The 72,089-nt window shown below is 40.1% G+C and overlaps 2 protein-coding genes across 2 annotated transcripts; both read right to left on the bottom strand.

Moving 5' to 3' along the window:
• Window positions 1–20,854: 20,854 nt before the first annotated feature.
• On the bottom strand, window positions 20,855–47,147 carry LOC124125629 (perlucin-like). Its single transcript, XM_046488973.2, has 5 exons — window positions 47,031–47,147; window positions 26,209–26,294; window positions 25,395–25,488; window positions 24,834–24,980; window positions 20,855–21,062 (listed from the first exon to the last, which is right to left on the bottom strand). Exons 1-5 carry the CDS (start codon window positions 47,092–47,094, stop codon window positions 20,974–20,976), a joined length of 480 nt encoding a protein of 159 aa, XP_046344929.2. The 5' UTR covers window positions 47,095–47,147; the 3' UTR covers window positions 20,855–20,973.
• Window positions 47,148–57,033: 9,886 nt separating this feature from the next.
• On the bottom strand, window positions 57,034–71,484 carry LOC124125632 (perlucin-like). The gene is made up of 4 exons (XM_046488978.1): window positions 71,371–71,484; window positions 58,538–58,623; window positions 57,728–57,821; window positions 57,034–57,304 (listed from the first exon to the last, which is right to left on the bottom strand). Exons 1-4 carry the CDS (start codon window positions 71,432–71,434, stop codon window positions 57,078–57,080), a joined length of 471 nt encoding a protein of 156 aa, XP_046344934.1. The 5' UTR covers window positions 71,435–71,484; the 3' UTR covers window positions 57,034–57,077.
• Between the last annotated feature and the right edge of the window lie 605 nt (window positions 71,485–72,089).

The following is a 72,089-nucleotide window of genomic DNA, read 5'->3' as shown; positions in this document are numbered from 1 at the left end:
GGGCGTTGTGGGATATGTAACAAGTCAGTTGCATTTATAAACGCGCCAAGAAGTCTCTAGAAACCTTGTTACCAAGTTCATTGATATTAATGAAAGATAATTTATTCTTCAGTAACAAGGTATGGAAATGTACCCAAATTATGTTCCAATTTCAATTCCTTCGGGTAATGTATGACACACATTTGGCAAACTGTATGGACTCGGATCATTATTATAAGTTAGAACATTTCAGACTCTTACCTCGGCATGTATGTGAACACCTTATCCCTTCCCCACACTTCTAAAATGTATGAAAGCAAAACCTGTAGCTGTGTGTTTTAACCTAATATCTTCTGAAGGAAATGTATGCTTTTTTTTCATTTCGATTTTATAAGAAGGACCTAAATGATAAATGTCTTTGAGGTTTACCACTTCGTTGAATCCCACGAATGCAGGTATGGTGCTGATAAACCTAGAAATAGAATCATAAGGAATCTGTGATTCGAACCAACGGTCACAGGTTTCTAGCATACTAAACAGAAACAGTTAATTACAGTAACTTATGCGACTTTGCAAATTTTCCGTTTTCCTTGAGAAACATGTAGCGTTAATAATTTGGTTCCCTCTGCGGGGGACCCGAGAAGATCCGGGGTAGAATAGGTCTTCAGCAACCCATGCTTGCCGTAAAAGGCGACTATGCTTGTCGGGAGAGGCAACTGACGGGATCGGGTGGTCAGGCTCGCTGACTTGGTTGATGCATGTCATCGATCCCAATTGCGCAGATCGATGCTCATGATATTAATCACTGGATTGTCTGGTCCAGACTCAGGTTATTTTCAGACCGCCGTCATATAGCTGGAACATTGCTGAGTGCGGCGTAAAACAACCAACCAACCAAACCTCTGCAGGGCGTTCGTAATGTAAAAAAACAGAGAACCAACAGAACGGTAGGATGATGTTGATGCGAAACATACAATATTGGTCCGGATCGCGCAAACGTAGCCTCACAAAGAAAAATGACGTCCGATGATATGTCATTCTGTATTCTGCTTTCCCTGGGATACACTAAACTGACCGTACGATTCCTACTATATCATAAGCATGCGTTTGTGAATCAAATAGTGATAATAACAGGTGTTCGCAATAAGGTGAGTCTATCCTGCCCAACCGGTGAACCCGTCACAAACACATGCAAAGACAAGTCGATTGTTCACCTGAAAAAAAAAACACGGCAACATATGGTACAGTCAAATTAGGGAATTGCATTGGACATCATTTTGTCACTCATGCGTCAAATTTTTAAATGACTTCCACATGTCAACCCAAAAAACTGTTTGAAATCTTACTGAGGCCTTGAATCTTGCAACCTTTATTGTAATTGTTCATATATTAGCGACTCATTGAAAAAGTTGAATTCACAAAATTAAATGTTAAAAGTAGTACTTCTATAGCTGAACTTAAAACAAAAAATGTTTCAAAATGTTATTATATCTCAATATTATTTCAGTTTTGGAAAGCGTGAAATTAATATTATTCACAGTAGACGTAGATATAGATGTAGCAATCTGAATAATTATTTATTCAGGTTAATTTGTCGGTATTATGAACAAAGGGGCTCAGCACCAAATTAGAAACCGTTCTAAGTGGTAACAATAATATTTTCGACGAATAAAATAATTCAAATATGTGTGCATGTATGTACATGTGTGTAATACTTGTGCCTAATCTATTTGATTTATTCGCAATAAAATTTGTTTAAATCAAATCAAACTATAACTGGCAGCAAGAGCCGAACCTATAACGTTCACTTAATATCAGCGTGAGAATGACCGTAGGTATATTCTTCAAAAAATGGGTCTGTTTATACTTATTACGGACCAGTTTTTAAATTTAAGCATTACAGACGATCCTTGCACCTCCCTGTTAAGCCGTATATAGTGTAAGTATCAGTTTTATTTCTCTGAAAAACCACCAACGGTGGTACAAGAGTATATATATATATATATATATATATATATATATAATAAAATAATAAAGTCCACGTTAGTCCATCATCTTCTTTATATCAGTTTCATACATAGTACTTTCGCTGTCTCATGACAGCTCTTCAGTGTAACTGACATATACATATAATGACGTCATACTTATGATGACGTCATAAATTACAACTGTGACGTCACAATGTATTTACACACTCCAGCGACGACACCAAGTAATTTAACAGTTGTAGGGAGACATTTGAATTAAATATACAGTATTTGTAAAGTAACAGTGCAACATTTACGATTGAAATGACAAATCTATAAATACATTCTAGAGTTCAACTTTGGTTTCATCAATTGGATAAACATTTGTTCTTTTTCCAGTCTCAGCTGCTTGTTACTTGTATACAATTTATAAAACGGAAAAATAGTAAATTTCCCGTTTCCGCAATCATCAATGTGTTTGCTGACACCTAAGCATCGAACATCAGGGTCTCTAATCTGCTGTTTGTGTACAGTGACTCTATCTTTTAATTCCATGCCGGTTTCACCGATGTAGTTTTCGCCGCATCCCGAACATCTCATAACATACACCACATCTTTGCTGCGGCAGTTCATGTCGGCTTTCACATTGAAACCCTTGCCATTTGCAAAAAGGAAAGTAGTACCTTCACTTATGATGTTACACGTGCCGCATCTTGGTGTGTTACATCTACTTACACATGGTACACTCTCTGTACAAGAATATTTGGATGGACAAAGAATCTGCTTGAGATTTTTTGGTTGCCTGGTACTTTTTATAATTTTAAATGTATTCAGTCCTTGCGTTTGCTGTCAGTGATTTCATAAAAAACACAAATTTTCTATTTCTGTGAAGATTTATACATGTCTAATTATCAACAATTTCCAATGTCTTTCCTTCAAACTAAAATATTGATTTGTTTGATTTGGCTGGGCCCCCCTCCAAAGATTTTTATTTTTGTTTTTCAGATATTTACATTTAGCTTCCATTTTAAGCAATATCGATTAAGGAATCTCATGATTTGTGCAATCCAATCCAGCTGGGGCATCCCTCAAAAGGGACTGTGTCGACTGCTTAGAGTAATACTTAAACTTGAAGCCACACTGTGGTGTCATTCCCTGATATACAATCAAATAAAATCCATTCGCACCCTTGTTTTGTTACATACGGTTCAAGATCATTTAAAAATATTGAAAACAGGAGTGGCAATAGATTTTCGCCCTGTCTGACACCCGATTGACAAGAGAAATACTCCTTTTCTGCATTATTTGATTGTACCATTGATTTAAAATTACAGTACACATTTTCAACTTAAGTCTGAAATTGGTCCTGAATACCAATGTTTTGCATTTTAGACCACAGTCCTACTCTCCAGACAGTATCTAATGCTTTTTTAAAATCTTTGCACGCACAAGTTTTTTTGGGGGTAGTTTCCCGACTGTGCTGGATATTATCAGCATCTAGAAATTTGTTAATCGTTCGTTTAGGATACAGGTTAAAAGTTTTCCGAAACAGCTTTATATCGTAATAGGTCGATACGAGTTTTGGTCAAATTGATCGCCCTAACGGGATCGGGTGGTCAGGCTTGCTGACCTGGATGATGCACGTAATCGATCCCAATTGTGTGAATTGATGCTCGTGTTGTCAATCACTGGATTGTTCGGTCCAGACTCCATCATTTACAGACCGCCGTCATATAGCTGGAATATTGCTGAGTGTGGCGTTACACAACAAACAAACAAACAAAACATTTCAGAGGATAAGATTGAAAATTCGGAAGATAGTGGGGCAAGTACCCCAATGACATCTATAATATGATCATTCTCGATAACATCTTGCCTGGAACCCTTATTTCTTATAAGGTTCTTTGCAGCTTTTATAATTGCTTCAGTTGTTACGTCATCGTTTAAGATTTTACAATCATATAGTAATGTTGCAGTTGCACATTCTTCTAATTCTGAATCATCGAATTTGTTTTCATTTATTTTTTTATACAAAAATAAAGAAGGAATTAATATCAGGAGCTTTCGGATTTGTTTCTTTCTTACAATTAGTTAGGATCTTCCAAAATTCTTTTGGTGAGTGGTAAATGTTTTGAAGAAAAGTCCTATTTAAACTGTAATATACGTAATTTCTTTTCCATACATCTCTTGTAAGCCTTTGTTTCTTGGTGATATGCCAATTTATTAAATTTTGTTTTTGAATTTTTAAGAAGCCGTTTTGCTTTATTAAATATCTTACGGGATCGTCTATTCCGAATCAAGGTTTATCTTTTTCAAGTCTGTATTTAACACTTGAGTCTCTGTTGCTCGTGCAGCGTTAACAAGCACTCGACGAGTCGCGTATGACTTGTCATAACACAAAACGGGGCTGTTGCCATCAAGGGCGGCGATACCTGCCCCGATTGGCAGAAAGGCTAATCTAATGCTCAAGTATCTTGTAATCCGACACACATACACTGCTCATTCCACGTGTCTTTTTGTACATGTAATAGTTCCGTTAAATGTATGTGGGGACATGGGGTTTATGGGTAAATGTACTGGTAATTTATCATTTTGTCTACAAGGGTCTGTGACAATTCATTTTTGGTAAATGTGCTTTACACATTCGCGTTATGCTGTTGGTTGTTCGGTTGTATTTTTAAGGAAACCCCTAAATTCATAAAAAGTGTCTACTGCGCTTTACATGAGACGTTTTACATTTACATGTTACCAAAGTGAGTGAGTGAGTTGGGGTTAACGCCGTTTTTAACAGTATTCCAGTTATATCACGGCGTGTTAGCTTCATGTGGGAGGAAAGCCCGAAGTCATGCAGGTCTCAGACGTTTACCATTTCGGTGAAACACACGAGCATGGGTATGGTGCTGACAAACTTAGAAACATAATCGGGGCGAACCGGGATTCGTGCCAAAGGGACGCAACTCTGCACCGCGAATCGCGGCGCCTTAGACGACTTGGCCACCCGCGCCCCCCTTTATACAAGACTCAATAAGAAGAGGGATGACTTCTACTTCCCAATAGTCAACTTTCCCTTAAGATAGAGCAATATTCCAGCACCTTCAGCCTTTGGCGTCTACATCTCACAATTTTTGATGTACTAACAAACATGCTCTGTCCACGAAGGAAAACAGTCATACAACTCTGACACAAAATTTGTAATGTTTTAATGTGATTGCCAGAAAATTTGTTTTGTAGTTGACTCAGCATATTTGATAAATGCTGCTGAGCTTATCATGAATTCGGGGACTTTGTCTAAGTAAATATAAAATGTCCATGCCAGGGACCCCTCTCATTTATCTGCCTAAACAGAAACTAATAGGTGTAAACGGCCAAATAGTTGTTCAAATGATGTGAATGGATAAATGAAAGTCAATGAGGAAACAAGAACTTGGCGAAGAGAGCAGCATTGCTTCTTACCACAAATGTTGTTATCTTCGAAACAGACACATTCGATCTAATCAATCTGATTCTAGATTTAACACTGTTGATATAGTCGGCAATATAGGCTCGATGTTAGCTAACGTTCATTTCATGATACTCCAGACGACGGTTTTTTATGTGCCTGGTTAAAAGGCATAGAAGGTTAAACGTCAGGACGTCAGCTAAATTCGAGTCTTTAAAAGTAAAATAATACAAGAAATATATTTCAAACATGATAGAAGCAAGTCGTTGGTCTGACTTAGCTAAATACATCTAGATTTGCTTTACTATGTCATAGCTTTGAATACAGGTTTTCTTTTATCGTTTTGTTTCAGGATCTGAATGACAGAGTGTTCAGGTCGGGTCAGCTGATATTGCTTTATGTCAACACAGGGTTATTAACATAAAGGGTATTTTTGATGAGTGTTACCAATAACCGTGTATAAGTGATATTTCTTTACTGAAGAGGTCATGACTATTTTGAATATATTCATGTGCTTGACTTCAGTGTGTACACTCGAACAAGTGGCATTTGTGACTGCCACATTGTCTACTTTCTCCCAGTGTTTAAGCGTAACTATATCAGTACATCTGCAATACACCGTGCGGAATACAATGCAGTATACTGTTACACTACCATATGACCATACAGCATGCATGTGCAGTTAGCTTTAACCTCCTTTGACACACAGAAGCGCAGAAGAAGTTTGATAACATCCTTTTTGCGCAATACATCTTAATATCAAATGTCGACGGTTATTCGGAGTTCAACCGTCGCTTAGAAAGCATCCAATGCACATATACGTTCGAAAGCAACGGCGCCGTGTTTGCAGTATGAGTCAGGTTAATAAGAAATCAGCTAAGAACTGCATTTAATTTTGTCCACGATGTGTCAGCTCAATCTTGAAGGGAACATCAAAGCAATACAGGTCCAGGTATATACCACTTTGGTAAAACGCATGAACACAGGTGTGGCGCTGACAAACCTGGAAAACTGGAATGTTAACAGCCGTAGGTTTCTGGCATACGTCAGGGACGCAACTCTGCATAGCGAAATGGGAATTCGCAACATCCCGTGCAGCTATTCCCTACCCTTAGGCTAACCCTACCCCACCCACACCCTCATATGCCCGTCTGTTCCAAGCACGTTACATTCCGTAATATGTTACATTTCAGATTTTAAAGACAACTGGACCACAACTAAGATTCTAGGATCCGACAAAGTAATAGCGTTGACTTATAGCCCTTCATTTGCTAATGAGCTGTACTGTTTGAGTAAGAAGGGGTCTCAATTCCTCATTGCGCTTTTCATGCTCAAAGGAAATTCCCTGGAGAAAAAGGTCAGATGGGATAATGTCCGTCTTCCCCTTAAAAACATAGCTGATTTATGGAAATCAATAGACACAGGACCTTGTCTGACAAGTGATAATATGTCCTGCATATATGCATTCAGAAAAAGGAACTCGTTTCGTGAACTTGTGATGCATTTGCGTTCTTACCGGGAAGTCAAGAGTCCACGTAACCTGGAGTTGGAAAAGGAAGGGGACATAACACAGTATGTATAACTATCTTCTTGTTTATTGTAGCTGTTGTCGACTCAAGTACACAAGTATACACCCGTGTCTGTTAATGTTCCATTATCAGGTGATGGGGTCGATGTTGAAGCCTGTGGTTAAAGCGTTCGCTCATCACGCTGAAGACCTAGGTTCGAATCCCCACATGGGAATAATGTGTGAAGCCCAATTCCGTGACTCCCGCCATGATATAGCTGGAGTATTGCTGAAAGCGGTGTAAAACCATACTCACTCACTCATCAGATGATGCCACTTATTTCCCCGTCGTCAGGTGATGTTTTCCAATGTTTCGGCAGATATTCTAAACTTGCTTTTCTCTTACATTGACAATTTTTATTCCCTTATTGCTTCTTCATCGTGTGATATTACTTACTGCCCCTTTCATGACTCGTGCTTGCAAACTGCACGGTAATCTGTATAGAAACGTCGCATCATAAGAGAAAAGAGAAAATGTTATCTATAAAATATCTCGTCTTTACAGTCGTAAGACAACCCTGGTACAGGCCGCACCCTCCCTTTTCATTGGAGCGTAAATGTCGTATATATCCTCTAGTGTAGGATCATGGTCATGTGAAATATTAGATTACCAATAAGTACAAATAACGATGTTGAGACCCGTGAAGATCCGGGTTAGAATCGTTCTTCAGCAACTCATGCTTGCCGTAAAAGGCGACAGTGCTTGTCGTAAGAGACGACTAACGGGATCGGGTGGTCAGTTTCGGTGACTTGGTTTGATGCATATCATCGATCCCAATTAATCACTGAATTGTCTCGTCAAGACTCGATTATTTACAGATCGACGTCATATAGCTGGAATATTGCTGAGTGCGGCGTTAATTAACAAACCAACCAACCAACGATGTTAAGAGGGTAGCAACTACAAATGAACATAACATGTATTGGACAGTAGGCACTACATATAAGATCAAGGGAACATTTCCATGGACACTACAATTGTAGCGCTAAAACGTGTACAGTACATCTGGAGTGTTTAAAAAGCAGATATTGACAGTGAAGATCACATCCTGAGTACGTCAAGAAAGCAGCAAGTGCCAGTGGAATTACTATCTCGATTGCATAAGAAATACAGTTAGTTACCGCCAGTGGACATCAGATCCCGGATGCTTAGGAAAGCCACAACTTGAAGTGTTCATGACATTCCCATCAGTGTTCCGAAACATTTAGTAACACATTTATCACTATAAAAAAAATACACTGTGAGATGAACTCATACAGGTTGCAACATCAACTACGATTATCTTTATTGATGACATATTTACAGACTGTGTTTCTACCTAGAAACTTTACACTGAATTATCATTTATTGTGCGCTCTCTTGACTCTGGAAGACAAAGATACAAACAAAATCAACAACTGGCAGTTAAGTTGGAAGGTGTAAAAGGCTGCGCTTGAGAGAAAGTTATTGTTCTCATGTACTCCAAAACATTCTTACCATTATAGGAATCACTTATCTACATAAGGCATGTATGTCTAATTTGAATATTACACACAGACCACTCATCCAGTCGCTCACTAACTCACTCACATGCTTATAAAATATATATATATATATACACTTTTTCTTTACAGAAGTCTTCCCACCTCTTTTGTTGTATATATGTTTGCCAGTCGTGGGAAGTTCGGAATGGCGATATACTGCCATCATGGTATGAGTACAACAGTAGAAAAGTACCTCATTCAGACCGGAGAAGGGGAATTTACGTTGAAGGAATCTGGAACTGTAAGCCAACTGTTGATGGCTCGGCACATTAAATGGAATAATGATGCTTCATTTGCCATTGCCACGGACAGTAGTAGTACAATATATTTTATCAGGCGTTTTGATGATAAGGAGCAAGTAGAATTCTCAGTCCAGGTGAAATGGTATGGGAATCTATTACCTGTATGGACCAAGACATCAATTTTGGTTCTTGAAACAGATAGGTTCAATCGGTTGCACATTCGTAAATTTTAATGAATTTGGTAGAACGACTGTAGCTGACATCTTTTGCAGTTCTTTCTTTGAAATAAAGTAAGTGTGTGAGTGAAAACGTAACGTCTCATCGGCAATATTTCGGCAATATCGTGAAGAGAACAATTTATACATGAATAATAAATACATTCAAACAATATAGAAACCTGTAAGGAAAGGACATGAAAACAACTATAGTATCACAGATTATTATCTAGCATATAACCATAAAAAAATATACATGACAATACATAACCAAGACATACAACACTATGGACCATGGGGACTTACACTACCTCTGCTTCCTGCATGGTACCCAAGCAGGATTTACACCATCCCTTGAGTCACTGGTGATTATTAATAAGTTTCAGCCAGAGATGAAAAGAAACAAATATTCGCAGATCAAAACACTGGAAGACATAAAATTACTTTGAATGATGTGGCTTTCATATCCTCCTTGAAGGACAATAATTGAAGCTACTTCAACCCCAATCAAGGGCATAGCCACTACCAATCTCAGTTAATAATCATGTACTACCATTTGATAAAATCCACATGTATCAATTTAATTCAATTTCTTTATAAAATAAAAATCTGAAGTAGCACCTACTTGATTTAAATCCTTGATGGATGAAACTTTGAAAATGTATCCCTTGTGATGGAAAATCAATACGTTCAAGCAGTACATGCTTGACCATGATTCTTTCTTCAACAGGGATACAAAATGGAGGATCCTCACCTTTAAAACAACACCCATGAGTATATATGTTATGGCAAATACAACATAGTCAGAAAATGACCTCTTCTTAGAAGATATAGCAGGTATTTCGTTTAATTGTTTTATCCTATATTGTGTAACATGTCGAATGTAGCATTAATTCATAGGTTTGTAATCACTGTATGGGGTAACAAGTGGTGTCACAGTGGAGAGCTGCAGCACAAGCTATTGTGTTACCTTTTCTGCCCACAGGACTAGGCAACCAACAAAACACAATGTTGGACCAGTTAAAATATCATGTAAAGTTCTAAACTATCTGAAATAATTAGATGAGACGAAGATAAAATTTTCAGTGCCTGGGGACAAGATTGAGTATCAGAAATGATGTGAAAATGTTCAGACGCAGACTGTTGTTGAAGGTATACAAAGGTTGTGAGGACAGTGTTAGCTATAATATTTCATTTGCGTCAGCTTTTTTTTAACTCAGTGAGAGAAAGGTTTACTTCAGGCCTGACTAATTGCCAAGGAGTAGACAGAGGCCAGAATGGAGACATTACATCAAAGTCAATATCAGCATCGGCAACATGAGGCTTGATCCAAATCCCTCGCTGATGATACAAGCTTTGGATTGTTTTGAATCAGGCTGATCAGCCTCATACAAACTATCAACAGAAGATGTTCTAAAAGTTCCAAGACAGAGCCTCAGTCCTTGATGGTCTATGCTATCTAATGTCTCTAAATTACTTGAAGAAGTCTTTGAAAGGCATTTAAGAGTAGTGCACATGAGGAAGAGAATTTATGGATGTCAACAATTTATTATGAGGAACATTACGTTTCGGAGAATATGCTTACACCTTCATCATGTGAATAAATGTTATGAGGCAGAGAACATGTATATGTACCTGAAAGAACAACAAAAGTAATAAGATAACAAAGGTTGAAACTTAACATGGGAAGCAAACAGATAATAGGCAGCTGATAAGTGATCAGCAATAGACAAATGGAAGCCACCACTTAACAGTAAATTGTGCTGAAAGTTGATTCAAATGGACAATTGGAAGGCAGGCCTAATTGGTAATAGACAATGGGCAAACGGGAGGCCAGGGGTAATTAGCTATGATTGGTAATAGAGTGGAGACAGCGATGGACAAATGGAAGCCAGCTAGATAATTGGCACTGATCATGAACAAAGCAATAAATCCCAAATTGACATTTTAAAACTCTCTTCTTTACTATAGAAGCTCCGCATTATACAATTAAACCATAGTCTAGTTAAATTTGTCTGAATAACTCCCCACTGAGAATTAGCAACAACTTTTTAGTAGATCAAGAGCATTCAAACAGTCCGTTTTAATGTATTTAATCAGAGGTAAAAAGGACCGTGCAATCCAAAATCACAAAGATCTCTTAAAATGCCATGCTTCCAAGCTGATCATAAGCTTTTCCGGAATACGATGATACGATTAAATACACTTTATTGCCTGTTTGCAATTATCGCTAAATCATTGTATTTGGGCTTTGAATGTTAAACTTTGTATGAACACGTTTACCTAGAGTCCTATGCCAGAAGGTGGTGGCTGATGGGCCAATCTGGTAATGTTGACCTCTGAGTTCTAAATGTCTCCAATTTCGTGTTATTTGGGAGACATATATAACTACACAGGCCGTATTGACTGGAGTATATAAACCCTGTATCCTTTGTGTTTGCATACTAGAGAACCTGAAGGAGTTGCTGAACTTCAAGATCAACATGTTTCTTCTGTAAAGCAATTTACTGTCAAGAAACAGGATGGTACGATTAAACCCAACAATACCTACCTGTTTACTTTTGCATTATCATCTGTGCCAACCTAATTAAAAGCTGGTTATTTTAATACCGAAGTGGAGGTGTACATCCCCTCTCCACTTCAATGATATACATGTCAATATTTTGGACATGGTTTCGAATCCTCCCGTTACTCTTCTTGTGCCATCGCAGTTGTTCAACCAGCTGTTGATGTTGATGTACATGTTGACTTGCCAAAGCAACAGCAAAAAATGAAATCGCAAACAAACATCCAAGATCTCCTCACCTGTAGAAGTACCCTTAACTGCTGAGGTTCATAACTCCTTTAAACCTCTTGAGATGGAGATGACTCAATCATCAGAACTCAAGAATAGGAGTCCATCCTCCTCTCATACACGTGAAAGGTCCAACAAAGAGCCTCCATGAGGCAATCTCCAAATTTAATTCAGTGGAATTACAGAGGACTTAGGAACAATTTTAATTAAGTACAGTTATTAGCACAAGATTATAAACCATCAGAATTTAGTTTGCAAGAAACGTACTGATAAATTTGAAATGCGTCAGAACAATTCTTATCATTCTTTTTCACCACCAGGTGATAAAGCCACTGGCGGTGCTTCAATTATGGTGAGGCAGGGCATTACTCAAAGCCCTGTTCCTCTTAACTGCCATCTTCAGTCTGTTGCTCTCCGTCTTACTCTACAAATAACCTTCAAAATGTTTTCCTTATACATTTCTCCATCTTCAAATCATCAGCAGTCCGATCTTCAGGATTGTTTTGACCAGCTCTCTAAGCCCTGTATCATCATGGGCGATCTTTATTGACATAACCCTCTTTGGGGAAGTTCCGATACTAATAATATAGGGAAATTTCTTGAAGATTTTATTTCAAATAAAAATTTATGCATATTCAACGATGGCTCGAACACATATTTGCACCCTGCACCTGGAACGTACTCTGCTTTAGATCTGTCAATCACAGATTCAAACATATATAATGAATTTGAATGGTCGGTCCATTTTCCAAAAGTACTTACAGCTGTAAATCCAAATGATACTCTACGGTCAACACGATGGCATTACTCCAATACCAATTGGCCTTTATTTCAGACAATGTACTGACAAATTGAAACCAAACCTTTTTATGGATGTTCCGGACCCAATTCAAATTTTCTGACAAACTGAAGCACATAGCTGATAAAACTATTCCTAAGTCCTCTGTGAAAGCACTTATTTCGGAAACCGTGGTTTAATAACGAATGCAAACAGGCTAGGAAGCGCAGAAGGCAGCTAATTTTTCTAATTAATTAATTCTGCAAAGCCTCGACGAACTTTTAAACACAATAAACGTCAGTCTTGGAAGAATGATGTTTCCAAAATAAATTCACGCACGCCTATGTCAAACATATGGAACATGATTAAAAAAATCAAAGGGAAAGATCCAGAACTAGTATTCATCATCTCAAAGATGACAATAATTTATTGACAGAAAAATCTGATATAGTAAATATTTTGGGCAAAAGTTTAGCTAAACATACTTCTTCGTCAGCTCTTCTTCCGTTATAAAGATAATTAATCCGCCGCACTGAATTGGACTCTGGTTCCATTGTGTATGCTGGTGCTTGAAGGAGTAATTTAAAAAGACTAGATTCAATCCACCATCAATGACTAAGACTGTTCCTTGGTGTTTTTAGAACTTCTCCTGTTGACAGCCTCTATGTTCATGCTGGTGAACCTTCTTTGAAACAACGCCGTATTAAATTGTCTCTTTAGTATAGCACTCAATTATGCTCCGATCCTTCTCATCCTGCCTATGACTCCGTTTTTCATCTCATATATGAAGAAATGTTTTAAGAGGAAACAAAAGCAAGTTCCCCCATTTGGAATTCGGGTCAAATCAAATATTATTGCTTCTAATATAAATCTGACACAAATCAACTAGTATATCAACAGGAATATGTAAAATTAAGAAATAAATACGATACTCACCGTTCAATCTATACAGATGAATCCAAGGACAGTGGCAAAATAGCTTGTGCCATTGGATCAAAGCATTTATCATCTAGAATACCAGACAATAACTCTATTTTTACTGCTAAAGCCAATGCTATCCTTACAGCTTTGGTATACATTCGACTGTCTACACGTAAAAAAATTATCATCTTTTCTGATTCTCTATCTTGTTTTTGGGCACTGAAAAATGTATATTCTAATCATCTAATTATCTTAAATATTTTAGAACTTTATAATGATCTTTCTAGTGGCCAATACGACATCGTCTTTTGTTGATTGCCTAGTCATGTGGGCTTAAAAGGTAACACAATGGCTGATGCTTCAGCAAATTCTGAACTCAACAAATCTGGGACACCACTTCTCATCCCAAACAGTGATTACAACACTGTGATCAGATATAACATCCGAGATCTGATCCAAAAAAGTGGGACATCCAAGTAGGTATTACAAAATAAACAAAACACAAGCTACATCCTCGTCGGCTGTCAGTCCAGATCAGAAGAGGTCATTTTCTGACTATGTCGTTTTGGCCATAGCAGATATACTCATGGGTATTATTTTAAAGGTGTGGATCCTCCATTTTGTATCCCTTGTGCAGAAAGAATCACGGTCAAGCATGTCCTGCTTGACTGTGTTGATGTTTCCATCACAAGGGGTAAATATTTCAATGTTTCATCACTAAAGGATCTTTTTAACAATATTAGCTCTCTTTAATTAGGGGGCGCGGGGGCCCAGTCATCAAAGGCATCCCAATTCGCTGTGCAGAGTTGCGTCCCTTGTACATACCAGAAAGCTGTGATTGTGGGTTCGAATCCCGGTTCACCCCGATTATGTTTCTAGGTTTGTCAGCACCATACTCGTTGGTTTCATCGAAGTGGTAAAAGTTTAAGACCTGCATCAGTTCCGGCTTTCCTCCCACATAAAGCTGACACGCCCTGTTATAACTGGAATACTATTAAAGCGGTGTTAAACCCAACACACTCACTTACTCATGTAATTATTTATTCTTTTTAAGAGATATAAGTTATTAATAAATGTTTATGTAAATAAGTGTTTCTTATAAATTGGTAGTGAATAAATATTAACTGAGATTGTTTATGGCTGTGCCCTGAGAGGGTATTGTAAGACCATGTCTTTCAAAGTATGTTATTCCTACCTTAATTTTAATTGCAGCATATTTGTAATTTTAATTGATGGCTAGAATTGCATATCATAGCCAGCAGCTGAAGGGATGGTGTAAATCCTGCTGGGGAACCGTGCATGAAGCAGAAGTATTGAAAGTCTCCACGGTTCCTAGCAGGGTGTAACTTTGGTTATCTGTAGCTTTTATTATTGTGTTGTTTAATGATAGCTTATTCTTTTACATGTTGCATGTTACATGTTTTACAAACTTGTTTTTCCTCAAAAATAGGCAAATATGTCTAGTTATTGTACTGTCCTTCGGAGACAGTTTTTGTTTATTCTAAATATATTTGTTGTCAATGTTTAGCTTAATCTCGACACCGATCTGACGTTAAATCCTAATTCACTCACTCACTCACAGAGTACTTTAAAAAAAAATTAAAACCTATGTGTTTCCGTTGTTCTGATAACACCTTAATAGGGTCTGAAATATAGCAAAAAGTATCAGGTTTCATGGTCGGACCAGTCAAATGCTTTTAATAGTGGCATCTTTAAGTGACAGATCCATGGCTGAATAGGTTCCTGGTGCAGGATGTAAATACGTGTTTGAGACATAATATATTGTCAGTTATAACCTTCGATGACCGTGTCTTTAGCTTTAGTATCAACACTTCCCCGTAGAGGTTAATGTCCGTTTAGGTCACCCATGATGACACGGGTTTTATGGAGTTGGTTAAATATAGACTGAAGATCAGATTGCTGAAGAGGAGAAGATGGTGGAATATACACACACTGTAAAGTGTGAAGGCAATATGAAATATCAGTTGGACTGCAAGGGCTTGAAGATTGGTGGTAAGAGGTATAAACACTGAATTGTGTCCTGTCTCACAAGACAGAAGAACCTCCAGCGGCTTTTGCTTCTGGAGGTGAGAAGAGCCTATACAAATTATATTTTCTGATGTCTCATTTGTCTTGAGTTTTTCACATATGTTTCCTGCAAACACATTGCTGATGGTTGAAAATCTTGAACTAAAGTTGTAAATCGTTAATATTATTCCTAGGTACGAAGTCCACAATTCCATTGAATTATGTTTGACAATTGAGTCATAGAGGCTCACCAGGTGATCGCTCACGTACATGTGAGGACTCCTGGTCGATGGGTGACATCCATGTCCAGACTATCAAAGGATTAGTGGATAAGTACCTCTGATATGAGGATTTCCTGGTTGTCTGTTTGCCAAACAGTTTTTTTCCGTTCTTTTCTGGTCAGAGAATCAATGACAGATTCAATAGTTGCTGGCTCTACAGCCTCTGGCTCTTTAGTAACAGACAGGCTCTACAGCATCACGTTCACCACTCATAGGTTCAGAGTGGCTTATAGTTTGATTTTGAAGACTTTTTTGGATTATGCTGACAGGTTGATCTGATGTGACCCACGTCAATTCTGTCTAAATGGAAATGAATGGTGGTGGTGGGTTGAAGTAGCTGAGACAACAGCAGCATAGGTTCTGGTTAGTGGAGTTGGTGGAGACGGAGTTTCAATTAGCTTCTTAGCCTCGTTAAACGAGATAATGTTTTCATGTTTGAGCTTCAGGAGTCTGTATTGTTTTTGCCACACTGGACATAACCCACGTGAAGCCAATGTTGCTCTATGCAGTTAGAACATTTGATTTCGGTTGTGCATTCGGTGTTGTCATGGCCGTCACCAAAGACCACAGACTAATCACATAATTTAGAGACATGTCCAGCCTTTGGCACTTCAAACACCAAAGTGGATTGGGGACATACAACTCCACTCCTATGTTAAGATAACCAGGTTTTATTGACTTAGGAATGGACGAAAGTGTAATGCTGAGCAGATAAGTGTTTGACGGGATGATGTCACCATCTCAAGTTTTCATAGTAAAATGTTTAACTGCTGGTACTCCTTCAATTTTCATTCAACTTTAATTTGTTGCTCTGACATGTCGGACAGGCAACAATGACTCAAGGTAAAAAGTTCAAGGTTTTGTGCATGACACAGGAACCTCAATATTTTCCACTGTAGTTCATGACTAAAGAGTGAGAGATTGTCGTCTCACTATGACGACATGTCACATTTTCACTTCTCCAATAATTCCAGAAAATGCTTTGGAGATGGCGATTGGATTAAGCTTTATATTTTGTTTATCAGCTGCCTCAATCTCAATAAATCGGGCTCAGGAATTCAATCCACGAGAATTGTTCATTTTGATCCGTTTCAACCACGTCAAGATGTCTTCGTTTTGAACCAGATTATTGTTGGGTCATGGTGAACAAAAGTGATTTATCACCCCTGGTCCCTACCAACCACGTCAAGAAGTCTTTTTTTTTAAACCAGAGTATTGTTTGGTCATGGTGAACAAAAGTGATTTATCACCCCTGGTCCCTACCAACCACGTCAAGATGTCTTCGTTTTGAACCAGAGTATTGTTGAGTCATGGTGAACAAAAGTGATTTATCACCACTGGTCCCTACAAACCATGGAATACAACAAAGAACGGTGTTTTGGTGCACCGGATATCCAAGATGCAAACACTTGACATGCAGGGGTGTTATACTCCAGCAAATAGGACACAAATATAAATATTTGTATGATAAATAAAATGCAAGGATGGCAGGGGCTATAACAAGAAATTGGATACACACTGACTTTTGGAGGTCAGCATCACCAGACTGGCACATGAGCAACCGCCTTCTGGCATACGACTCGAGGCAGTTGTTACACAAATAATTTGAGAATTCAAACATGTTATACATGGCCAAGACCAAGCAATAAATGCATGTAAATTACGAGTGTAGTGTGGTAAGCAAAGGAACCAGTGCCCTCAACTACCAGACTCCCGTCCTCCACCGACAAAGGGACGCAACCCACTGCAAACAGGTTTCCCAATTTGGTCGCCTCTTATCACAAGCAATGGGGTGATGGGGGCACTCTCTACCCCGGGTCCAAACGGGAAGCTCCACTGTCAACATCCGGATCTTCAGCAACTCAAACATGTGGTAAGAGGTGGTATCTAGATCTGGGACTACTCTTATAGTCACTGCAAACTAGAGGCATGTGCAATTGTAGAAAGTGGTCTGCTCATAAAATACTATTAGTTGGTTGGTTTGTTGTTTAACGCCACACTCCGCAATATTCCAGCTATATGACGGCGGTTTGTAAATAATCGAGTCTGGACCGACAATCCAGTGATTAATATCATGAGCATCGATCCACGCAATTGGGATGCATTAACCAAGTCAGCGGGCCTGACCACCCGAACCCGTTAGTCGCCTCTTACGACAAGCATAGTCGCCTTTTACGGCAAGCATGAGTTGCTAAAGACCTATTCTTCCCCGGATCTTCACGGGTATTAAGACCAGCAGACCTGGCAGTATTATTGTCACCAAGAATATATATACATGTAAACCTGTGAGAACTGTGCAGTTGGAGATGAGATTTGAGAGTTGAAGATCTTGTTGTGAAACGTCCTGCACCTGCGTTGACTTTATCCAAGTATTCGGTAGAGTACCAACTTCCACTCGGGATATAATGGCCCAAGCAAGAACAGAAAGCGGTAGTTCAGTTCAACGCGAGTTTCTTTTTCGTCTTGGTCAATGTTCAGTCATGTCAAATTCTTTTTTAGACTAATGACAGTGTTAACAGTGCCGTTTCAAGATACTGTCCCAATTTTAGCCTTTGACATTCGTTCCTGCTGTGCATATTTGCGGTAGAAACAATCATTAGTGTAGCGATATGTTTTATTATAAAAGACCACTTTGTCATTTAACGCATTATAATTACAACAGTGTTTGATAATAACTATGATCTTTTCCCATTTGTGTATCGAACAAATATGTGAATAAATGTTCTTTGCGATTCGTTGGGCATTCAATTGAACCTGGTCGTATATCTTTCTCCTTGTCATCTCCTCCTCTTCAGCACTAACCTCCAATACCTCAACTGACATTATTTACCCACGGTTTCACTGTCATATTCACCTTGCCTTGTATATTGTATATATTCCTTCTTCACAGTATCCACACGCAATTAAACAACCATTGCATTCACGTACCATACACCACACCCGCACATCCACAATAAATTACGCCGTGTCAGTCCCCACGGTTGAAAGTGCATCATTACCTCAATCAGATTCAAAGTATACAGCCAGCATGATATGAAATACATGTCTAGTAGTTGTAGTTGTGGGTTCTAGACACAGCCTCAATCTTATCCAAGGTATACCCCTTAAATGTTCATTCAACCTAGATAAGCAATGTTTGGATCACATCTGTCTTGAGGATGTGTATAAGTTTTGTGAATGAGAACGAAATGTTCACATGAATGTAAGATATGTTGTCCGTATGTTTTGTAAAGTTTTCATGTCAAACATTCATGATATCGATATGGCCATGCTCTTTTACTATAATACTATAGGCCATACTATAATGGTATTGCGTGTAATGCATGGCAAAGATATGTATTGTATTTATGATGGCGATGGAAGTTATGATTAAACTGTACCGATATAGGTTAGGTTTGAAGTATACCAGAAGAGGAGGGAGAGGGGATGTAAGCTAGAAGAATGAAGTTTGGGAACAAAGGAGATACATTTAGCTGTTATCAAATTACACATTTTGTCTTTATAATGTTTTCCTGATTGTGACACTGTTCCACATTGATCTGCGGCACTTTTTGCTTAATCTAAATATATATCTAATGTGTTTGTAATATTTTTAGATGCAACATGCACAACGTTATATGTAACCACTAGTTATTGTGTGATTCCTTATTTCTAATGTTTGCGGTATAAAAATCTTCATTTCCCTTGTATTTTGAGTTACATTTTCTGCCGTAACAATAAAACCACTCGGGCCTTGGGTGCATGTAACACTTCTTCTTAAAGGATCAACGCTGCACATTATTAAAGAGTTTTAAGAAATATGCTTGATAACTGCAGAGGTAAGATAATCACTCGGATATAAGAGCGGAATCTAACATACACTCTGAGAGACACCCGACCGTCGGTGCCCCGACTTAAACTTCAAAGACCAGAGTTGCTGTCCGGCTATGCCTACAAAGAACAAGTTACACACCAGGTGGTTTGATCTAAAGCCTGTTTTAACTACATAGATTGGCGTCTTTGCAATTTATATCCCGGTAGAATATAATACCCTCTGTATTTAGATCTGGTGTATCTGTGTATTAGAACTGAGAATTGTTCTTTATTGCTGCTTGATTATTCATATTGACATGTTGGACTGACTCAGGCTGTGTGAATCTAGCCGATGATTGCTTACACTCATCCTTAAGACTTGTTATAGGATTTGTCTCTCGGTATTTTCAGTTGTATGATCTAAGTCACCTTAAGTGTGTATTGCCCAAATACAATCTGAGGACGTTATACCCAAACACCTTAACCTTCATATAAACAAATCGCATGGTATTTGAAACACTGTTAACATATATGTATAGTAGTCCTATATATTTTTAAAATGATAAAACATGTATAATAATGCATGCCAACTACCAACTACCATCTGAGATGAAATTGAATCTTCTACACGAAAATTGCTTTTAGTTAGGTCATCAACGTTGTATGTCAAATATATGCATGCATTAAAGGCTCGAAGTGTGGAAGGTCTCGACAATGTGTATCTTGTATATATGACTATTTAAACATGTAAGTACTGGACAACCAACAGACAAAAGAACCATCTCGTTACTGTCAGAGGCCAGTCGAAGACATAGCCGTGCAGTGATTGAGAGAAAGACAGGTGTCAATTGTAGATGAACAAGTACAGGTCAACCAACAGACAAATGAACCACCTCGTTACTGTCAGAGGCCAGTCGAAGACATAGCCGTGCAGTGATTGAGAGAAAGACAGGTGTCAATTGTAGATGAACAAGTATAAGACAACCAACAGAAAAAAAGGACCATCTCGTTACTGTCAAAGGCCAGTCGAAGACATAGCCGTGCAGTGATTGAGAGAAAGACAGGTGTCAATTGTAGATGAACACGTACAGGACAACCAGCAGGCTCCCTGAAGGTGGATGATGGATTCCACCTGTATCTGTCCCTTGATCACGGATAGATACATTGGCATGTTGGGGATGCAATATCATCCTCTGTCCTACGAGTTCAGGTAGTTGTGGAAGGGGCAGCCATCCTGAGTGGAATGTGTGTTCATAGTTATTGCCATGGGAAATGTTAATGTTCCGTTATTGAATGTGTTAATAAGGAATCGCAGGAGACAGGAGAGTGGCAGCTAATGTTTATTTTTACACCAGTTCGTTTTATACTTCAATTTACATGCATAATCACAGTGATAATCTTGGGTAAGTGGACACAAGGGTGAACGACTAATTGTACAGGATTATTTTAGAAATTGTGCTTTATGTATTTGCTTGTCTCCCACAGCTGTATAACGATATGTGAATTCTCTCTGTGAATGGTATTGTACGTAATTTCTGAAAAAAGAAAGGTCCACATTTAGTTAGTATGGAACAAACAAATTCTAAACAAACGCCCATCCATAAAAAATATTTCTCTGCGATCAGACAATGTTTTCTAAACAATTTATTTATTGATGTACTTATACTGATTGTCCATTGTACTTCATACACAATCCTTGTTAAAGACGAGAAGACACGTCTATTGTCAAGACCGGGTGGTATATTACATGAAGTATACAGTATGTCGCGTGAGGTTTGCGACTGGGTTTTCGACCCTGGGTAGAGGCTCGCATGACCCTCCCCTGTTTCCACTTCATCATTCACTGATTGGATTTTTGGCCGTTGCCTTTTAGGGGGATGCTGGAGTCGCTTATTACGTCATGCAGTAGCCTTTTAAGGTAAAGGTTAAGACTGGCTACTGCACTAGATGCATAGGGGTTGTGGACGAGGTACTAAGTGGTCTGGTCATATAAGCATATTAAGAATATGGTCAGGAAGCTTAGGATGTTTATGCATGTACATTTAAGCCCACCAGAGTTGGCAGATGGAGTTGAGATGTTGAGAGCTGAACGTCTTCTTGCGACGAATAAATGTTGTGGACCTTTATGCGGACTTGTGTTGTTGCTATCGAAGTGTCCTGTAGAATGCCAACTACTACTCCCGACATGTTCTTGTGTGTTTCATCAAAGAGGTACACATTATCACATAACTGCATCTTTTTTAGCTTTCCTCACAAAGTAAGATGACACGCAATGATGCAACTGAAATACTGTTACAAATAGTGTTAAACCCAACTCAATCGAGTTCTGTCATATAATAGGGGGAACAGGTGGCCCAGTCGTCTATGGCGCCGCAATTCGCTGTGCAGAGCTGCGTTCCTTGGGCACGCCAGAAACCTATGATTGTGTGTACGAATCCCGGTTCGCCCCGATAACGTTTCTAGGTTTGTCAGCACCATACCCGTGCTCGTGGGTTTCACCAAAGTGGTAAACGTCTGAGACCTGCATCTCTCCAGCTTTCCTCCAACATTAAGCTGTCACGCCATGATATAATTGGAATAATGTTAAACGCTGCGTTAAACCCAACCCAACTAAATCAAAAGCGTTTCATAAGCTTTCAACGCTAGCACTAGTGTCATATTTGTGTATAATTATATGCTATTCCATCACAACCAAGAAACTATTTCGAAATCGCTGTGACATTAACAAAACACGAACACTAATGTAACACAAGGCGGTTGCTAGAGAGCCAGCCGCACATGATCACAAGCGTAACGGGTGCCATGGACTGGCAGCACATGTACAAAAACTTCACGCACGGTGGGTGCTAAGGGAAAGGGTTACAGTGAATACGTTTTCATAATACAACTATTGATTATTGGCATGGCAACGGAAGTAACCATAGTGCACAAACAATCCATGTTTATATAAAACTTTTCTATTATTCTGCCCTACAAATACTTACTTTTCGGTGGGGCAGGATACGCTCACCTTTTCGCGAACTCTATTTTATAGTGATTCATAAACACATGCTCACGATATAGTCGGAATTGTACAGTCGACTCTGCTTTAAGCAGAGATTTCTATTGGCTTTAGAAAGGGTTTTGTCGCTTTATTGAAACCGCTCTATTATTATGCTCAACCAGTCTTTGTATTTATGTGGACATTCACATGTATTCTAATTTTCACACCCTACACTTTATATTACATAACCTACAGAGTGTGTGTAAACTGTTCATTATCTTCTGTTTACATATCTCGAAATCATTATGGCAAACGTTTGTTGGATTTCACGACCATCATATCACAACCTGTCAAGACTTAATTGTCTTATGTAGAATCCCACATTAGAACAAAAATATTGTAGCTATTTATCATAGAGGCGCGGAATTCATCCCTTATATTAGCAACTACATTATATGTTTGTGTGTTGTTAACAGCATGTATAAAATCATTGACATAAATACTGTATTATTGATGGTGTTAGATGAACATCCATACGTATATGTTGTTGCACCTTCTGTTTCATGAACACTCACGTATGTGTTGTTGCACCTTCCGTTTAATGAAGACCAATCAATATGTGTTGTTGCACCTTCTGTTTCATTAACGCTATTGTGCGTGCGATGTTGCACCTTCTGCATAATGAACACTATTCGCATGATTTTGTTTTCAGATATGTCTAATTAGCTTACATAAAATGAGACTCGTGAAGATCCGGGGTAGACAAGGTCTTCAGCAACCCATGCTTGCCGTAAAAGGCGACTATGCTTGTCGTAAGAGGATACTAAATGGATCGGGTTGTCAGGCTCGATGACTTGGTTGATGCATGTCATCGATCCCAATTGCGTGGATCGATGCTCATGATATCAATCAATGGATTGTCTGGTCCAGACTCAATTATTTACAGACCGCCGTCATATAGCTGGAATATTGCTGAATGCGGCGTTAAACAACCAACCAACATAAGATGTGTTCCCTAAAAGCTACTTTCTTAAAAGGGTTCCTCATCTATAATGCCCAAAGATACAGAGCTTATTTTCTATTATTATTACTTCATGCTCTCACTTTTACATGTTTGTTATATCCCCCCCCCCCCCCCCCCCCCCCGGTTCTGATGTCACAGAGTCACCCACTCAGGCACCGATTTCTTTGCCTGTTATTTGAGAAGATGGGTCAAATCGTGAATCACTGTCGGTTCATGAATTTTGATGACATTGTGTAATTGGGAATTGGTGATCCCGGAATGACATAACATACGCGAAACTGTTATGATAACGTCATAATACAGGATATGACGCCTTCCTTAATTTTGATCTGTTTCTTGTATGAATCGTAATATCCACTCAGAATGTCAAATTATTTTGTTGTGATGACTCCAGGTGTTCGCGAAAAGGTGTGAGTATCCTGCCCCACCAGTGGCACCCATCACAAGCATGTGCAAGGACAAACCAAATGTTCCCCTGAATAAATATGGCAACATATGATACAAGCTGAATTAGGGAATGGCATGGGGCATGATTATTGTCACTTATGCGTCCAAATTAATTTGGAAATGTTACTTTACCGGGGGACCGCTTTCGTGGTCTCTTGATAGAGCGTCTGCCCGGAGCGTTCGGGGTTTATGTTTTATCAATTATTTTCATGTATCAGCTCGGCGATGAGCTTACAAGTGGTCATGTTTCAACAAAACAAATTGCGAGTTATGTCGCGCCCACACGTGTCATCTACGCTCATCAACAGCTGGTCAACGCGGTCTTGTAGTAGAGCGTCCGCCCAGAAAGCGGAAGGTCCGGCGTTCGATCCTCGGCCGCGTCATACCAAAAGACGGTAAAAGATGGTACTTGTTGTTACCCTGTCTACCGCCTCCTTGATCTACTGGTAGAACGTCCGCCCGGAGAGCGGAAGGTCCGTCGTGCGGTGCCCGGTCGCATCATTCTAAAAGACGTTAAAAGATGGTACTTATTACCCTCTCTGGCGCTCGGCAATAATGGGCTAGAAATAGGACTGGTCGGCTCAGAATACTGCCTATTACTGATTAAACTGCGGCGTGGTATCTGAGTGTGCTAGAGTGTGCCGAGTGTGTTCCCTGTAACCTGTATTTGTTTATCAGGTTAACTGTAATATATGTATAAAGGGTACGTCTGTTTTTTAATCACACATGTGAAATTGTTGATCTCAGAGACAGACTGCAACAACAGTTTTATTTATCCTCTCAGCGGCGACATCTGACAAATGAAATTAGCTTTCATGTCACAATTAACATCATTCCAACCGTATCCATAACCTTTGTAAGCTTCGAGACAGTGTTCATTATTTTTGTAGTTAGTTGGTTGCCCTGGTTCCCAGTTGGTGTAAGTAAAGGGCTTGTTTCCCGTCCATATCCAGCGTCCCTCCAGGCCGAGGTCGGTGCCCCCCAGGTAGTATCTTTCAGCTTCATTACATGATAAGAAAACAAAGAATGTGTTTAGTATGAGACAACTGGCCTGTTTCAACATATATGACAACATGGGTATGGGTATTCATTATTATAGGAAATAACTTTTGTACACGTATCTTTTATAACGTATCACAAACCATGCAAATATATATTTACATACCTATACGTATTAAACCTCGTTTTACGCTACAATTACGCTATTGGAATGAAAAGAAATTTCCTATATACATTGCTATTTGTATATGTATCATGTTTGGGAGAGGCATTCAGATAAGCAAAATTAGCTTGTTTGCCAATCCCTCCATTTTATGGAAATAAATATATTTATATCATACAATTTTCCAATGACGTGTGTACCATTGAATTTGGGGTAAAGCAATGATAATTGGCACTTCTGAGTATACCCACCTTTTCCCCGCTGGGTCGCATACCCTCTGACAAAGGCATCCTCGGTGTGACTGGTGATGGCGACCAGATCACTGCCCAGGAAGCGACAGATTGACTGTGAAGAATAAAGAACAATTCTAACTTATGTCACACATTCTTCATAGGACGTATGAACAAAGGAACATATGTTAAAGAGTTTACACCATCTCTTCAGCTGTTCAGGAATAAAACTTTGATGGTTTACACTCTTAGGGGAACAATTACTCTTTTTCAATCCACTGCATCCAACCATCAACAATCTCAGTTACTCATTTTATGCTACAAAGTTAAGAAAATCCCTTACTTCCTACAAAACACATTGTTAATCAATCTTATCACTTTATGCAGTTCCTTATTAGGAGATCAATCAATAAATGAACGTAAGCAATGCAAAAAACAACAACTTTAGAAGTAAAACTTTTTATCCTTGCAGTGAAGGTAATGTGTCACACATACACAGGTTTTGTTGCATCAGAGATCACCCTTAAAATAATTCGTCCTATCAAGATCTTATGGTGGTATTGATTATTTTATGTGGACATTTGACCAAACACATGATACATATTTTCTCCAATACAGAAACGTCTTAATCATGCGAAAGAAAGCTGGAAAATTAGTTTTTCCATTTTCCAAATGTTGTCTCAACTAAATAAAATTCATACACCCTAACATATGTTTTTTACCAATTGCGTCAAGTTGGATACAATAACGTAACTGATTTGTAGATGTGTGTCAAGAAATAACCGCCCACAAATCTGATGACGTTTCAGACTTCTGGATTGTATAAATCACTTACCCTCGCTTCTGCAAATGTTCCTTTTATGTTCGAGAGCCAATAACAAGAATTTCCATGCTTGTGGAATCCGCCTGTGCACTTCGTGCCTGTATATAACAGTGAGAGCCACTACAGAGTTCATTCTTACTGTAGTAATTATAGGAAAGAATATAGCTTGTCAGGATCAGGTCGGATTCCTTGTCCTATGATAACAAACTAAATAGGGTTTTACGATAAACATGTGTTGTTGAAGATCATTTCCTTTTAATCTGCCTATTACCTTGTGTATGGAATGTGGACTTTAGAAGTAAACTTCCCCCCTTTAGTTACAGCAGCTGAAGATGAAATGGAAGCCGTCACCATCATCATTCTGATCACAGCATCTGTAAGTTGCTATGGTGACCCATTTCAGTTGTGAGTGTCATGATATGAAACTAAGATTTTACGATGCAGAATGCGGAAAACTTGGGGGGACTTTGAAATGTCTGTGTTCTCACCTTTCCCTTGACATTGTACATGGGATACTGTTTCCGGAGAGGCTGAGGAAACAGAGCATTGGCGCACGTACAAAAAACACTACAACAGTGGAAGACTGTGGAGACAATATGTCTTTACTACCCACCTTCATCATAGAGTTGCTTGCAACAGCACAACGGTAGAAGACTGGGGAGACGATATGTCTTTACTACCCACCTTCAACATTGAGAGGCTTGCAACAGCACAACGGTAGAAGACTGTGGAAACGATATGTCTTTACTACCCACCTTCAACATTGAGAGGCTTGCAACAGCCTAACAGTGGAAGACTGTAGAGACAATATGTCTTTTCTACCCACCTTCAACATAGAGAGACTTGCAAGAACCTAACAGTGGAAGACTGTAGAGACAATATGTCTTTACTACCCACCTTCAACATAGAGAGACTTGCAAGAACCTAACAGTGGAAGACTGTAGAGACAATATGTCTTTACTACCCACCTTCAACATAGAGAGACTTGCAAGAACCTAACAGTGGAAGACTGTAGAGACAATATGTCTTTACTACCCACCTTCAACCTAGAGGGGCTTGCAACCGCACAAGAGAAAGAGAGACAATGTGCCTTTACTACCCACCGTCAAGATAGTGTGGCTTGCAACAGCACAACAATGAGAGAACGTGGAGTCAGTCTGCATTTTCTACCCACCTTCAACATAGAGAGGCTTGCAACAGCCCAACAGTGGAAAACTGTAGAGACAATAGGCTTTTACTACACACCTTCAACATAGAAAGGCTTGCAACAGCCCAACAGTAGAATGCAGTAGAGATTGTCTGCATGTATTACTCTCCTCCAACACAGAGGGGCATGAAACAGCCCAGCAGTAGAACTATTCTGCTATCTGACAAAATACCTATTTTTCATATCATGTCCCTTTTGCTATATTGTTGTGTGTCACGAGAAGAGGCTCGATTAAAAAATATATAATTATAAATTATAAAAAAATAATTATACATAGGGTGTTATTATACATAGGGTGTCATCTCTACTGCTATATTCTTGCAAGCATCGTCTTTCTGAGAACAGTGATTAACTAGTCGTCCTTTCACGTCCTAACTTCACCACCGTTCACTCAGCCAGAAGGACACTCAGTGAACAGTGGTCGAACATGGGCAAAGGTCATACTATTCTGAAACTGACGACTTTGACAGATCGATCAGCCAAAGTGTAAGTGTTAGTTTTCAGTTCATGGTATGCCTTGGTGGTCAGTTAGATTCCTACCTTCAACACCACGGGGAAGGGACCAGCACGCAAGACACAGCAAGCTTAAGATGCAGGTTAACGTTTCCATCTTGGAGCGGCACATATCAACCAAACTACACGTCCAATCCTTTATACACATCCAGTTCAGGAACTGTCCAATGATGCATCTACACGTTGATGGATGGCTCCATTATAATAACGCTTACTACGCGTATTACCATGACACACATGCGTATGTTCCCATAACTTGAACTGCCAAACTGCTTCAGTTTAAGTGGTTGTCAGTGTCACAGTTGCATGTCACATTATTTTCTGCATCATCAATTGTGCAGCAGGTGTGTGTAACTTAGTCCTATTAATAAGCAATAAGTCTTCCCTGTGTATTTACATCTATAGGATTAAGAGTGGGTATGGTTTTACGCCGCTTTTGGAATATTCCAGCAATATCACGGCGGGGGACACCAGAAATGGGCTTCACACATTGTACCCATGTCGGGAATCGAACCCGGGTCTTCGGCATGACGAGCAAACGTTTAAACCACTAGGCTACCTGACCGCCCTATAGGATGAAGAAAACTTTAGAGCACGCAATGATTATATAATCCCACTTTATTTTTCTTTGTTTTCGTTGGTTTATTTTCAAACAGCTGTGCTAAAATGATTGAGGTGTTATGTGCTTTAACGTCGTGTTCAAAAATTTTACACTTATATTGAGAGGGCCTGCACCTGTGTGCGTGTGCGTGTGCGTGTGTGTGTGCGTGTGTGCGTGCGCGTGTGTGTCTGCTTGTATGCCGAGTTTATAGTGCTAGCCCACTGAGATACCATGCCACAGTTTAACATGAAAACCCCACTCAGACACAGTATACTCTGAGCCGAACAGTGTTCGTTTTAACTCCTTAATGCCGAGCGTCAGGCAGGGTAACATTAAGTACCATCTTTTAACGTCTTTTGGTATGACGCGATCTGGGGTTCGCTTTACGGACAGCCGTTCTACCATTAGACCACGGACGCGGTCTGCTAAATCGACGTTCAGTCATATCACATGTTTAAAACATATCTGAACTCTTGGTTATTTAGATGAGAAATATCGGTCTACACCAGGCACCTTGGTATCGTAATACATTGACATCTAGTACAGGACGTCAAAATGACAGAGAAAATAAACTCAACTGGGGAATTTTCCAAAGTATGATTTCATGGAAACAGAACGTATGAAGTTCGTATCATTGCTGAACAGGCTGATAATCTCTTTCAGCAGAGATTTCTTATAGTTCGGTTTTGTCGTATGTCTATACATGTTCTTCTAAAATAGCCATTTTGAGTACTAAATGAATTAGTGGGAATTTACGCCGCGTTGAGAAATTTCGCAATATGATCCCGAGAACACCATAACTGGGATAAGGGTGGGTCTGAAAATGCTTCCCTTTTCGCGAGCACTGGTGCCATTACTTGTGCCATCACCTGGTGCCATTACCTGGTGCAATCACTGGTGCCATTACTGGTGCCATCACCTGGTGCCATAACTGGTGCCATCACCTGGGGCCATCACTCGTGCCACCACCTGGTGCCATCACTGGGGCCATCCCCTGGTGCTATCATTGTTGCCACAACCTGGTGCAATCATCTGGGGCCATCACTGGTGCCATCACTGGTGCCATCGCCTGGGGCCATCACTGGTGCCATCACTGGTGCCGTCACTGGTGCCACCCCTTGGTGCCATCACTGGTGCCATCACCTGGTGCCATCACCTGGTGCCATCACCTATGGCCATCACTGTTGCCATCACTGGTGCCATCACCTGGTGCCATCACTGGTGCCATCACCTAGTGCCATCACCTGGGACCATCACTGGTGCCATTACTGGTGCCATCACCTGGTGCCATCACCTATGGCCGTCACTGGTGCCATCACTGGTGCCATCACCTGGGGCCATCACCTGGGGCCATCACTGGTGCCATCACTGGTGCCATCACTGGTGCCACCACCTGGTGTCATCACCTGGTGCCATCACCTGGTGCCATCACCTGGGGCAATCACTGGTGCCATCACTGGTGCCATCCCCTTGGGCCATCCCCCGGTGCAATCATTGGTGCCATCACTGGCTCTCTATGACCCGTTCATGTGGTATTCGACGCTTCTTTTGCCGTTTGCGCCCATTTGAGTTTGTTTCCGTTGATAATCGAGCGGATTACTCTACGGCGTTGATGTTTTAAATTAACACAGTGTACCATATGATAAATCGCCCTTTACCACAACGAAGAGGATACAGTATTCAACATCGTAAGTGAGTGAGTGAGTATCGTTTTACGCAGCTTTTTTTTCAATATTCCTGCAATACCAAGACGGGGGACACTGGAAATGGGCGTCGCAAATTGTATCCATGTCGGGAATCGAACCCAGGCTTTCGGCGTGTCGAGCGAATGCATTAACCACAAGGCTACCCGACCGCCTCTATTTAACATCGAAGGCATTAAAGTTACATTTAACATTGAGTATAATTCTAATGTTCCCTAGTTTTAAGGGATATTCTGCAAATAATATGAAGAAATTTAAGCTTAGCTCATTTCAGTGTATATGCTGATGTAGAAACAAGGAAACGAACTAATTTACAATCGACACTGTCAGTAAGGACATCAAACATCCGCTTATCGGAAAGCTGGTCACAGAGGCCAGTGTGAACAGTAATTACAAAATGTCACTTGCTATTCTATGTAGTTCCATCTACGTGCGAAGTGTTTTGTAACATATGGTTCTTATCTGTCAGGATGTGTTTGTGTAACGGGTCATCATAGCGAAGTGAACAACTATTGCATGCCTGAATGACACACAATGAAGCCAACATCACTAATCGACATGTTTTGTTCGTTGTTCATATTGTCAGATATGGTATCGCTCAATGTTAATGCCATCTTCAAATGTTAAGTGTAAACTTATTGTACTTGGTATGGGTTTTTAGACATGTTATATCTTATGTACAAGTTATTAAATATACATGGATCTACTACGCGGTGAATGTGTATTCATTTCAAGTTCGTTTCCCATTAAGTCCCTCACTCACTATTAAATATATCTGTTACCCCACGGTGTATGGCATCTGTGTATTCATTTCAAGTTCGTTTCCCATTAAGTCCCTCACTCACTATTAGATATATCTGTTACCCTACGGTGAATGGCATCTGTGTATTCATTTCAAGTTCGTTTCCCATTAAGTCCCTCACTCACTATTAAATATATCTGTTACCCCACGGTGTATGGCATCTGTGTATTCATTTCAAGTTCGTTTCCCATTAAGTCCCTCACTCACTATTAGATATATCTGTTACCCCACGGTGTATGGCATCTGTGTATTCATTTCAAGTTCGTTTCCCACTATTTGTCGGACATTTAAGTCCCTTAAAGATGGTAGATTATTCAATAACCCAATTATCCAATTTTCCTTTACCATGACAAACAATACTAATAAATGCCAACTTCGGTGTACTGTATTGATTTCTCTGCACGATCGGTGCTCAATTCCTGGCCGTGGAAATTGGGCATATTGAAAAGAGGCAAAATGGATAAAAGATTACTTTGTAGTTTGGACTTATATATCCAGAAATAATCATGCCATCTTGTAACATTACTAGTAATCATGAGTGTATCACTCACTTCACATACGATGGGTACAAGGGGAGGACAGGACATCCTTACTCACTTCACACATGGCGGGTACTAGAATTAGACAGGACATGATTACCGACTTCACAAATGACGGGTACTAAGGGTGGACAGGACATGCTTACTCACTTCACACATGAAGGGTACTAAGGGAAGACAAGACATGCTTACTCACTTCAAACATGACTGTACTGAGGGTAGGCAGGACATGCTTACTCACTTCGCACATGACGGGTATTAAAGGTGGACAGTACATGATTACTCACTTAACACATGACGGGTATTAAAGGTGGACAGTACATGATTACTCACTTCACACATGACGGGTACTAAGTGTGGACAGGACATGCTTACTTACTTCACACATGACGGGTACTAAGTGTGGAGGGAACATGATTACCCACTTCACAAATGGCGGGTACTAAGGGATGGAGAGGACATGCTTACTGACTTCACACATGACGGGTACTAAGTGTGGTGAGGACATGCTTACTCACTTCACACATTACGGGTACTAAGGGTTGGACAGGACATGCTTACTCACTTCACACATGACGGGTACCAAGTGTGGACAGGACATGCTTACTCACTTCACACATGGCGGGTACTAAGGGTGGACATGACACGCTTACTCACTTCACACATGACGTGTACTAAGGGATGGACAAGACATGCTTACTGACTTCACACATGACGCATACCAAGTGTGGACAGGACATGCTAAATCACTTCACACATGACGTGTATTAAGGGTTGACAGAACATGCTTACTCACTTCACACATGACGCGGAGTAAGGGAGGACAGGACATGCTAACTCACTTCACACATGATGCGGAGTAAGGGTGGACAGGACATGCTAACTCACTTCACACATGACGGTTATTAAGGGTTGACAAGACATGCTTACTCACTTCACACATGGCGGGTATTAAGGGTTGACAGGACATGCTTACTCACTTCACACATGACGCGGAGTAAGGGTGGACAGGACATGCTTACTCACTTCACACATGACGGTTATTAAGGGTTGACAAGACATGCTTACTCACTTCACACATGGCGGGTACTAAGGGTGGACATGACATGCTTACTCACTTCACACATGGCGGGTACTAAGTGTGGACAGGACACGCTTACTCACTTCACACATGGCGGGTACTAAGTTTGGACAGGACATGCTTACTCACTTCACACATGACGCATACCAAGTGTGGACAGGACATGCTAGATCACTTCACACATGACGTGTATTAAGGGTTGATAGGATATGCTTACTCACTTCACACATGACGGGTACTAAGGGTTGACAGGACATGTCTACTCACTTCACATATGACGCGTACTAAATGTGGACAGGACATGCATACTCACTTCACACATGACGTGTATTAAGTGTTGACAGGACATGCTTACTCACTTCACACATGCCGGGTACTAAGATTGGACAGGACATGCTTACTCACTTCACACATGACGGGTACTAAGGGTGGAGAGGACATGCTTACTCACTTCACACATGACGGGTACTAAGGGTGGACAGGACATGCTTACTCACTTCACACATGACGGGTACAAAGGGGAGGACAGAAGATACTTTCTCACTTCACATATGACAGGTATTAAGGGCTGACAGGACATGCTTACTCACTTCACATATGACGGGTACTAAGTGAGCACAGGACATGCTTACTCACTTCACACATGACGTGTATTAAGGGTGGACAGGACATGCTTACTCACTTCACACATGACGGGTACTAAGGGAGGACAGGACATGCTTACTCACTTCACACATGACGGGTATTAAGGGTGGACAGGACATACTTACTCACTACACACATGACGGGTACTAAGATTGGACATGACATACTTACTCACTTCACACATGACGGTTATTAAGGGTTGACAGGACATGCTTACTCACTTCACACATAATGGGTACTAAGAGTTGACAGGCCATGCTTAGTCACTTCACACATGACGTGTATTACGGGGTGATAGCACATGCTTACTCACTTCATAGATGACGGGTATTAAGGGTGGACAGGACATGCTTACTCACTTCACACATGACAGGTACTAAGTCTGGACAGGACATGCTTACTCACTTCACAGATGACGGGTACTAAGTGTGAACAGGACATGCTTACTCACTACACACATGACGGGTACTAAGTGTTGACAGGATATGCTTACTCACTTTACACATTACGGGTTCTAAGTGTGGACAGGACATGCTTACTCAGTTCACACATGGCGGGTACTAAGGGTGGACAGGACATGCTTACTCACTTCACACATGACGTGTACTAAGGGATGGACAAGATATGTTTACTGACTTCACACATGACGGGTAGTAAGGGTTGACAGGACATGCTTACTCATTTCACCCATGACGGGTATTAAGGGAGGACAGGACATGCTTACTCACTTCATCCGTGACATGTACTAAGAGAAGGACAGGACATGTTTACTGACTTCATACATGACGGGTACAAAGGTTTGGACACAAAAGGATAACATAAATATTTCGGAATGGTTTTTGCATTTTAAGAATTTGTTTGAAGAATGCGATGGCAACTCCACTGAACAGACTGGACATCCTAATATTGATTTTAATTTTAATGATAATGAATATTAATTATGGTTTATTCTAAACTATATGGTGTTTCACCAAAGATGTTAGTTGCGCAGGAGTCTATTTATAGTTGTGTCAAGAGATGTGCTAAGACAAGTAATATTTTTTTCTGAATGTTTTGATTGTCCTCTAGGTCCCAGACAAGGCTGTGTGATGATTCCTTTCCTATTCTCCATGTTTATCAATTAACTTGCTTGACAAATAGATTCACCTTCTGTTCCAGGTGTACAGCTACACACTGATATCATATAGGAATTTCTGATGCTATTTTAAGATGATATTGTCCGTTTTGCTGATACTATCTATGGGCTCCAAAAAATATTGATGTCTGAAAATCTTTTTGTGACAACTACCATTTCTCAGTTAATCTAGATAAGACAAAATTCTTGTTTCAAAATGGGTGACAATTTATCAAGATTCGACGGGTGGTCATTTAACGAGCATGAACTTGAGTGTGTATTTAATAAATACACTGGAGTATTTTTTTCTAGATCACTGTCATGGTCTAGCAGGTTAATAAGGCCTCCTGTCAGTTCTCTTTGAAACAATAAAGTCGCTGTCCACCCTGCAGCCTTGACCGTCGGTTGTTTTAAACATTTGACTCCAAATCTGGCAAATTTGACTGTATGGTTCTGAAGTATGGGTTGTAGATAAATCCCCGGAAAAAGAAGTTGTACAAATGTTCGCGTGTAAGCAATTTTTATGTGTGAAGCAGTCGTCCTCAAATGATGTTGTTGGAAGAGAATAAGGAAGTATTCTGCGGATGTACATATTTGCATGTAAACGTGTTGCTAAGTATTTGTTAAAATACTCAACATAAGAGGGTCACGTTTTGAAATGAAATGTTATTATTTATTCATGTAAGTCTGTAATAATGGTATGGGCCACCTGGGCATCAGATGCTTTGGGTTCGAATGGGGGGACCCCGCCGTGATATTGCTGGAATATTGCTAAAAGCGGCGTAAAACCATACTCACTCACTCACTCGAATGGGGGCAGCAGTCTATAAATAACATTGCCAGCTTCATGTCTAAAATAAAGTGAAAAATCGTCTTATGACCAAGTTTGGTGCGCAGCCCTGTCAAAATTAAACCTTTATGATGCATTCAAAATGAAATTTGGCTCAGAATCATATTTTAAGGAGAGAACTATGTTTAAGTATGGGAATGCACTTGCTCAGTGACCCGTGAAGAACCAGGGGTTGAATAGGTCTTCAGCAAAACATGTTTACTTAAAAGGCGACTGTACTGGTCGTGAGAGGTGACTTACGGGATCTGGTGGTCAGGCTCGGTGACATGGTTGATGCATGTCATCGTATCCCAATTGCGTTGTTCGATGCTCATGATGTCAATCACTAAATTGTGTAGTCCAGACTCGATTATGTACAGATCGCCGCCATATAGCAGGAATATTGCTGAGTGCGGTGTTAAACAAACAAACAAACAAACAAACAAACAAAAGTTGCTGGATTGAGATGTTGTTCCCAGCTTCGTGAATCAGAAATGAACTAAAACATCAACGGTTATGTTTGGTTTGTAACCAGGGTAAGGTAGATGATGAGTATCAATTTGTAAGAATTTGTAGCCGCCATCACCATTTGGGATGTAAATATATACCAATTACATTCTACTTGTGCCCAAAATTATATAAGCTCAATATTTTGATGTCTTAATCTGATGAACCCACTGTTCAATACTTATCTATCTTTACTCGTCACGCCCAAGACCCTGGTTCCATACCCGGCATGGGTACAATGTGTGAAGCCCGTTTCTGGTGTCCCCCGCCATGATATTGCTGGAATATTGCTAAAAGTGGCGAAAAACTATCTTCCCTCACTCACCTATCTATACAAAGCAATGCGATTGTGGCTTGTGTAAATTACATCTATATTGTCTATTGTACATTACATTCTCTCATACCGTATAGGCTGTAATATTGAATGGGAAAATAGACTACTCTATTTGTAAAAAAAAGATGAACATCAACATTTCAATCACTGGTTTGTCTGGTCCAGGATCGATTATTTACACACCGCCGTCGTTGGACTATTGCTGAGTGCGGCGTTTAAAGACAAACAAACAAACAAACAAACAAACAAAGAGACAAACAAACTGCGATCACGTGACATGAGAGTTTGGAAATGTAAAAATCTGAACGCACCTTATCCATATGCAAGAACAAAGGAGGCGAAAAATACGTCTGAAAGTGTCGTCTTGGCAGTCATGAAATAAAGCAATGACATTAAGGTACGTAATACTATGGAATATAAACCGAACATCGTTAATATGGTATAATACGTACGCTTCTCCGACATGGTCAGTTTAGTCGATTTTTTTTGTTCATGTATATTTTTAACCAAGCAATGTCATTGTAATACATACATAGCCAATTAAGAATAGAAGATACGTCTATTTGCCATGAACAAAGTTGAACTGAGAGTATAAAGGTTGAAATAGAGATAGTGCTGAGGTGAAATGGTGAAGATTGATGCACTTACTTCGCAACGTGCATGCACGTGTGTTTGAGTGGCTGCTTGTACTAGTCCGGACTGATGCCGATTTATAGTGCTAGCTCACTGAGATACCATGCCGCAGTTTAACATAAATACCCCACTTAGACACAGTATACTGACTCCGAGCCGACCAGTCCTTGTTTTAGCCCCTTAATGCCGAGCGCCAGGCATGGTAACATACGTACTATCTTTTACCGTCTCTTGGTATGATGCGGCCGGGGATCGATCCCCGGACCTTTCGCTCCCGGCGGACGCTCTACAACTAGACCATGGAGGCGGTCAGCATAGGAGGAGGGTGTTGGTGCTGGTGGGGCTTGGGGGGGGGGGGGGGGGTTCTATTCTTACCCGGACACGTCTGTTGTGAAGAGTTCCCTTCTTAAAGCAGTCGTAAAATTCTTTCTTCAACCTATCAGACCCGTGAAGATACGGCGTAGAATAGGTCTTCAGCAACCCATGCTTGCTGTAAAAGGCAACTATGCTTGTCGTAAGGGGCGACTAACGGGATCGGGTGGTCAGGCTCGCTGACTTGGTTTGATTGCGTGGATCGATGCTCATGATATCAATCACTGGATTGTCTTGTCCAGACTCGATTCTTTTTACACAGGCCGCCGTCATAAGCTGGAATATTGCTGAGTGCGGCGTTAAACATCAAACAAACAAACAAATCTTCAACCTATCGGAAATATCACAAATGTAATACTGCTAAAAGACATCTATTTTCATCTATTTATACATCAAAGGGTAAATGGGCAGTAATCAGTAATCAATATATATATATGTATATATGAATTTGTAGCCATCACCATTTAGGATGTAAATATATACCAATTACATTCTACCTGTGCCACAATGATATAAGCTCAATATGTTGATGTCTTAATCTGATGAACCCACTGTCTATACTCGTCACGCCGAAGACCCTGGTTCGATTCCCGACATGGGTACAATGTGTGAAGCCCATTTTTGGTGTCCCCCGCCATGATATTGCTGGAATATTGCTAAAAGCGGCGTAAAACCATCCTCGCTCACTCACCTATCTATAAAAAGCAATGCGATTGTGGCTTGTGTAAATTACATCTTTATTGTCTATTGTACATTACATTCTCTCACACTGTATACGCTGTAATGTGGAATGGGAAAATAGACTACACTATTTGGAAAAAAACCCATTTCAATCACTGGTTTGTCTGGTCCAGGATCGATTACTTACACAACGCCGTCATATGGTTGGACTATTGCTGAGTGCGGCGTTAAAAGGCAAACAAACAAACAAACAAACAAACAAAGAGACAAACAAACTGCGATCACGTGACTTGAGAGTTTGGAAATGTAAAAATCTGAACGCACCTTATCCATATGCAAGAACAAGGAGGCGAAAAATACGTCTGAAAGTGTCGTCTTGGCAGTCATGAAATAAAGCAATGTCATTAAGGTACGTAATACTATGGAATATAAACTGAACATTGCTTTGGTAAAAAGGCAACCCTGCGTTAATATGGTATAATACGTACGCTTCTCCGACATGGTCAGTTTAGTCAATTTTATTTTTTCATGTATATTTTTAACCAAGCAATGTCATTGTAATACACATATAGCCAAATAATGAATAAAGGATACATCTTTTTGCCATGAACAAAGTTGAACTGAGAGTATAGAGGTTGACATAGAGATGGTGCTGAGGTGAAATGGTGGAGATTGTTGCACTTACTTCGCAACGTGCATGTCCGTGTGTGTGTGTGTGGCTGCTTGTACTAGTCCGGACTGATGTCGATGTTATAGTGCTAGCTCACTGAGATACCATGCCGCTATTTAACATAAATACCCCACTTAGACACAGTATACTCCGAGCCGAAAAGCTCTTGTTTTAGACCGTGAATGCCGAGCGCCAGGCATGCTAACATACGCACCATTTTTAACGTCTTTTTGTATGACGCGGCCGGGGATCGATCCCCGGACCATTCGCTCCCGGCGGACGCTCTACCACTAGACCATGGAGGCGGTCAGCATAGGTTGAGGGTGGGGATGTTGGTGGGGTTGTGAAGACCAGTAATCAGTTATCAAAATATATATGTATCATTAACGTAATTAAGGGATCTTGCTCCCTCTACACGCAGCCCAGACGGCGAATGGGACTTCTACCAGGAAGCGCTTCCCAGTCGAACCAACCCAAAACTTTTCGGTGAATGTAAAGACTTCCCAACACTGCAGCCTTCTGCATTACCCAGATTGTCAGAAGGGCTGTATTCCTGGCAGCAAACCCGAGTACCCTCCCAATGTCAGTCAACAGATTGGGAGGCACCAAACCTAAGGAACCGAGAACAATGGGGAGACGGACAACTTGGTACTCTTTCAGCCTCACCTTAATAAACTGAATCTGGGCCGAATTGGCATGGCACTTCGCTTGGTTGACACTTATTTCTGTACCTACATTTCATGTCCTACATGCTTGGCTCATTTAAGAATTACCTTGTTTTCATCATGTGTCCTGACAAATACAAATAAATGTGTGCAAATGTGAAAAAAATTTGATAGTAGTAGTAGAATTTTCCGAGAAAGAACGAATGTGATCGCGACAAATTGATAGCTTCGAATTAAATATATTTCCAGTTCAAAACACAATCTCTTCGCAAGCAGCAAGGCAGCGTCCAGCAGTAGAGAACCATCAACAATATTAACATTGACATTGAGATTATGTCCCTCGTCATTATTATTGCTATCATTATACTAGTATTTGATATCTTGTATTTCCCCGATAGCGTATGTTATTCGTGAAAAGAGTGAGTTGAACCAAACTCACTCGAGTTGAGGCCCTAGTAAATTGTGAGTGAGTGAGTTTGGTAACGCTGAAAAGTACATTAGTTATACCACTGCGTGTCAGCTTGATGTTTTGTTTGTTTGTTTGTATGTTAGTTCTTTAACGCCACGCTCGGCAATATTCCAGCTATACGACGGCGGTCTGTAAATAATCGAGTCTGGACCAGACAATACAGTGATTGACATCAGGAGCATCGATCCACGCAATTGACGCCTTCGTGTAGGAGGAAAGCCCGAAGAAATGTTTCTGACACGCCTTATGGACGCAACTCTGCATAAATCTGCCACCGGCACAACACTTTCTACAAGCGACACAGCACCAATATTTTCTGCCGGCATAACTGGCTCAAATGTAAGGGCGTCTTGTATATCTATAAATCTCATGAGGAATTTAGGATGGAATCTTGAAATATTCAACAGGAAAGCATGTATAGTAGGGTGGATTCATCCCGCTGACGACATCCATCCCGTGTCATCATTCACAACCTTGGATCAGAAGGTCATGGTTCGAATCCCATCCCTGAAAGCGGATATTGTATGACCGCTTCATAAGCTCCTAACGTAGGGGCTGAGGACGTTCATAAACTGACGGGAAAAATAAACTATGCCAACATTGATTTGATTTTGACAACATTATCAAATATATCACAAAAATAAAGTGTTGCGAGTTGGAAAGAAAATGTATCTGACAATGTTCTGATTCAAATTCTACAAAGGTGGCATTTACAGGAACTTCAATATCAGGTAAGGAATGACACAGGGGGTAAAATGTCAATTTGCAAAATAAACAAATCATCTGAACGAAAACAGAAAACGCATTTTTTCACAAATGCATTACTGTCAGTATCGTGTATGGCCTCCATTGCTCTGAATACAGGTTTGGACACGTCGCCGCACGGAGTTTACAAGATGCCTGATGACGTCATTGGGGATGGCTCGCCATTCTTCCAACAGTGCCTGAATCAACGGTTGACGACTTGAAGGAGGGGGATTTCTTTCCCTTATTTGACTGTCCAGATAGTCACGATTTTGTACAAAAACATTATATATTATTTGAAAGAAATCTTGTGATCCATTGTTTAGGCTCCAAGCCATAACGTTATATAAATAAAAGACATAATAGTTGTAGATATAGAGACACACTATTTCAGTAGTCAAGGTAATCAATCGTCAGATACAGACAATTTCTGTCACTGGGAAACAGGTAGGTGATGAACTTTAACTGACTAAAGAGATTTTACGACAGCTTCTTCACCAAAGAAAGGTATTCACGACATGCCGTGTTTTGATATTTTGACCAACGTCCAACGTATCCGGTACTATGACAGGCAGTCAACCAGGTCACCTTTATCCACTCATCGCTTCATACGACCTTCAGCTCCACTTTCACACATTCTACAATGGCAATACTTGGAATGGTAATCTATCCAAGCATGTTGAGTCAAGTTTCATGTATAACTTGTTTCAAGATAGGTTTCCCGTAAGTTGTTCAGATTGTATTTGAAGAAGATTTAATATTTGAGAAATACTGTGTTCAGAATATTGGGGATCAGAAGACCAAATGTGAAACTATCCAAGTCTGAAATCAGTGTATATCGCAGGTCTAACATGAAGTTAGTAAGAAGGTATGCCGACGTTAGTGAATGTACATGGATACGCATCATGCCTGTACAGTGTGACACATACTGGCTCTGGATAGAAGCAAAAGAAAACAGGATGCCAGGCATAAGCCACACAATTTAATTACTTCACTTTTAAATCTCACATATGAAGTTGTACTTTTGGCTGCAGGAGTCGTCATTCCACCGATACCCGAATGCGACCCACATGACGACACAATCCTCAGCCCCCTTCTTGTTGTTTGGTTCACCCGATCCCCAGTTCTGGTAATCCACCAGCAAAAGGTCTGCCTCCTTCCCAGACGAACCTGCCCTCGCGAGCCAGGTCACTCCCTCCAATGAAGTAAATGGGAGCTTAAATGCAAACGGCGAAGTTTAGAATTGAAACATAGCCTCAACAAATTGATCGATTGTTTGTAAAAAAAGTCTTTCAATTATAGTTTTTCAAAAAGTGTCACCTGTCTTTATAAAGAGTCCAAACTGCCTTACCTACCTATCCAAAACTCTTAGGCTTTCAGTGCACTTATGCCTTTACAAACCTTTTCCCCTTGCATATCCCCTGATGAAGTCATCCTCCGCTCGACTGTTGATGATGACGAGCCGAGCTCCGAAAAACTGACAGACTGACTGCAAAAGGAATGGTATCTGGATGAACAGTAGTACATCAACCGTCTATTGAGGTGCTGAGATTTTAAGATGTCAATCCACTGGATTTCCGTTCTCGATAATGATTTTTTTTATTTGTCGTGTTGTTGCTGTGATCGAATTTGATGGAATAAACGGTTCCTTGATTGAATGTCAACCTATATAGCACCATGATAAACCAACCGATCTCAAGCACTACCACTCCGAATGTCTTTGTTTGCTCCCTCCTTGATACTGTTAATAGCCCTGTACATTAATCTTATCACGTTTATTCACAGTATGCCCAATACGTGCAATTAGGAGATAAACATACTGTGTTTTCAAAGAAGAGCTCGGTAACCTGTAGATTTAACCCCGCTAAATTGAATTTGGAACCGAACGCGCAGCCATTCTACCATGACTAAATAAAATGCGAACTCTTTGGTGTCAGCAAATATACTGAATGAAGTGGCATGGGTTGAGTTCAGTGTTTTGAGTGGGTTATTGATCTGAATTACGGAATCACCGAACAAAACATGGTGCTGTATATCCTCAAGCAGTTTGTTTACACCGTAATACTTCACTCGAACATATGACAGGCATTGAAAGCATATAAGCACGGCAACTTGGTAAGCTTACATGAGGTGGGCATCCCTAAAGAAAACAAAGCAGGCTTTGCAAGGCTTTAGCTCTACATGCACGTCACCATTATGACATCTTATCGCTCATTGTGACGGAGGGACATTTTTATATTCACATGATAAAGGGGTAAGAAGTGAGATCCGAAACATCGATACAAACAATAAAACAGTTGTTTTGAAAATACGTTTAATGTTTTTGACATTTAGCTATTTCATATTAATCATATTTGAACTGGAGACTCCGCACTCGTTATTTACCCTTGCTTCAGCAAACGTTCCTTTGATGTCAGAGAACCAGTAGCAGGAACGTCCATGAGAATGAAACCCTGGTACACACCTTGAACCTTCAACATTTAAACAAACATGTTGATATATGTAATTAGAATCAGGATAATAATTGAAGGTAATTATTGAAAAATAGGATAAAGACTGGATTAAAGACTAATTTGGAATTGGGTGTTGGCAAATAAAGAATCACCAGTGGATCCTGGCGATGTGGCACTGTAAATCCTCCAGCAGTTTAAAACAGGGATAAAGAAGTTCATGTAAATATTCCTTATTTACTCATGTCCGGTATCAAAGTACAATATACCGATATCCAGAAGGTACAGATTTATGCCTGGGCTATGAACATGTACTTTCAAATGATATGACACTCAGTTAACGTATGCCTCTTGCAAAGGAATTTCAGGGGGGTTCAGTCAACGTTCCTAATATGAAAACACTAAACCTTCACTTTCAACAATATATCATAGTACAGTAAACTATGGTTATAACGAACTCAAATGGACTACTCAGTTTTGTTCATTATAAGCATACATAAAACCATCTGTACAGCAAATGGCCGGGACAAAAAGTTAGGTTCATAATATCCATTAGTTCGTTATAAGCGTGTTCGTGATAAACGTATTTTACTGTACGGTAGCGAGCATCAGTCCATGTGAGGAGCGCTCCTGACATGCCAATGAGTCATGTTGAACGAGAGGGTTCAGAGGCAGGTTTACAAGTCAGTGGCAGTGGGCAATAATGCAGGCCTGACACCTTCTCCTCATTGAGGCAAAGAAACGCCCGATGAATGGTAGTCCATATCTGAGGAGGAATAAACCTGAGTTCCTGCAACATCATTTGAGGATGAGAATGACATCGGAACATCATTCCATTTCATCCCTGCATGTTTGAATGATGAGGTGATCTTGCATTGGTATTTCGCAACATTCAAATTCCCATCAATCACAACACTTTGACTGTACCGTGTACCCGTTGATTCACCTCAGATCATTAAGCCACCACCTTCAAACGATCGCTTTCAAGAACGCACGGCGTGCCATAACGTTCACCTGGAAGCCTGAAGACAGGTGTTCTCCCGTCGAATCGGTGAACAAGTAAACGTGACACATCAGTGACAAAGACCACATATCTGAATCACTGGAGACGTCGACCTTGATTAGTATGAGCCTTTTAGCTGGGCGTCTCTCACGGATGCCGTAGGTGTGTCAGTGTCTGCGGACCACCCTCGCAGATACGCCACTTATACACGAGCTGTGAGCCATGCTGTCTGTAACCTGTGTCGACGATATCTTGGCAAGGGGTTGTAACGGGTGGGCGGACACTACGAGGACCGTCTCTGACGTGGTTGTTAATACGGGGGCTACAGAAAATGTTCTAAGCCTGACTAACTTTCAACTATGGGCCATTACAAAGTGAACTAGTCAATGTAGTACATTTTGTAGTAGTTCATTTCAAGTTAATTTGGTCTGTTTAGTCCGTTTGTATATTAGTGACAGCCAGTAGATTGTGATAGGGGTCTAATGGATACAGAAAAGGAAAAGAGCGAGTACCGAGCAGTCATTAAGTTTATGACTTTAGAGAAATGTACTCCCCATGAAATTCATGGCACAAGAGTAAGTGCCCTAGTAATTCCACTGTTAAACTTTGTTGATCCATGTTCAAGGTTGTGAGAACAAGCCTTGATGATAACCCTAGGTCTGGACGTTCCTCAACTCCCACCAATGAAGATTCAATCAAGGAGATAGAAAAACCTATACTGTCAGATATTACCATTGCTGAACTTGAAGAAGACACAGGTCTAAGGAATGGATCCATTCATCACTGTTCATAAACATTTACAGGTGGATAAAATATCTGCTCGTTTATTATAATTATAATCTTAATGAAAAAAGAACTGACATTGCTAGAGAAAATTTCGAGCTAAATTGAGAAGGATTTTGTCAAATTCAAAAAGAGATTAGTAACGGGTGATGAAAAATGGGTCCACCACTATGATCCCGAGTCAAATAGTCAATCAATGGAATGACACCATTTCACTTTTCGGCACAAAACATCTTCAAGATCAGTACAGAAATTCATGGCCACTGTATTCTGGGTTTCAAAGAGTGTGATCCTTTGAAAGTCCAAAGACGATAACTAGTGCCTACTATGCTGATTTGCTTCATCGCATGAGAAATTCTATCAAAGAAAGGCGGCGAGGAATTCTGACTTCTGGAGTTCTACTACTTCATGACAACGCGTATTCTCACATCTCTCGACTTGCAAAGCTTGCAGTGCGACAATGTGGGTTCCAAGAGCCTCCTCACACTCCATACTCGTCCGACCTGGCACCAAGTGATTTCCGCTTGTTTCCTAAACTGAAAGATTACCTTTGTGGAAAGCGCAATGACGACAACGATGACCTTAAAGCTTCCGTGAACCGGTTTTGCAGGGTGGCTTCAGAAAACTTCTTCCTGACTGGAATCGAAAAGCTTCACTATCGATATGAGAGGTGTATTGAAAAGCAGCGAGGTTATGTTGAAAAATAAAATTAAAAACACTTTCCCAACTGTTGGTTTTGTTTGTTAGGCTTAGAACTTTTTGACCAGCCCTCGTCGCGTCACCATAAGTGTCATATGGCCTGGACGTTAAATTGGCGTGTGACGTCACACTGAAGCATACCAGAGGCTCGCTATCTGTCATTTTCACATCGCATAATGAAGTAGCATCAAAACGATCAAAAGTAGTATTTTTGGCAACTGTGAAAATTGCCTGCAGTGGCAACGATACGGGATTTGATACCTCCTATAGAGCTATAATTGAGTCCTAAATTGGATTAGGTCCGAGATAAAACGAAGCGCAACATCGCATGTCGTCAAATATTGTAGACGCTGTCTGCACGACTGTAGACGTGCTTGACGGTGGTTTCCTGTCAAAATGGGAAGTCTGGGTCTTCTGGCGACAATCCCTGCACATCTGAGGCGACGACGTACGGTTTGTGAAGATATTCGTCGAAGGCCAGGGATGCTTCTTGCAGTCACTGTTGCTGGCTGAAATCGATTTCTTAGGTGTGTAGTTCGAATCCAGTTGTCTTGTCGATTGTTGGTTACGCGTGGCCTGCCACTCCGAGGATGGTCTCTGACTGCATTCGTCTGTTGCCAACGTTGCCATAAACACCAAATGGTGTTTCTATGGACGTTAACTTGTCTTGCAACATCACGTTGACTCGATCCTGCTTCAAGCATACCAATGGCTCGCAGACGCTCATTTTTGGACAGGGGTGGCATTTCGTAATGTTGAATAATTGCGTAATTGTGTTGTTTTTCTGAGTGGTTGTTGTCAGCACGATGCTAAACAATGCATATGGAATCTCGTTAACGCACATGTTTTATACCCATTCTTGGGTAGTGAAATGCATGGGGATTGCATAAAAGTCAACCTTTGCATGGAATGCATGCTTTTCTGTAGCAGTTGCGTTTTTTTGTGACTTGATTTCATACATGTACTACAATATTGAAAACTAAACTTTACTTGTTTGAAAAATACACTAAAATATTGGTGTCACGGGAACTTTTGTTGTTGAGTATAGATATGTGAAGTATTGTCAATTTGAGGAAGGTCGCAATTCTGCTGTAATATAACCTTCACTTAATTAAAAGCATTTATTGGCGAGATATTGTATATTTTAATGTATGGACAATCATGTCAGGTGTAGATGGCACACACAACCTGGCATCAGATTCAAGAAAGTCTTTAGATGAAACACGTTTCCTTGAAATATATAGCATTCCGCCATGAGAGTCATAGGCACAAAACAGTTTAAACCAATACTTCAATGGTCCTTTATGTGACGCTAAATCAGCATAATATTGCTGTGAAATAGCTTCCTACTGCATTTTGTACACCATTTTCACTGGTGACTGTAACTTGAAAACGTTATGAGACAATTTCCCTTTCGATGCTGAAGCATTCCAAACGTGCGGTGTGAAAAACAAAATCTTTATCATAGATGATGGAAAACATGACGGACACACGGAAGCTTATTGAAGAATGCTAATAGTCCCATATGGTAACACATGCAACATTATGGGTCTACGGATTCCTACGTGCATTTTATTGAAGGCAATTTCCTGGAGTATAAACTAGTTTATTACTGTTTGCTTTCAAAGACATGTAATTGAGTGGTATAAACACATTTCTTTAAGGATAACAGTAAGCTAAAAAAAACACTGTTGTGTTTTCTTTCTGTTCGCACAGAGTATCAGGAAAACATTATTTACTATTTATGCCATTAGGACATGTTAAACGTTTTGGGGAAATGAGTGACTTACCCTCTGCGTACAGGAGCATGGAAGAGCCCAACAGTAGAAGCGCAACACCAGAGAACACATTCATTGTTGCAGTTGAGATGCTGGCGGTTAGCGTGTCATAGGATGCACTGGCGAGTAAACGGATGCATATATGATATAAAGCGTTTTCATGGTTTGGAGCAGCTGTGAAAAGATGCGCATTGATTATGATATCAGGACACAAGCAGCTGGGAACTAATGACGCGTATTTAGAGGGACATAGGGCTAAACAATATTATAAACAAAAAACAATATACCTTTCACGATTTCTACTTTTGTGAAACTGAATACATTTATATGTTTTGATATCCGAGTATTAATGAATTATTTGAATTAAGTCGTCAAGAAACAAATGTCATGTTTGTCGATTTAATTAATATTTACTAACGTAGGTTCATAAAATATGTGTCTCAAATACACTTACCGTATTCGACGTAATAAGCGCCCAGGGCGCTCTCAAAATTAGAAATAGGGGGCCATTATTTGAATATTATTTTGGTGGAAAAAAACAGAATTGAAAGATAAATTTCGTGGTTCATGCCGACAGCCTGAAATGTTTATATACTACAGATATATTTTTCCAGAATTTAATTGCCCATAATTAAGGGTGCATATCACAACACTTTGACTGTACCGTGTACCCGTTGATTCACCTCAGATCATTAAGCCACCACCTTCAAACGATCGCTTTCAAGAACGCACGGCGTGCCATAACGTTCACCTGGAAGCCTGAAGACAGGTGTTCTCCCGTCGAATCGGTGAACAAGTAAACGTGACACATCAGTGACAAAGACCACATATCTGAATCACTGGAGACGTCGACCTTGATTAGTATGAGCCTTTTAGCTGGGCGTCTCTCACGGATGCCGTAGGTGTGTCAGTGTCTGCGGACCACCCTCGCAGATACGCCACTTATACACGAGCTGTGAGCCATGCTGTCTGTAACCTGTGTCGACGATATCTTGGCAAGGGGTTGTAACGGGTGGGCGGACACTACGAGGACCGTCTCTGACGTGGTTGTTAATACGGGGGCTACAGAAAATGTTCTAAGCCTGACTAACTTTCAACTATGGGTCATTACAAAGTGAACTAGTCAATGTAGTACATTTTGTAGTAGTTCATTTCAAGTTAATTTGGTCTGTTTAGTCCGTTTGTATATTAGTGACAGCCAGTAGATTGTGATAGGGGTCTAATGGATACAGAAAAGGAAAAGAGCGAGTACCGAGCAGTCATTAAGTTTATGACTTTAGAGAAATGTACTCCCCATGAAATTCATGGCACAAGAGTAAGTGCCCTAGTAATTCCACTGTTAAACTTTGTTGATCCATGTTCAAGGTTGTGAGAACAAGCCTTGATGATAACCCTAGGTCTGGACGTTCCTCAACTCCCACCAATGAAGATTCAATCAAAATTAGAAATAGGGGGCCATTATTTGAATATTATTTTGGTGGAAAAAAACAGAATTGAAAGATAAATTTCGTGGTTCATGCCGACAGCCTGAAATGTTTATATACTACAGATATATTTTTCCAGAATTTAATTGCCCATAATTAAGGGTGCATATCACAACACTTTGACTGTACCGTGTACCCGTTGATTCATAATTAAGGGTGCATATAGCACACGAGTAAGTCTTGTGTACATTGATCAATCGGAAAGGGTGCTAATTGGGATTGTTTACTTGCCAATATAATAGCAAATATCGCCGTGGGCGCTTATTACGTCGAATACGGTACATACATGAATAAGTCATGTTGAACGAGGGGCTTCAGAGGAAAATTTACAAGTCAGTGGCTAGTGCGCAGTATATATTAATACAGACCTGAGACCTTCTCCACATTTTGGCGACGAAAGGCCCGATAAGTAGTAATCCATATCTGAGGAATATATATATAAATAATTTTACTCCCAAAAGGAACAAGATGGGTAAACGGAGAAGGGAATTCGAAAAAACAGCCATTGAGGAGCAATAATTAATTGGGATATATTGTAGTTTCTTTAACAAATTAACCTTGCAAATAATTTTGTAACAAATTAAACTATTGAGCTGTATGTATTTACTGAAAATGTACATGTATTGTTGCCCGACTCCCCATTGTTCTCGGTGCCTTAGGTCTGTTGGCTGACATTGGGAGAGTGTCAGGGGGAACGCCCCTGAGCTGCTGATGAGCCTAACGAGACTGACTGTGCCAGGATCACGCCAACCCTCATTTGCTGCATTTTTTATATTTTAATAATAATAATAATAACAATAATAATAATAATAATAATAATAATGATAATGATAATAATAATAATGTATTGACTTCCCCAAGTGATTACTTGTTTTACTCAAGTCATTAATGAATTGCTGGTCAACTCAACTTGATATGGGGCAGGTGGTGACTTTGGAACCCATTTCTATCAGCAGAGGAATATTTCAGGGCGATTCTTTTAGCCCTTTGCTTTTCTGTTTGTCACTAAAACCTTTAAGCTTTTTGCTCAGCAAAGATGACAGTTATCACCCGGGACCTCTAAGCACAGAACCCCAACAGCCCTTACTCACCTCCTTTACATGGATGACCTTGAACTTATAGCCAATGGAGGATCTACACTCAAAAAACAGATTCTGCTTGTCGAGTACTTTTCTAATGATATCGGCATGTCCTTTGGACTCGACAAATGAAACTTTCGTCATTTGAAACGTGGCAAGGTAGAAGAGGGAGGATCCGTCCGTTTACTTGGAGGTCAGGCCTATACGTACTTTGGGATGCAGATTAGGGACAAACTCCTGAATGCCCTTATTAAGGGCAAACTTCGGGCAGAGTACAAATGTTGACTAAAGAAAAATCTGGAGTTCGGAGCTGAACGCTCGCAATAAAGTCAAAGCCACAAATACTTACTCTGTGCCCGTCCTTTCGTATTCTTTTGGTGTTGTTGATTGGACGAAACAAGAAATTCAGGGTATTGACACACTCACACAAAGAATCATGGCAGACAATACATCCCACCATCCTCGATCTTCCCTCAATCGCTTATATTTACCAATCATGATGGGAGGGCGTGGTTTGATTAATGTGGAGTCTCTTCATGATAGAATTGTCTTGCGCACTTTTGCACACATTTATTCGTCTGATGATCCTCTTGTGAAGCATGTCAAGATTCATGATGAAAACAAGGCATTCCACAGTTTTCGAAAACGAGCAAAGGATGTGGTACATAATCTCAATGACTGTGTTGATTTTGTTGATGGTTCTGTACTGCTGGACGGTACAGAAATGAGTGTCAACCAAGCGAAGTGCCATATCAAGTCGGACCATTCAGATAGCCTTTCCATTTTCAAGGAAAGGCAATCTGAACGCTACTGCATCGAGTTTTAGTGCAGTGTGAGAAGATCAGCAATCCTGCAGAGTCCTTGGATGAAGTCGTCTGGCCTGAAAAGTGAAACAGAAGGCTTTCTGTTTGCTGCTCAGGATAGGCCACTTCCCACTCGAAACAGTCAATGTGTGATTTTGCATCAAAATGTAAATATGAAATGTAGATTATGTAATGAATTTAATGAGACTGTCCAACACATTGTGAGATGATGCCCAGCTTTGGCACAAACACAGTATCTTAAACGACATAATGAGGTGGCTTGATCATCGTGTTACCGTCTTCGCCATGCTTGTGGTTTTGACACAGAGATCCACCCATGGTACGACCCGGAATATTTAGAGGGCGTCATGGAAAATGATAAATAGAAAATTCTTTTGAATAGGCCCATTTACAGCCTTAGACGTATCCAGGCTAAAAAACCTGATCTTGTGCTTTTTTGATAAATCCAATGAAATCATTCATATCATTGAGTTTTCTGTCCCCTTTGACACTAATATGATTGACAAGATTGAGGAAAAACATGGCAAATATGCGGACCTCTCTTTCGAAATGTCACGCTTTGCACCCCAAGTACCAAGTTGTCCGACTCCCCATTGATCTCGGTGACTTAGGTTTGGTACCTGCCAATCTGTTGACTGACATTGGGAGAGTACCTGGGCTTGCTACGAGGAATACAGCCCTTTTGACAATCTGGGTTATGCAGAAGGCTGCAGTGTTGGTGAGTCTACACAAGTTCTTGGTGGGTTTGACTAGACAGAGCTTCCTGGGAGAAGTCCGATTCACTGTCTGGGCTGCGTGTAGAGGGGGCAAGGGCCCTGAGCTGATGATGAACCTAACCAGCCTGACTATGCCAGGATCACCCGACCCCTCTTTGCTGCATTTCTTATTTGAATCTGTAAATAATAATAATAATAATAAACGATTCTCCTTGTCGAGTCCTTGTCTAATGATATGGGCATGTCCTTTGGACTCGACAAATGCAACATTATTCGTCTGAAATGCGGTGAGATAGAAGAGGGACAAACTCCAGAATGCCCACGTCAAGGAAAAACTTCGGACAGATTACGTGATCATGGAATTTCCCACATCCATAGTTTTCGTGGTTATCAGTTTTGCTTAACTGTGATATTACTGCAATTAGAATATTTGAACATTTGCAGCATTCACTGTGTTTTCATTGGTCAAGAGACACATCTTCAAGACAAGCCATTAAATTCTCAACTATAGCTCAGGCTTGACGCGAATGATACCTTGTTGTTGAACAGACATGGTCGCAAAACAAAGGGGAGCTCAACTAATTTCTAGGTCTATATATTGCAACACAGTCAGCTACCAACTTAAATACACGTATTTTAATGAGCCATGGTGCAAGCTGTTGTTAAATAGCCTGGTGTTAGATATGATTGGTTGGTCAGCAACATTCCAGCTACAGCTGTTTGTAAATAATCGACTCTGGACCAGACAATCCAGTGATTAATATCATGAGCATCGATCCACGCAATTGGGATCGATGGCATGCATCAACCGAGTCAGCGACTCTTACCACACGATCTCGTATGTCGCCTCTTTGACAAGCATAGTCGTCTCTACGGCAAGCATGGGTTGCTGAAGACCTGTTCTATACCGGATCTTTGTTTGACATGAACATAGATTGATCAAGCATATGTCACCTATAGTTGTGCGTATAAAGATTTTTTGCATTTAATATTTCAGGTGACAGAAATGCTAGGATCATGAGTGGCGGCACAGCTGTGGTCCGCACCTCGGTGTTATTGCACACCTGTATGATAACAAGTTGGACGGCGCCTAAGTTCTTCACACGTATGCAACAGAACATGTGTGATACTTGATCAACTTCAAGATAAACGTTGGTCACGGTTGTTTCAGATTGTGACATGCTGTAAATTAAAGTGACAAAACCCTTTCCACATTCACCAGAAACCTTTGCCAAAACCAGCGTCGATTGTATTCGACTACAGTCAAGTCTCGTTAATCCGACACTCGTTAATCCGAAAATCGGCTTTATCGGATGCAAATGATGGGAACCGATTAAATCAGTGCTATTAAGACCGGATTACCGGGACTGGACTGATTATCATGAGCACGTGTTTATGATTCACCATCAAATAGTGATAATACCAGTTGATAGCCAAGACAAGGTGAGCGTATCTTGCCCCACCCGTGACACCCATCACAAACACACACCATAACGTTTTGAAATCAACTGACAGTGATCGCACTGGTAAATACATTTCTATGCAAATGAACACAAGCTGTTACGTTGGTAATCAGCAGCCAGAAAAAGCATACAAAGTTGTCAATATATCTGATTTTATCTGATATGCAGTACCAAATTGTGACTTGCAGAACTATCTAAGATGCGATGACTGTGTCATTTGCGCATGACTATCTGGGTATTGAGTGAGGGGTTGTTAATGTTGATTATAATACATGAGATATACAAATACCTATTTCGAGTCAAAATAGATATCCGCTCTTAGTCATAATTCTATCGGGAAAACTGTTTTTCGATAATGTCGTTGAAGAAATATGATTTGAGACATTAACAAAGCACTAATAACACGTGTTATTATTTGTAATCTTTAGCTTATTAAACTTTGTTCAGTATTTTTTGAGAACCATGATATATGGGTATTGCTGACGTCATTAGTGCCTTGAATGCAAATATGTCTGCATCAATCAATGAAGGCAATCTGGAACTGATTTCGTAATTGGAACAGGCGTGTTCCTAGCTTGACGATCCTATTTAAGTTGTTCTGCAAAGGAAGTCTAACAATGTTCGGGAAAATGTTCAAAAGTATGTCCAAATGGCGTTGTTAACTTCCAGATTTTCGACTTGGACACTTGTTTTACAATGTTAACAGATGCGTGAGGTAAGGTGAAATTGGGTTTAAGGTCACGTCCAAGATTATGCACTTATGTAACGACGTGTGTGTGTGTGTGTGTGTTGTGTGTGTGTTGTGTGTGTGTTGTGTGTGTGTTGTGTGTGTGTGTGTGTGTGTGTGTGTGTGTGTGTGTGTGTGTGTGTGTGTGTGTGTGTGTGTGTGTGTGTGTGTGTGTGTGTGTGTGTGTGTGTGTGTGTGTGTGTGTGTGTGTGTGTGTGTGTGTGTGTTACCTTGTACTAGTTCGGACTTATGCCGATTTATAGTGCGAGCTCACCGAGATACCATGCCGCAGTTTAACATGAATATCCCAGTCAGACACAGTATACTGACTCCGAGCCGACCAGTCCTTGTTTTAGCCCCTTAATGCCTAGCGTCAGACAGGGTAACAACAAGTACCATCTTTTTACGTCGTTTGGTATGACGCGGCCGGGGATCGAACTCCGGACCTTCCGCTCTCTGGGCGGACTCTCTACCACAAGATCAAGGAGGCGGTCTAACAGATGCTATCTGGATACAACTCGAAAACAGGGTAGGGTTGTACATCCGTAATGACTGATGAGCAGGGACACAAATATGGCGCATAATTTTACAAATGGCATGAATGGGCACGGGTGGCCCAGTCGTCTAAGGCGGCGCGGTTCGCTTTGCCGAGTTGCGTCCCTTGGTCACACCAGAAACCTATGATTGTGGGTTCGAATCCTGGTTCGCCCCGATTATGTTTCTGTGTTTGTCAGCACCATACCCGTGTTCGTTGGTTTCACCAAAGTGGTAAACATCTGAGACCTGCATCACTCCAGCTTTCCTCCAACATTAAGCTGTCACGCCATGATATAATTGGAATAATGTTAAACGCTGCGTTAAACCCAACCCAACTAAATCAAAAGCGTTTCATAAGCTTTCAACGCTAGCACTAGTGTCATATTTGTGTATAATTATATGCTATTCCATCACAACCAAGAAACTATTTCGAAATTGCTGTGACCTTAACAAAACACGAACACTAATGTAACACAAGGCGGTTGCTAAAGGACCAGCCGCACATGATCACAAGCGTAACGGGTGCCATGGACTGGCAGCACATGTACAAATACTTCACGCACGGTGGGTGCTAAGGGAAAGGGTTACAGGGAATACGTTTTCCTAATACAACTATTGATTATTGGCATGGCAACGGAAGTAACCATAGTGCACAAACAATCCATGTTTATATAAAACTTTTCTATTATTCTGCCCTACCAATACTTACTTTTCGGTGGGGCAGGATACGCTCACCTTTTCGCGAACACCTGGTGTCATGACTATTTTATAGTGATTCATAAACACATGCTCACGATATAGTCGGAATTGTACAGTCGACTCTGCTTTATGCAGAGATTAGTGATTCACAAACACATGCTTATGACATGTAGTTGGGATCGGTGGCGACTTTGCTTTATGCAGAGATTTCTATTGGCTATAGAAAGGGTTTTGTCGCTTTATTGAAACCGCTCTATTTTTATGCTCAACCAGTCTTTGTATTTATGTGGACATTCACATGTATTCTAATTTTCACACCCTACACTTAATATTACATAACCTACAGAGTGTGAGTAAACTGTTCATTATTTTCTGTTTACATATCCCCAAATCATTATGACAAACGTTTGTTGGATTTCATGACCATCATATCACAACCTGTCAAGACTTAATTGTCTCATGTAGAATCCCACATTAGAACAAAAAAACTGTAGCTATTTATCATAGAGGCGTGGAATTCATCCCTGATATTAGCAACTACATTATATGTTTGTGTGTTGTCAACAGCATGTATAAAATCATTGGCATAAATAATGTATTATTGACGGTGTTAGATGAACATCCATACGTATATGTTGTTGCAGCTCCTGTTAAATGAACACCCATACGAATATGTTGTTGCACCTTCTGTTTCATGAACACTCATACGTATATGTTGTTCCACCTTCTGTTTAATGAAGACCAATGCGTATATGTTGCTTTACCTTCTGTTTCATGAACGTTATGGATCGATGCTCATGATATCAATCACTGGATTGTCTGGTCTGATTATTTACAGACCGCCGTCATATAGCTGGAAGATTGCTGAGTGCGGCGTAAATCAACAAACCAACCAACATAAAATGTGTTCCCTAAAAGCTACTTTCTGAAAACGGTTCCTCATCTAAAATGCTCAAAGAAACAGAACTTATTTTTCTATTAATTTTACTACATCTTCCTGTTCTTCTTTCACTTTTACATGTGACATTTTTAATGATTTACAGAGCCATTGTTTGTTATATACGCCCCCTCCCCCCCCACCCATCCCCAACCCCCCTACCCACCCCACCCCCACCACCCACCACCCACCACCCCCACCTACCGCCCGGCTCTGATGTGACAAAGTCATCCCACTCAGACACCGATTTCTTTGACTTTTATTTGAGAAGATTGGTCAAATCGTGAATCACTGTCAGTTCATGAATATTGAGGTCATTGAATAATTTGGAATTGGTGATTCCGGAATGACATAACATACGCGAAAATGCTATGATAACGTCATAATACAAGATATGACGCCTTCCTTAATTTTAAGAACCCGTGAAGACTCCGGGGTAGAGTGGTCTTCAGCATTACATGCTTGCCGTAAAAGGTGACACTGCTTGTCGTAAAAGGCGACTAATGGGATCGGGTGGTCGGGTTCGCTGACTTGGTTGATGCATGCCATCGATCCCAATTGCGTGGATCGATGCTCATGATATCAATCACGGGATTGTCTGGTCCAAACTCGATTATTTACAGACTGCCGTCATATAGCTGGAATATTGCTGAGTGCGGCGTTAAACAACCAACTAACCAACCAACCAACCTTAATTTTGATCTGTTTCTTGTAAGAATCGTAATATCCACGCAGAATGTCAATTTTTGTTGTTGTGATGACACCAGGTGTTCGCGAAAAGGTGTGAGTATCCTGCCCCACCCTTGGCACCCATCACAAGCATGTGCAAGGACAAACCAATTGTTCACCTGAATACATATGGCAACATATGATACAAGCTGAATTAGGGAATTGCATGGGGTATGATTTATGTCACTGATGCGTCCGACTGAATTTGGAAATGTCGCTTTACTGAGGGACCGCCTTCGTGGTCTCTTGATAGAGAGTCCGCCCGGAGCGTTCAGGGTTTGTGTTTTATCAATTATGTTTATGTATCAGCTCGGCGATAAGCTTATCAGTGGTCATGTTTCAACAAAACAAATCGCGAGTTATGTCGCGCCCACACGTGTCATCTACGCTCATCAACAGCTGGTCAACGCGGTCTTGTGGTAGAGCGTCCGCCCGGAGAGCGGAAGGTCCGGCGTTCGATCCTCGGCCGCGTCATACCAAAAGACGTTAAAAGACGGTACTTGTTGTTACCCTGTCTACCGCCTCCTTGGTCTAGTGGTAGAACGTCCGCCCGGAGAGCGGAAGGTCCGTCGTGCGGTGCCCGGTCGCATCATACTAAAAGACGTTAAAAGATGGTACTTGTTACCCTATCTGGCGCTCGGCAATAATGGGCTAGAAATAGGACTGGTCGACTGAGAATACTGCCTATTACTGCTTAAACTGCGGCGTGGTATCTGAGTGTGCTAGAGTGTGCCGAGTGTGTTCCCTGTAACCTGTATTTGTTTATCAGGTTAACTGTAATATATGTATAAAGGGTACGTTTATTTCTTAATCACACATGTGAAATTGTTGTTTCCAGAGACAGTCTGCAACAGCCAGTTTTATTTATCCTCTCAGTGGCGACATCTGACAAATGAAATTTGCTTTCATGTCACAATGAATATCATTCCACCTGTATCCGAAAACTTTGTGAGCTTCGAGACAGTGTTCATTATTTCCGCGGTTAGTTGGTTGCCCTGGTGCCCAGTTGGTGTAAGTGAAGGGCTTGTTCCCCGTCCATATCCAGTGTCCCTCCAGACCAAGGTCGGTGCCCCCCAGGTAGTATCTTTCAGCTTCATTACATGATAAGAAAACAAAGAATGTGTTTAGTATGAGACAACGGCCTATTTCAACACATATGACATACAATGGGTATTCATTATTATAGGAAATAACTTTTGTACACGTATCTTTTATAACGTATCACAAACCATGCAAATATCTATTTACATACCTATACGTATGAAAGTGAACCACTGAAACCTCGTTTTACGCTACAATTACGCTATTGGGATGAATACAATTTTCCTATATACATTGCTATTTGTATATGTATCATGTTTGGGAGAGGCATTCAGATAAAAAAAATTTGCTTGTTTGCCAATCACTCCACTTTATGGAAATAAATATATTTATATCATACAATTTTCCAATGACGTGTGTACCATTGAATTTGGGGTAAAGCAATGATAATTGGCACTTCTGAGTATACCCACCTTTTCCCCGCTGGGTCGCATACCCTCTGACAAAGGCATCCTCGGTGTGACTGGTGATGGTGACCAGATCACTGCCCAGGAAGCGACAGATTGACTGTGGAGAATAAAGAACAATTCTAACTTATGTCACACATTCTTCATAGGACGTATGAACAAAGGAACTCATGTAAAAGAGTTTACACCATCTCTTCAGCTGTTCAGGAATAAAACTTTGATGGTTTACACTCTTAGGGGAACAATTACTCTTTTTCAATCCACTGCAAGGAAACAACCATCAACAATCTCAGTTACTCATTTTATGCTACAAAGTTAAGAAGATCACTGACTTCCTACAAAACACATTTTTAATCAATCTTATCACTTCGTGCAGTTCCTGTTTAGAAGATCAATCAATAAACGAACGTAAGCAATACCAAAAACAACAACTTTAGAGGTAAAACGTTTTATCCTTGCAGTGAAGGTAATGTGTCACACATACACAGGTTTTGTTACATCAGATATCACCCTTAAAGTAGTTCGTCCTGTCAAGATCTTAAGGTGGTATTGATTATTTTATGTGGACATTTGACCAAACACATGATACATATTTTCTCCAATACAGACACGTCTTGATCATGCGAAAGAAAGCTTGAAAATTAGTTGTTTTCCATTTACCAAACGTTGTATAAAATCCATACACGCTAACATTTTTTTTTACCAATTGCGTCAAGTTGGATAAAATTACGTAACTGAAATGTAGATGTGTGTCATGAAATAACTGCCCACAAATCTGATGACGTTTCAGACTTCTGGAATGTATAAATCACTCACCCTCGCTTCTGCAAATGTTCCTTTTATGTTCGAGAACCAATAACAAGAAGCTCCATGCTTGTGGAATCCGCCTGTGCACTTCGTGCCTGTATATAACAGTGAGAGCCACTACAGAGTTCATTCTTACTGTAGTAATTATAGGAAAGAATATAGCTTGTCAGGATCAGATCGGATTCCTTGTCATATGATAAGAAACTAAATAGGGTTTTATGATAAACATGTGTTGTTGAAGATCATTTCCTTTTAATCTGCCTATTCCCTTGTGTATGGAATGTAGACTTTAGAGGTAAACTTCCCCCTTTATTTACAGCAGCTGAAGATGAAATGGAAGCCGTCACCATCATCATTCTGATAACAGCATCTCTAAGTTGCTATGGTGACCCATTTCAGTTGTGAGTGTCATGATATGAAATGTCTGTGTTCTCACCTTTCCCTTGACATTGTACATGGGATACTGTTTCTGGAGAGGCTGAGGAAACACTCTAACAGTGGAAGACTGTAGAGACAATATGTCTTTACTACCCACCTTCAACATAGAGTTGCTTGCAACAGCCCAACAGTAAGAGAGACAATACTCCTTTACTACCCACCTTCAACATTGAGAGGCTTGCAACAGCCCAACAGTGGAAGATTGTAGAGACAATCTGCCTTTACTACCCATCTTCAACATTGAGAGGCTTGCAACAGCCTAACATTGGAAGATTGTGGGGACAATATGTCTTTACTACCCACCTTCATCATAGAGTTCCTTGCAACAGCACAACGGTAAGAGACAGTAGCAACAGTCTGCCTTTCCTACCCCACTTCAACATAGAGGGGCTTGAAACAGCCCAAGAGAAAGAGAGACAATCTGCCTTTACTACCCACCTTCAACTTTGAGAGGCTTGCAACAGCCTAACAGTGGAAGACTGTAGAGACAATATGTCTTTACTACCCACCTTCATCAATGAGAGGCTTGCAACAGCCTTACAGTGGAAGACTGTAGAGACAATATGTCTTTACTACCCACCTTCAACATAGAGGGGCTTGTAACAGCCTAACGGTAGAAGACTGTGGAGACAATATGACTTTACTACCCACCGTCAAGATAGTGTGGCTTGAAACAGCACAACAATGAGAGACAGTGGAGTCAGTCTGCATTTTCTACCCACCTTCAACCTAGAGAGGTTTGCAACAGCCCAACAGTGGAAAACTGTAGAGACAATAGGCCTTTACTACCCACCTTCAACCTAGAGAGGCTTGCAACAGCCCAACAGTGGAAAACTAGAGACAATAGGCCATTACTACCCACCTTCAACATAGAGAGGCTTGCAACAGTCCAACAGTGGAAAACTGTTGAGACAATAGGCCATTACTACCCACCTGCAACATAGAGAGGCTTGCAACAGCCCAACAATGGAAAACTGTAGAGACAATAGGCCTTTACTACCCACCTTCAACATAGACACACTTGCAACAGCCCAACAGTAGAATGCAGTAGAGATTGTCTGCATGTATTACTCTCCTCCAACATGGAGGGGCATGAAACAGCCCAGCAGTAGAACTATTCTGCTATCTGACAAAATACCTGTTTTTCATATCATGTCCCTTTGCTATATTGTTGTGTGTCACGAGAAGAGGCTCGATTAAAAGATATATAAATATAAATTATAAAAATATAATTATACATAGGGTGTAATCGGACATCTCTACTCCTATATTCTTGCAAGCATCGTCTTTCTGAGAACAGTGAATAACTAGTCGTCCTTTTACGTCCTAACTTCACCACCGTTCACTAAGACAGAAGGACCTGGCACCACCTGGTGCCATCACTGGTGCCATCACCTGGGGCCATCACTGGGGCCGTCACTGGTGCCATCACTGTTGCCATCACTGGTGCCATCACCTGGGGCCATAACTGGTGCCACCACCTCGTGCCATCACTGGTGCCATCACCTGGTGCCATCACCTGGTGCCATCACTGGTGCCATCACTGGTGCCATCACTGGTGCCATCACCTTGGGCCATCACTGGTGCCATCACTGGTGACATCACTGGTGACATCACTGGTGCCACCACCTGGTGACAGTACCTGGTGCCATCACCTGAGGCCATCCCCCGGTGCAATCATTGGTGCCATCACTGGCTCTCTATGACCCGTTCATGTGGTATTCGACGCTTCTTTTGCCGCTTGCGCCCATTTGAGTTTGTTTCCGTTGATGATCGAGCGGATTACTCTACGGCGTTGATGTTTTAAATTAACACAGTGTACCATATGATAAATCGCCCTTTATCACAACAAAGAGGAAACAGTATTCAACATCGTAAGTGAGTGAGTGAGTATCGTTTTACGCAGCCTTTTTTAAGCAATATTCATGCAATATCAAGACGGGGGACACTGGAAATGGGCTTCGCACATTGTAGCCATGTCGGGAATCGAACCCGGGCTTTCGGCGTGTCGAGCGAATGCTTTAACCACAAGGCTACCCGACCGCCACTATTTAACATCGAAGGCATTAAAGTTACATTTTACATTGAGTATAATTCTAATGTTATAATTATTTTATATTCCCTAGTTTTAAGGGATATTCTGCAAATAATATGAAGAAATTTAAGCTTAGCTCATTTCAGTGTATATGCTGATGTAGAAACAAGGAAACGAACTAATTTACAAACGACAATGTCAGTAAGGACATCGAACATCCGCTTATCGGCAAGCTGGTCACACAGGCCAGTGTGAACAGTAATTACAAAATGTCACTTGATATTCTATGCAGTTCCATCCACGTGCGAAGTGTTTTGTAACATATGGTTCTTATCTGTCAGGATGTGTTTGTGTAACGGGTCATCATAGCGAAGTGAACAACTATTGCATGCCTGAATGACACACAATGAAGCCAACATCACTAATCGACATGTTTTGTTCGTTGTTCATATTTTCAGATATGGTATCGCTAAATGTTAATGCCATCTTCAAATGTTAAGTGTAAACTTATAGTACTTGGTACGGGTTTTTAGACATGTTATGTCTTATGTACAAGTTATTAAATATACATGGATCTATTACCACGCGGTGAATGTGTATTCATTTCAAGTTCGTTTCCCACTATTTTGGGAACATTTTAAGTCCCTTAAAGATGGTAGATTATCCAATAACACAATTATCCAAGTTTCCTTTACCATCACAAACAATACAGATAACTGCTCACTTTGGTGCACTGTATTGATTTCTTTGCACGATCGGTGCTGAATTCTTGGCCGTGGAAATGGGGCAAATTGAAAAGAAGTAAAATGGATACAAGATTACTTTGTAGTTTGGACTCATATATCCAGAAATAATCATGCCATCTTGTAACATTACTAGTAATCATGGGTGTATCACTCACTTCACATACGACGGGCACAAGGGGAGGACAGGACATGCTTACTCACTTCACACGTGACGGGTATTAAGGGTTGGACAGGACATGCTTACTGACTTCACAGATATGACGGGTATTTAGGGTTGGACAGGACATGCTTACTCATTTCACACATGACGGGTACTAAGGGTTGGACAGGACATGCTTACTCATTTCACACATGACGGGTACTAAGGGTTGGACAGGACATGCTTACTCACTTCACACATGACGGGTGCTAAGGGTTGGACAGGACATGCTTACTCACTTCACACATGACGGGTATTAAGGGTGGACATGACATGCTTACTCACTTTACACATGACGGGTATTAATGGTGGACATGCTTACTCACTTCACACATGACGGGTACTAAGGGTGGACAGGATATGCTTACTCACTTCACACATGACGGGTATTAAGGGTGGACATGCTTACTCACTTCTCACAGGACGCGTACTAAGGGTGGACAGGGCATGCTTGCTTACTTCACACATGACGGGTACTAAGGGTGGACAGGACATGCTTACTCACTTCACAAATGACGGGTACTAAGTGTGGACATGCTTACTTACTTCACACATGATGGGTACTAAAGGTGGACATGCTTACTCACTTCACACATGACGGATATTAAGGGTGGACATGCTTACTCACTTCACACATGACGCGTACTAAGGGTGGACAGGGCATGCTTGCTTACTTCACACATGACGGGTACTAAGGGTGGACATGCTTACTTACTTCACACATGACAGGTACTAAAGGTTGACATGCTTACTCACTTCACACATAACGGGTATTAAGGGCGGGCATGCTTACTCACTTCACACATGATGGGTACACAGGGTGGACATGCTTACTGACTTCACACATGACGGGCACTAAAGGTGGACATGCTTACTCACTTCACACATGACGGGTACTAAGGGTAGACAGGACATGATTACTCACTTCACACATGACGGGTACTAAGGGAGGACAGGACATGCTTACTCACTTCACACATGATGGGTACTAAGGGTGGACATGCTTACTTACTTCACACATGACGGGTACTAAAGGTTGACATGCTTACTTACTTCACACATGACGGGTACTAAAGGTTGACATGCTTACTCACTTCACACATGACGGCACTAAGTGTGGGCATGCTTACTCACTTCACACATGACGGGTACTAAGGGTGGACATGCTTACTCACTTCACACATGACGGGTATTAAGGGTGGACATGCTTATTCACTTCACACATGACGGGTACTATGGGTGGACAGGGCATGCTTGCTTACTTCACACATGACGGGTACTAAGGGTGGACATGACATGCTTACTTACTTCACACATGACGGGTACTAAGGGTGGACAGGACATGCTTACTCACTTCACACATGACGGGTACTAAGGGTGGACATGCTTACTCACTTCACACATGACGGGTACTAAGGGTTGACAGGACATGCTTACTCACTTCACACATGACGGGTACTAAGGGTGGACAGGACATGCTTACTTACTTCACACATGACGGGTACTAAGGGTGGACAGGAAATGCTTACTCACTTCACATATGACGGGTACTAAGGGAGGACAGGACATCCTTACTCACTAAACAGATGACGGGTACGTTAATACTATTTTCATTATGGCAACTATATTTGGAGTGTTATGAAATAATTTGTATTTGTTTATGTTGACAGCGTTTTACATCAGAAATAAAACACTTGTGCAGATTTTAGTAACAGATCAATAATATAAATTATACCGCTGTCTTAACTAGATCGCGGTTAGAAAAAGCACTGTTTGTATAACGAAAGGCTGCCGCTGTCTTAACTGGGTCGGGGTTAGAAAAGCACTGTTTGTATAGCGAAAGGCTTCCGCTGTCTTAACTAGGTCGGGGTTAGAAAAGTACTGTTTGTATAGCGAAAGGCTGCCGCTGTTTTAACTAGGTCGGGGTTAGAAAAGCACTCTTTGTATAACGAAAGGCTGCCGCTGTCTTAACTAAATCAGGGTTAGAAAAACCACTGTTTGTATAGCGAAAGACTGACGTTGTCTTAACTAAATCGGGGTTAGAAAAGAACTGTTTGTATAACGAGAGGCTGTCGCTGTCTAAACTAGAATAACCAATAAACGGAATAGCAAGAGAGTAGCCTTTTCGCGATTGTCACGATCATGGCAAAATAATAGATAAAAAATCCATTAATTTAAAATTGTACAAGGAAACATATATATGGGAAACACTTTGTTGGAATAAATTCCTATTATATTACGTTCACGACATTAGTTCTGGAGTTTTCAAAGTAAAATTTAATATATATGTTTCTGTGATATCATGTAATGGTGATTCTAAATATAAAATATTGGTTGATATTGTTTGACAAACGGTTGTATACACCGTCCGTTGTGATACTTCTACTTAAGGATGTTTGTTAAGTCAATTGACATGCGTTCATTGTTAACAAGGATCGTTAGTGTGAAAGGATTACTAAGTTTGACTTTAACCATACTCACTCAGTTAAATAACTCCTTTCACATGAATCGTTAGAAGTTATGAACAAGCATATAATGCCAATATTTTGGATAATTGTACCAAGAATAAGAATTGATCCTAGAATGTTTACACTAAGATTCATTTCGGACGCTGAAATAATGCCGATGAGACGTTAAATGTTAACTCACTCACTCAATACGGACTATACGGACTATTTGTAGGGCGATAAGGGGTACAGGCCACGAGAATATTTATAGAGATACTAACACAGCCATTACACCTTATTACAAGATGGAAAACATCTTTGCTGTTAGTAATTACATTTATAGAAATCGAACCAATATATAGGCTATATGTTGTAGAACAGAATGCTATGCCAAGTCATTCCTCCCTGATACCATTAATAATTGGAATAGTCATCTGATATAGAGGATTATAAAACTTGGACAGTGTTACTTATATACAGTTAAGCCATGATACCAGATTTTGTCACATAATCCTTTATCGCCTCGGACTCGGTTGTAGTGATTTAAACTTCCATCGGCTTAAAAGACAATATATTAAGAAACGATTCGCCTTTCTATTCTAAAGGTTAAGTGAGTTTATATTCAGTGGTTTATGGGAAACAATTTGTCAATTTAGCTGTTTTGAAATCAGTCCATGTACATCCTACGTTCGGGTGAATTTGCACTAATGTAATAACTTAAGAATTAATTCATATTTTAAGACACGTATTAAGTATTAAACAGTTAAATAGCTTTTCTTAGTAATTGAACACCTTTCCATCGATCGCACCAAACTGTTGACCAATCGTTTTTGTTCTGTTTTAATGTATATATGTATCATTTAATACAATTTGCATATAGGAAGCTTGGTGGGGACTTTTGGGATATAAGCAATGAATACAGACTGCCACATTGTCTGAATGTCTTAACAATCACCGGGTGTGACCATGTAGACAGGATATTATTCGGATTTCTGATAATTACTCCATGAGCATACAGGGTCTTGGTGCTTGGGGATATTAAATGTAACTGTTTGTTATCAGAGGAGATTGATAGTGAACTTTTAATACCAGTTAGATATGATATCTATATGACTTATTTCTGTTTGACAAAGGATTTAGGGTTTATGTGTGGGAAATCCTTTCACACTGATGGAAGAAAGTCACTCAACCAGTTCATGTATTCTACGTCAAATAAGATCAGAACACGTGTATAATTACAACATCCTCAGGATACCAATAACATCGAAATGTACAAATTAACAAACATGACCAACATTATTATTTCATGATAATGTAGGTGTCATGCATGTAATTATAGCTATATAAACATATGTTTAATTATTCAGTTTGTGTGAAGTCGGTCATAAACAGTTGATTCTGAAATTCTTTAATCATGTACTTTTAAGTATATTTTCCCAATATTATATTATCCCCAAAAGGGCAATTATATTCATGTTATGTTTTTTCAGTCAATTTTTGAATACGAATTACATTTATGTTACTTTGATTTTATAAGACCAATGTTGTTGTTACAGACCAAGGGACCGACTAAGTTCATTACATGTCATAAAAGTGCCGGGACATAATGTGGTGGCAATATATTCTCTAATTAACACCTGTCACAAAGGGACGGGCCATTTGGGTTTGTCCTCATGGAATGTGTCATGCAATTTGTGTATTCACGAAATAACATTCAACAAACTATGTACTTAGTCCGGTGATTTAGGATTGATGCATTTGTACTTCGTTTAAATAAATGAATTACATTTTTTTCTTAATCGTGTGCGAAATACTCATAATGTCGAAAAGCGCAGGTTAAATCCCCAAATACTGACTTCATTTCTAAATAAATCACAACCCTCACTTATAATTGTATCACTTTAAATTTTAATGATGTAAATCACGTACCTGTCACTTTTAATGTAGAATACGTCAGTCACTCAACCAGTTCCACTATTATTTTCCCAAAAGATCAAAGATTAAAAAAAGTTATCAAGTTATTAATTTCCATATCTTTAGAAATACTTAATCTTAACATTGAAACTGCCATCTTGATTATTATTCTGTATTGAATGACATTAGATATATGCTCCTATACCGCCGCTGGTTTCTTAATTTGCGAAAATTAAACATTTGGTTTGCATCCAACCATGCGCGTGCCAAATTATACAGCGTCAAGCTTTCAGAGCGCCAACTAAGTTTTCCAAAGTAGAAATTAAGGGAAATGAATATTTATCAAGTTTCCTTTTGCTAGAACATATGCATGCTGTTGTGGTTTTTCAAAAAAATCTTCGTTCTCTCTGTTGTTAACAATATTAAAACAATAAGTACTATAAAATATAATACGGAAATATATTACATATTATTTACGCATCCGGCTGCTCACAATACAATGCTAGTAAACAATATTTGTGTCCCAGGGAGTGAATACCAATTAGACCAAGCCAGCTCTACAGACACTGACTCTCTCAAAAACAGCAAGGTACATTATACAGTTAATTGAAAACTGTAATCTCAAACATATCTAATGCTACTTCAACACTTGATCATATACTTAGCAGTTGAATATTCTGTAAAATTGAAATTAATCCTCTATTAGTTTACAGTGACGATTCTTGCAGGCTATATAATGCAGGCGCGGCCCGTTATGTTTCATTCAATCTTTATCTTTCTCACTTTCTTATAAAGGCATAATGATCAATAATCTCTTGTGTTGCAGTATGAAATGTTAATTTATTGTGAGTAAGGCTAATCCCTTTCTCCAGACATTAATTGATCACTCACCAACAACTGACAAGGGATTAATCCTCGTTAAAGCAGTACTAAGTGATACAGTATACTGCAGGTTAACTAGATTAATTAACCAATTAAGGGTTAAATGAGATTGTTTACTTAGAGTGTGATGTAATTCGTTTGATGTCGTTGTATGGTAAGCATACCCAACACTACCGGTAGCACCTGGCATTCACAAATAGTGTTGTTCTAATACATCAAGCTATAATACTGACACGTTGCTTAAGGGTTATCGGAATAAATTTGAATTTGATTTTCACATATTTTCCTCGTTTGCTCATGAGCATATACATGGATGTACATGCATATGCATTATAAATTTGAAATGCAATTGTAAATAAAGTTGTTGTTTTTCTTCAGAAGAGTCGTAACAGAGTCCTCGGGATACGCCATCGCAACCTTCCCGTCCAGAAGAAACAGAGGTACGAGGACGCATTAGAGATAGTTCAGTTGATGCCCTCCGAGGAAAGTAACTATGACGAAGACGGCATAAATATTTTTTACAGTACGACCAAAGAACTGCGAGTCGACGGAACTGCAGATGGTGAAGAGGCTCGCAGATGAGACATACATGAAGAAGCTGGACAGTACAGCAGCCTTCCCTAAGGCAAGACGTGTCTGCTGACCACCATCCAAAAACCCATTCCCTGACACGAAGAAGGATCTGTCATGGGTCAATACCGAGTATGGAATCCCGTAGTGTGTTGTGTTGTGTTGTGTTGTGTTGTGTTGTGTTGTGTTGTGTTGTGTTGTGTTGTGTTGTGTTGTGTTGTGTTGTGTTGTGTTGTGTTGTGTTGTGGTGTGTTGTGTTGTGTTGTGTTGTGTTGTGTTGTGTTGTGTTGTGTTGTGGTGTGGTGTGGTGTGGTGTGGTGTGGTGTGGTGTGGTGTGGTTGTTTAAATAGTGACACTTTAATAAACTACTCTTCTTCTTCTTCTTTTTGTTCATTGTCAAGATGCCGTGTATAACTTCCTAGACTGCTGACATGTGTTAACATTTTCTATCTTCAAATACCACGATGTGCCCACTGATACCGTCATTATGTTGATTGCCTGATTGTTAAGAACTATCAGTTGCGATATATTATATGATTGCTTTGTATAACATCGGCATGCTGTTCACTTTCATTGGGACTGGATTCTTTGCACAATAGCCAGAGTATCTCACTGTTAATTATTTTTCTTATCATTTGCATTTACATAAGTAAAGAACATATCAATTTAATCTGAATACGTCAATGTGTCAATTTCTTGTTCTAAAAAATACAGGTATAAGTATTCATATTCGACTTCTTATCATTTGTATTTGTAAGAATTTTTTTGAATTTTCTTGCGCCTGTTGTACATTACATTTATGGTCGTAGTTTGTTGACTTTGCTAACGATATTAGGCTGAGCCCCCAGAAATGTTTTAAACATTTGATTGCATTTTAAGCAATTTTGTGCCGTTTGAACAATATTCATACAAACAAATGTAACAGTGGCAAAAGTCAAATAAATAAAGATGGCGGATGCAGTAACATTTCGGAGTTAAATCAGTACTTTTAAAAATTCGGGAATAGCTTCCGCCACTAATGCCTACGTCCACTTTTGCCTACAGTTACTATTGCCTACAAAAAAAATAAAGCAGTGTGGAATAATGCCTACACAATGAAAACAACATACCCATGCTAGGAATGAACTCTTTGAAATTTCTTTGAAATCAGCAAATATCTGCTGTTGTATACTATAAGAACTAATGCAATGATGCAGAAATAAATTATTACTGTTAGTGATATGGCAAAGTGAAATAAAAAGTGACTTCATACAATTTTCTGTCTTTTGTCGCTTATAGGCATTATTCCACTAAAGTGGACTTGTCCAGTTAGAGGTTGGGTAGCACTGATAGCAGGTGTCGCTGAAAATCACTGGTGCATGACTTTGTTTATTGTAGACTGTAGGCAGACAGTTAGACAGACAGATTGTTTATTTGGCATTAGTGGATGTAGACATTAGTGGACGTCACCGCCACCTGGGAGCAATACTGCCACAAACGTGCAATGTCCCTTTTCCCATGTGGAAGCATATTGAGAAAAGCTTACCTTTGTACTTACTTATCTTTTGTAAAACATAAGAAATTAATACAACATATATCCCCGTGTTATGGGTTTTCGGACGCTGAATACACATTCATAGTTTTTTCACATGAACAACTGTAAAACATCTCATTCACTTATAAAAGACAACTTTATCATAAAAAAGTCATTATTGGAGTATTAACAATTTCTCTGTGAGACCCACCCCAACACCCCCACCCCCCCCCCCCCCCCCCCACCCCCCCACCCCCACCCCCCCTCGTCATAGTGCAAGTATTCATGATAGAAAACGTATGATGTCCGGAAACTTAAGATCCCATGATTGTGTTATGAATAATAATAAAGGCATGTTTGATGATGAAAGCTCTGATCGAAAACAGGACAATCCGTCACGGTTGTCCGGCAACACGATATTTTCGGAGTATTTTAAAAAAATAATTTGATTATTTTTTAAGAGGATTTTTCCAAGGACTGCCGTTTTAAAGAAACGCGATTTTCCGCGTTCCGCCGATATTTGACATTATAACAATGTATACCCTACAACTAAACCGACAGCTCAGAACAAACCAAATTCAACACTTTAAATTAATAATAAAATAGTTTCATCCTCTGTGCAATCCACTCTGTTGGCTAATCTGCCATGTGCACGAGAGCATGTTACAAATCACATCGCGGCCTCCTCGTACAAACGAATCCAAGCTCAGCACAAATCGATTTCAACACTTTCAATACAGAAGTCACGGCCAATGCAATCACCCCCGACAGCTTATCCTCTCTGTGCATTTGACCATAAAGTCTACTCACATACCAAGCACCGCGCCAGGAAAAGTACCAGACGCCTCAATCGCTTACCCGTCAATATCATTGCAAGGAGAGTATGTACTCCCGCTAACAGGGTGGAGTACTAATTAAACATTCCAGTAATGTTACACGCCACTATATCAGTTTTTTGTAACTTGCTGATACTATTTTGCACATACAAAACAATTATAGAACAATACATAGCAATTATCCTCCTTTACCAACATATACACAGAAACACAGTGCTCAACTTAAAACACTTCAATTTGCACATATATAATAATTATACACAAATACATAACAATTACCTCCCTTTACCAATATATACAAAGAAAACAAATTTGGATACACCATATATATAAATATGTATATTTTTGTATATGTCGTATATATAAACTTGTTATTTTTTGTATATATCATCATTCCAATCTTGTATATGCTTTGGAAATATCATCATTCCAAAGCATATACAAGCTTGTATAGATGGATTTTTTTTCCAGTGATTACTTCACACATGACGGGTACTAAGGGTGGACAGATCATGCTTACTCACTTCACACATGACGGGTACTAAGGGTGGACATGCTTGCTTACTCACTTCACACATGACGGGTATTAAGGGTGGACATGCTTACTCACTTCACACATGACGGGTACTATGGGTGGACAGGACATGCTTACTCATTTCACACATGACGGGTACTAAGGGTGGACAGGACATGCTTACTTACTTCACACATGACGGGTACTCAGGGTGGACAGGTCATGCTTACTCACTTCACACATGACGGGTATTAAAGGTGGACATGCTTGCTTACTTCACACATGACGGGTACTAAGGGTGGACTGGACATGCTTACTCACTTCACACATGACGGGTACTACGTTACGAGACAATTTCCCTTTCGATGCCATGGCATTCCAAACGTGCGGTGTGAAAAACAAAAACCTTTATTATAGATGATGGAAAACATTATGGACACACGGAACCTTATTGTAGAATGCTAATAGTCCCATATGGTAACACATGCAACATTATGGGTCGGCGGATTCCTACGTGCATTTTATAGAAGGCGGTTTCCTGGAGTATACACTAGTTTCTTCATGTTTGCTTTCAAAGACATATAAATGAGTGGTATAAACACATTTCTTTAAGGATGACAGTAAGCTAAAAAAGCAATGTTGTGTTTTCTTTCTGTTCGCACAGAGTATCAAGAAATTTTAGGAAAACATTATTTACTATTTATGCCATTAGGACATGTTAAACGTTTTGGGGAAATGAGTGACTTACCCTCTGTGTACAGGAGCATGGAAGAGCCCAACAGTAGAAGCGCAACACCAGAGAACACATTCATTGTTGCAGTTGAGATGCTGGCGGTTAGCGTGTCATAGGATGCACTGGCGAGTAAACGGATGTATATATGATATAAAGCGTTTTCATGGTTTGGAGCAGCTGTGAAAAGATGCGCATTGATTATGATATCGGGACACAAGCAGCTGGGAACTAATGATGCGTATTTAGAGGGACATAGGGCTAAACAATATTATAAACAAAAAAAAGTATACCTTTCACGATTTCTACTTTTATGAAACTGAATACATTTTATATGTTTTGATATCCGAGTATAAATAAATTATTTGAATTAAGTCGTCAAGATACAAATGTCATGTTTGTCGATTTAATTAATATTTACTAACGTAGGTTCATAAAATATGTATCTCAAATACACTTACCGTATTCGACGTAATAAGCGCCCAGGGCGCTCTCAAAATTAGAAATAGGGGGCCCTTATTTGAATATTATTTTGGTGGAAAAAAACAGAATTGAAAGATAAATTTCGTGGTTTATGCTGACAGCCTGAAATGTTTATATACTACAGATATATTTTTCCAGAATTAAATTGCCCATAATTAAGGGTGCATATAGCACACGAGCAAGTCTTGTGTACATTGATCAATCGGAAGGGGTGCTAATTGGGATTTTAAATATCGCCGTGGGCGCCTATTACG

This window comes from Haliotis rufescens, unplaced genomic scaffold, assembly GCF_023055435.1.
Source record: "Haliotis rufescens isolate VD_foot unplaced genomic scaffold, xgHalRufe1.0.p SCAF_84, whole genome shotgun sequence".
Classification (NCBI taxonomy): Eukaryota; Metazoa; Mollusca; class Gastropoda; order Lepetellida; family Haliotidae; genus Haliotis; species Haliotis rufescens.
This window is presented reverse-complemented; position numbering and strand designations above follow the sequence as displayed.

Bases quoted from the DNA above. Each gene is read 5' to 3' on its own strand.
- LOC124125632 (XM_046488978.1), bottom strand. From the start codon at position 71,434: ATGAATGTGTTCTCTGGTGTTGCGCTTCTACTGTTGGGCTCTTCCATG. The intron at 57,822-58,537 runs GTGAGTGATTTA...TATTCTCCACAG, and splicing joins GAACATTTGCAGAAGCGAGG to TCAATCTGTCGCTTCCTGGG. The intron at 57,305-57,727 runs GTGGGTATACTC...CATGTAATGAAG, and splicing joins TGCGACCCAGCGGGGAAAAG to CTGAAAGATACTACCTGGGG.
- LOC124125629 (XM_046488973.2), bottom strand. From the start codon at position 47,094: ATGAATGTGTTCTCTGGTGTTGCGCTTCTACTGTTGGGCTCTTCCATG. The intron at 25,489-26,208 runs GTAAGTGATTTA...TATTCTTCACAG, and splicing joins GAACATTTGCAGAAGCGAGG to TCAATCTGTCGCTTCCTGGG. The intron at 21,063-24,833 runs GTTATGGATACG...TTCTTTTTTCAG, and splicing joins CTGTCTCGAAGCTTACAAAG to AAATTACGTACAATACCATT.